This window comes from Rattus norvegicus, chromosome Y (genome assembly GCF_036323735.1).
Source record: "Rattus norvegicus strain BN/NHsdMcwi chromosome Y, GRCr8, whole genome shotgun sequence".
Classification (NCBI taxonomy): Eukaryota; Metazoa; Chordata; class Mammalia; order Rodentia; family Muridae; genus Rattus; species Rattus norvegicus.
Window position 1 is genome coordinate 13222569 of NC_086040.1, and position 72089 is coordinate 13294657.

The 72089-nt window shown below is 37.3% G+C and overlaps 2 pseudogenes; one reads left to right on the forward strand and one right to left on the reverse strand.

The window, feature by feature from the left end:
* Nucleotides 1-5268: 5268 nt before the first annotated feature.
* On the reverse strand, nucleotides 5269-29471 carry LOC134484499 (vomeronasal type-2 receptor 116-like; annotated as a pseudogene).
* A 34264-nt stretch (nucleotides 29472-63735) lies between these two features.
* Nucleotides 63736-66986, forward strand: Glrx-ps11 (glutaredoxin, pseudogene 11; annotated as a pseudogene).
* The last annotated feature ends 5103 nt before the right edge of the window (nucleotides 66987-72089 follow it).

Sequence of the window (72089 nt, forward strand, 5' to 3'; positions counted from 1 at the left end):
TCCCCATAACTATAGCAATGGGAATGAACCAGAGCTTTCGGTTACTAAATCAGTATTAAAGGACTGTACATGCATAGACCTATGGCTTCAACTGCATATGTAGCAGAGGATGGCCTCTATGGGCACAAATGGAAGGAGAAGTTCCGGGTCCAACCTAGGTTTGACTCCCAGTTCAAGGGAATATCAAGGTGCAGTAAGAGGCATTATAGAAGAAGGGTAAGGGTACCAGTTATGGCTCTTATGGACAGAAACTGGAAAGTGAAATGACATTTGGAATGTAAATATAGAAATATCGATTTGTAAAAGAAATACAATTTGCTAAAAAATAAAAAATGAAAGAAATTAAAGAAAAGAAATCTGCTAGATAATCTCACCTATTGACTCAGAAATATAAAGGGTCACTCTCAGGGAATGGTAGTCAGAGTAATACTAGTGAAAAGACTGTGATGATGAAGTCTCAACATGGTAGCACTTCTCTCTCGCAGATATCAGTGTCAGACACAAACTGTACAATAGGAATCCAAAGCATGGAGTTTACTCTGAGCTGAGGACACAATACTTGTCTTTCCCTTCTTCCTTAAAACGTTTTTCTTCTGGGCAAAAAGAGTAAAAGCCATGACCTCTCAGGAAAACAATTTTGCCCTTCCAAACACCTGGATTTTGGAATAAATAAATTAATGATATGAACTGTCTGACTTCCTGGAACCATAACAAGCAGGGTAGTCCAGACGCTTCTGAGATGCTCCTGCTCCTGATTCCCATATGTGGAAGATTCAGATCAAGGCTATCTCTTCAGCAAACCCCCTCAACTCCTATCAAGGACTCACTGAGCTTTCCCATGTCAACACATTTCTTCCTTTTCTATTCCAAGATAGAAGGCCAGCTTCCTTCTCCCCTTCTGTGATGTCTTTATCCTCTTGTTATCACTCGCAAATTGCTGTTTACTCTGAATTAGGGGACAGTTAGTAAACCCTAGAGGTACTGAAGGAATATTTAAGAGGTAGTTGCTTTCACGAGAACACTTGTGACATAACAGAAGCTAGGGCTCTCCAGGTTACAAAAGATTTTTCAGGGAGGACCTAATGATGATGTCACTGGAATTGCCATGGGCTACCTGCTAAATATTCCTTCCTATTACCAGATTCAAAGGTGGCCGTTCCAGGTGTGTCTCCAGTGACACAGTGGAAACCTTTATGTACTACATCTCTCTAAAGCTAGAGACTTCTCTTTTGCTTCCTTACTGGTTACCTGATCTGAATGGAGAAAGTTAGTTAGGGGCTTGGCATGTGTAGAAAAGATCTAGGAGTATGTAGTGGAGAGAATTCTTCTGGAGAATAATTCTATTCCCAGATATAATCCTGTGACATACAGTTAAATATGCTAGGTTTTCTCTGTTTCCCAATGGCCATTTTATGCCAAACAGACCTTTAATTGAATCAATATTGTATTTCCTTTTCTTATTTTACATTTCTTGACAGGGGACTTTATATATATTCCTGAATGTGTACTCAAAAATTCTGATTTCCAATTCCATTTTTTGCAATGATTGTGGCAACAAAGGGGGCTCAGCTATAGAGCAAATGCAACAGTAAGAATATTGTCTGCCTACTTCAAATGATAAATAGACATCAGTAAAGCAAAGGACAACATGGACTATAGAATGAGGTTCTGTAGTCCTATTAGATATCAGTTCTCTAATATTTACCTTCCTGTGTACCCACGGCCAGACTTCTGAGTTTTGGATGTTTTACCATTTTTCTTTCTTCAGGCAAATCATAAGATTCAGGAGGATGGGCAGGGAGAGGAATTTCTTGAGGAACCGTGAAATCTAAACTTCAATACGTTCATAAGAACAGGAGGGAACTCATTTGGCATTGTCTATGTCGATTCTACATTCTTGACCTAGTTACACAGAATCCATTTTAGAATCCCACCTAACCCCATAGCTGTAGGACTGGAAAAAATCATCACAAATCTCCTGAATCATGCAGCTTCACTACCGCTTGGCCCAAACAATGTGATATTGTTAGTGGATGTAGAGGTTCAATGCCATTCTCTGATAGGACAAAGAAAAGATTTTATGGAAAACTGGAGGACTAGGATTTGAAGAATGAAATGGTTGAACAGTTTTTCCAACTGCTAATCTCTGCACATTGGAATCAATGTTGGGTGTATTCTACACATATTACTATATGGATGAATCCCTCCCTCAAGGAATGCAGCAGGCCAAATTAAAAAAAAAAATAACAGTCTTTTGATACTTCCCTGGATACTACTTGGAGTTTCCATTTATTTTAATGTCTTGTTCATTGTGTCCTCCTGCTTAGAATTCTGAGTTATATATGCACCATAAAGATTGCACACTATTAATAAAACTTTGACTATTAATTCAGAGGTTTTGGTTATAAAAGCTGGGCTATTCCATGACAGCATTACTAGTGAGAGGAAAAATTAGGGGAAAAGTTCCTAGCAGAGCTTTTTAGTTTCTCTTTCACCAGTTTCTGTCTGTTGGAGAAGCTTCTACTCACCCAGAAAAGGTATCAATAAAAACAAGCACATACTTTTATCCTATCCTAGCAGTCTATATGTCAGTAAAATCAGGTTCCCATAATTCATCATAATGTTGGCCAGTCATATGGAATTCTTCTGTCAAATGAACTCTGTCTTGTATTTATATAAGTATAAACCTAACATCTTGCTTAGACATCTCCTGCTATGTGGCCCAATGTAGGTAGGTATAACATACATTGGTGCTGGCAATTAATAGAGTTCTGTGGACCCAAATCAAGTAGCCTGGTAAAGCTGAGTTACCAGAAAACTGCAAATTGTTTCTGAAAGAATGATCTTTCCTTCTGTTGTTCAGCATCAACATGTGACTTCAAGGTATCCATCTGATGCTTTTGCATACTCACATCATATTTATACCATGAATTCTCAGGTAGTAGTTGGTTAGGTATGTCACCAGATAGTCAGTAGGATCACTGGACTTAAGGACACTTGTAGGGCATCTCGGTCAGTGATCTTGTTACCTTTAGTCTCAAGGAAGAAATCTCTTTGATATCCATAGCAGTTGAAGCCTACCAAATCATAGGAGAATCCAAATATCCTCTTGGAGAGCCAAGATTTCCTCTTTGTTCTTAATGTACTTTCCTCAGGAACAAGGACAATTTTGTCTCAGTATTATACCAAAGATATGTGGAGTATCCAAAGAATAATGTCTGTCCATGTACAAGATGACAGGCTTCCCTTTTCCCCATTTGACCTCCTGACTCAGACTGATGAATCAGTTGTGTTCTCTGGACCTACGTACTTGGCTCTAAGTCTTGCGTGAAAATAATTTCAATTATAGTAACTGTTGAAGCTCCTTGGTATCTCGTTCCATGTTTAATGAAAATACTCCCAACTGTGTTGACTATTGATTGCATTAGTGTCTTTTATGGGATGGTGATTGGCAGTAGTTCATTAGGTCTGTCCACATAAATTGGACCATTGTTGTTACCTCACGACAGTCAGGGAAGAGCGTCTGAGGCCTACAGCACACAACAGGTTAACAGGATTTATGTCAAGTGGGTTTTTTGAACTACACTCTAGGATGGTCCAGTAATAGTATCTGTTAGTGTGCAAAAGGGAAATATAGAAGCCAGGTTCTCAAGAATACACTTGGGAGGGAATAGACAGGCAAAGTTTAGAATAGAGGCAAAAGGAACACCCATTCAGAGCCTGCCCCACATGTGGCCCATACTCAAACAGCCAACAAACTAGATAAGATCAATGAAGCAGCAAAGAAGTGCTGGTCAACAGGAACTGGATGTAGATCTCTCCTGAGAGACACAGCCAGAATACAGGAAATACATAGGCGAATGCCAGGAGCAAACCACTGTCCTGAGAATAGGACCCCCATTGATGGAATCGGAGAAAGAACTGGAAGAGTTTGAAGGGACTTGAGACCACTTTGAACAACAATGCCAAGCAACCAGAGCTTTCAGGGACTAAGCCACTACCCAAAGACTATACATGCACTGACCCTGGGCTCAACCTCATAGGTAGCAATGAATAGCCTAGTAAGGGCACCAGTGGAAGGGGAAGCCCTTGGTCCTGCCAAGACTGAACCCCCAGTGAACGTGATTGTTGGGGGGAGGGCAGTAATGGTGGTAGGATGGGGAGGGGTACACAAATATAAAAAAGGAGGGGGAAGGTTTAGGAGGATGTTAGCCCGTAAACCGGGAAGGGGAATAACAATTGAAATGTAAATAAGAAATACTCAAGTTAATAAAGATGAATAAAAATAGAAGCCAGTTCATTGTAAAAAGGCTTCAACTCTCTGGGATGATAGGAGTATAAAATGTTGACCCAGATTTAACTTCTCTGCTTCTTTCAAAGAATAGGGTCAGCTAACATAGCCTTTAGACAAGTGAACCATTCTGAGGGTACAGGGTCCAGTTTTATGGCCAGGTGCACTACGAGGTGTTTTCACACCCATAAAGTGTTTTTGTAAGTCCATCATGCAGTGTCTTTTCATCTGTTTCATGGATAAACATATAAAAACATTCTGAGGAAACTTGAAATGTAGGGGTGTAACCAAAACAAACTATCAAGTTTCAAACTCCATACCTTCTGTCTCCACGCAGATTCGTCCTAGTATCCTCATGTGTTATGGTGTATTGAGGCTTTGCTATTTCTCCAAAACCCTGGTATCCAGGCAGAGCAATACGCACCCACACCAAGAATCTCTCAAACCTCTCTTGTAACCTTTGGAGTTGGGACCAGTGGGATAACAGCAACCATTCTCTGATACAGGTTTCTTTTGCCTCCCCCAAATTTTTGCCAATATTGGTGTCCTCTTAATATAAAAAGGTGAACTTACTAGCTCACCCTTGCTAGCTCAGTGATTATAACTCTTGGACAGTGCCTCAGTTTCCCTTGTTCAATTACTTTGAGTTTCAGGAGAGAGGAGGACGTTATCTATATCTTGTAAGAGTGTCGACCTGGGAAACTTCTGAGGACATCCGCAGGCCCGACTGAAGAATTTTGAAATCCTTGGATGAATAGGGTTTAAATTATTTGCCCACTTTTATGTCCCTCTGTAACTGTCATTCAAAATTGAGTTTTTATCCTCTGCCAATGGGAACCTGAAGAAAACATCTTTCAAGTACAAGACAGTCTACATATTTTCCCTGGAGAATTCAGATTTCTGATTGTATATGAGTTAGGAACTATAGGGTAAGTAGCCTCTACACTCTAATGCAAGTCCCTCAGATCTCGGATGGTTTATATAATTAATGGTCCCAGTTTCTTCTCAGGTAATGACAACATCCTCCAGTGAGACTGGCAGGATATCGGGATGCCCACCTCTTTCAGCTGGGTATTATAGTCTGTAACTCTCCCTTTGCTTCCAGACTGCAGATTACTTAATCTGCATAAGCACAAATGAACGGGTCAGTTGAGCAATTATGGGATTTTGTTTTAGGACCTGTCATGGAAGGATAGTTTCTTTCAATACACCTAGGATTCTTCCTACAAATCTGAAAGATAGTCCAACTACCTTTTGTATATGGACGAGGACTTTCAAAAAGGAGATATTCTTCTGGTAAACAGAAACAATGTTTTCTTTGTTAGTGTAAGGAAGTCTAATTGTGTCTCATTCTTAGAAGAGATCATGGTTGCTTTCAGTTTATGCAAGAGGTCTCATGCCAGAAGGAAACAGGAAGAAGTGGAGACAATCTGACATGATCAATAACAGGTGATTTATTATCCCCTTGCCAATGTTAATGGAATGTTTGCTGCTTCAGAGACATTAAGGGAGATTTCCTTTTGCTACTTTGAATGTTATCTTCTGATCAGGTAATTTCATAGTAGATTATTGAGGACTGAATATGTCAATCCAGTGACCAGTAAGAACTCAATCGCTTTTCCACAATTTTTAGTTTTACAGTAGGCTCCTGGAGAATAGTAGCCTGGGCCCCATTACACTTCTAACTGTAGTACTCAATTTACCTTTTACTTCCAGTTACAGGACTTATTTTTTCAATGTACACTTTATTTGCAGGAGGCATGTTTGTCTTTCTCCAATGGTTGCTTGGTAGTCTCCTGGCTCTTTTCTTGTTTGTTTCACAAAACTTGTTTATCATTCAGTTTTACTGTTAGGATTGCTACTAATGGCCTTGGTAAGTCACTTGTCCTCCTGGCTCTCAATCAAGTCTCTTTTACTGCTCATTTTAAGCTACCACTAACCACTGAGGCTCATCCATACCTGCACATCCCTCTAATTATTTTACACCAAATATCTGGTGCCAACTGACTGACAAAAGCACTTTTGAACATCTGCCTATGTCCATGGCCTCTGGGACTATTGGTGTAGATATATGATGAGTCCATAGAAATTATATTAGATAAGAATGTTGTTCTGATGTACCCTGTTTGAACTCACTTACATTTTACACGTTTTCTGGCCTCTGAGCTGCTGAGTGGAGCTCAGCCAGAAAGTCTGGCAATAGATGACCAGCACCACAGTATCTTGGTAAAGGTCAGAATCCTAAGGGAGATGTGTGGAATGGAAACAGACTATCAAAAAATTATTTTTATCAGTCAGAGATCCATATATGGATTCAGTACCACGTTTTTACATTCCAACATTTTTCAGTCCATTTCTTCTGATATGAACAGGTCGGCCAGTAACTGTTGGCAATCATTGTCAATGTGCTGATCAACATAAAAAACATTTTTTAAGATAGATGTGAGTTAGTTTTCTCAGAGAAATAGGGTTTCTATGTGCTCTCGTAGTATTGGTCACTTGTTCTGAAGGAAATAAATATCATAACTCAGGATAGGGCTTCCTTACTCAGATCAGTGAGAAAGATCAGAGGCTAATTGGAGGCAAATAATTGCAGGAACTACAGAGATTTAAGCCATATTCGTGTGTTCAGGCCACAAGGAGCATAGATAGTTCAACTGTAGGTATGCAAGTAGACACTTCAGGAGAAAAAGAGGAAAGGGTTCTCTGCATGGCTGATGCACAGCATTATGTCACCAATCCTAAAGAGAAGGAGGATAGGTTAGTTCTTTCTAATGTTAATAGATGTGTAGAATTTTTAATGTTTTTTCACTTGAGGCTTGGTTACTGCAAGACTGATATAATTTATTTATTTATTTATTTTATTAACTTGAGTATTTCTTATTTACAATTCGAGTGTTATTCCCTTCCACGGTTTATGGGCCAAAATCTCCCTATCCCTCCCTTTCCCCTCCCCATCTTCCCCCATTGCCACCCTCCCCCCAACAATCACGTTCACTGGGGGTTCAGTCTTAGCAGGACACAGGGCTTCCCCTTACACTCGTGATCTTACTAGAATATTCGATGCTACCTATGAGGTCAGAGTCCAGGATCATTCCATGTACAGTCTTCAGGTACTGGCTTAGTCCCTGGAAGGAAACTTCATATTCATCAAAGGAAAAATCCACAAAGATGATCTCTCAATCCTATATATCTATGACCCAAATACAAGTGCACCTACATATGTAAAAGAAACATTAATAAAGCTCAAAACACACATTGCAACTCACACAATAATAGTAGGAGATTTCAACACCCCACTCTTATCAGTGAACAGATCATGGAAAGAGAAATTAAACAGAGACGTAGACAGACTAAGAGAAGTCATGAACCAAATGGACTTAACAGATATTTATAGAAGATTCTATCCTAAAGCAAAAGGATATACCTTCTCAGCTCCTTATGGTGCTTTCTCCAACATTGACCATATAATTGGTCAAAAATCGGGCCTCAACAGGTACAGAAAGTTAGAAATAATCCCTTGAGTGCTATCAGACCACCATGGGCTAAAGCTGGTCTTCAATAACAATAAGGGAATAACGCCCACATATACGTGGAAGTTGAACAATGCTCTACTCAACGATAACCTGCTGAAGGAAGAAATAAAGATAGAAATTAAAGACTTTTTAGAATTTAAGGAAAGTGAAGGTACAACATACCCAAAATTATGGGACACAATGAAAGTTGTGCTAAGAGGAAAACTCATAGCTCTGAGTGCTTGCGGAAAGAAACAGGAAAGAGCATATGTCAGCAGCTTGACAGCACACCTAAAAGCTCTAGAACAAAAAGAAGCAAATACACCCAGGAGGAGTAGAAGGGAGGAAATAATCAAACTCAAAGCTGAAATCAACGAAGTTGAAACAAAAAGGACTATACAATGAATCAACAGAACCAAAAGTTGGTTCTTGGAGAATATCAACAAGATAGATAAACCCTTAGAAAGACTATCGAGAGGACACAGAGAGTGTGTCCGAATTAACAAAATCAGAAATAAAAAGGGAGACGTAACTATAGATTCAGAGGAAATTCAAAAAAAAACATCAGATCTTAGTATAAAAGCCTATATTCAAGAAAACTTGAAAATCTTCAGGAAATTTACAATTTTCTAGACAGATACCAGGTATACCGAAGTTAAATCAGGAACAGATATACCAGTTAAACCACCCCATAACTCCTAAGGAAATAGGAGTCATTAAAGGTCTCCCAACCAAAAAGAGCCCAGGTCCAGATGGGTTAAGTGATTAATTTATTTATTTTTATTTACATTTTAATTGTTACTCTCTTTACCTTTTTCACCTTCTGGAACCAACTATCTTATCCCTCTTCCCCTGCTTCTATGAGGGAGCTCCTTATACACCTATCCACCCATTCCCTCCCACCTCCATTCCCTGACATTCCCCTACTATGAGATATTGAGCCTTGACAGGACAAAGGACCTCTCCTCCCATTGATGCCTGACAAGTCCTTCTTCTGCTACATAGGTGGCAACAGTCATGGGTCAATATCTGTGTAACCTTGGGAGTGGTTTGTTCCCTGTTATTTCCTGGGGGAAGGTTATTTTTAAAGTTATCGCAGATATAATTTTAAGGAAACAGGTGCAAGTCAGAGAGGAACCTGTCATTATACACCTAAGGACACATCTCTGTAAGGAAACTAATTAGAATGACCAGGAGTGCTTATGACACCCAGCAATATGTCTCCTGTTTTCCAGTGGTTTTATGTCCCTGCACTCAGCCATTCAATGTCAAAAAAAAAAAAACACTCTAACATATAGAATCCATACACAATTCCTTGTCTTTATAGGTTTTCAGGAAATAGTAAAGATAATATGCCAAAGGAGTGAGCTGCTTATTAGATTTAATCCATAATTCTCAATTCACAATGACAAATAGCAGAATGATCAGGAGAGACAGAGATAGACAACACTTGAACAAATAAATTAATATAAGAGGCAAATTAATGATGGCTAAAATACACTCATACACTTGGGTAAAGGGTCATTTGGTGACATCTCACTAGAACCTTGATGTCTTTTACCAGCAGCAAAATTTGACCATCACTATGAGTTCAAACAGAAGGTGCTATATCCAGTATTGCTTCTGGAAATGACTAAATAGTTCGCAATTTCTATAAGAAATTTAGACCAGAGTATCAGAGAGGCCTCAAACTCTGATTTGAGTTTCTTTGCTTGGTTCCTAGTGAAATGATTCAGGTTGCTCTCTTGGAAGAAATCTACACACATCAGGGTCAAAGTCCATGATTAAATGTATTAGTTGCTCAAATTGGTTAGAATTACAAATAGATGATGTTGTGGCTTCACAATATTATAGGGTAAAAATCGAAAGACCACTCAATATGACCAATGCTTGGAGGGAAACATTTTCAATAGACTAATTCTAAATGGAAATTACCAGATTTCATTTAAAGACAAAGTATACAAGAAAAAAAACACATCCTGGTTGACTGATGCAGGGGGAAACAAGAATGCAGTTTAACAAGAGTAAAGAACATGCAGTTAACTAGGTCATTTTGACTCTCATTTTCTAGAAGAGAGTTGTGTGCTCTCTCAAAAAACTTTTCAGGACAAGAGGTAGAAACCAGAGACAGCTTCATGTGGGAAAAGGTGGAGAAATCTTTGCCCACATACTCAATGTAAAAAGAAAATAACTAAACCCAGGCAAAATTTCAAAGGATTCAAATCCATCAGGTATGGAGATTGGTATCTAATGAGGTGCTTCTTATGGGTGAAGAAAATAGGACAGGGTAGTGAAGAAGGTATTTTACACATGGTAGTCTTTATAACCATAACCAGTTGTAGAAAAATGATTAATAATTGAAATCAATAATTCCTTCGTATTTTGTTAACAAAGTGTTTCTATAGGTTTTTGTGTTTTCTTTCATCAATTTGTCAAGCAATATAATATCAATTAAGACAATACCAAAGGTTTTGATATTCGTTTCAAATTTGAGATCCTAAAAGAATGTGTCGTAGAACACATTTCCAACGATTCTAATATATATATATATATATATATATATATATATATATATATATATATATAATGTGTTTGAGATTGTAGACTTGATGATTATATCACATCACTATAACTATGTTTGGGTTAAATATATGTTGCATTTCTATTTGTATGTAGGATCATTCTATTTTATCAAGGCATCATTTAAGCTCTTTTTATTATTTTCTTTACAAATTATTCACAACATAAGGTAATATGATGTTGTTTCAAGTTGACAAGAAGTAGACTATTTTTGGTTGCCTACTTGACTACAACTGGAATTATCTAAAAACTATAAAATAATGGGTATACCTTTGAGGGACTTCCACTTTCATTGAAAGTGAGAAGATCTACTTCTAGTCTGAATTTTTAAAACAAAAACACACTCCTTGAATCCAGGTATTTAATTCAGCTACAATGTGTGCAATTCCTCCTATTGGAAGCCTATATAATGACATGGAAGAAATAACTTTTTGCTCTTATCCTGTTTGCTCTGTCTTTCTAGCAAGTCTATTTCATTACTGTCATTAAATCTTTTTTTGATCTTTATTAACATGAGTATTTCTTATTTACATTTTCATTATTATTCCCCTTCCCAGTTCTGAGCCAACATCCCCCTAACGCCTCGCTCTCCCCTTCTATATGGGCTTTCGCTACTAACCTTCCCCCCATTATCACCCTCCCCCCCAACAATCACGTTAACTGGGGGTTCAGTCTTAGCAGGACCATGGGTTTTCCCTTCCACTGGTGCTCTTACTAGGCTATTCCTTGCTACCTATGAGGTTGGAGCCCGGGATCATCCCATGTATAGTCTTTAGGTAGTGGCTTAATCCCTGGAAGCTCTGGTTGGTTGGCATTGTTGTTCATATGGGGTCTGAGGCCCTTCAATCTCTTCCAGATCTTTCTCCAATTACTTAAACGGGGGTCCCGATCACAGTTCAGTGGATTGCATTGCTGGCATTCGCCTATGTATTTTCTGTATTCTGGCTGTGTCTCTCAGGAGAGAACTACAACCAGTCTGTGTCACCCTGCATTTCTTTGCTTTAACCATCTTATCTAATTGGGTGCCTGTATATGTATTGGCCACATGTGGTGCAGGCTCCGAATGTGTGTTCCTTCTCCATTTGTTCTAAATTTTGCCTCCCTATTACCTGCCAAGGCCATTCTTGTTCCCCTTTTAAAGAAGGAGTAAAGTATTCACATTTTGATCATCCATGTTGAGTTTCATGTCTTCTCTGCATCTAGGGTAATTCAAGCATTTGGCCTAATAGCCACTTATCAATGAGTGCATATCATATGTGGTTTTCTGTGATTAGGTTACCTCACTCAGGATGATATTTTCTAGTTTCATCCATTTGCCTATGGATTTCATAAAGTCATTGTTTTTGATAGCTGAATAGTATTCCGATTTGTAGATATACAACATTTTCTCTATCCATTCTTCTGTTGAAGGGCATCTGGTTTCTTTCCACCTTGTGACTATTAAAATAAGGCTGCTTTAAACATAGTGGAGCATGTGTCTTTTTTTATATTTTGGGGTTTCTTTTGGTTACATGCCCAAGAGGGGTATTTCTTGGTCCTAAAGTACTGTAATGTCCAACTTTCTGAGGAACCTCAAGACTGATTTCCAGTCTGCAATCCTACCAACAATGGATGAGTTTTCCTCTTTCTCCACATCCTCGCCAGAATTTGCTGTCATCTGACTTTTTGATTTTAGCCATTCTGACTGGTGTGAGGTGAAATCTCAGGGTTGTTTTGATTTGCATTTCCCACATGGCTAAAGATGTTGAACATTTCTTTAGGTGTTTCTCAGCCATAAGCCATTCCTCAGCTATGAATTCTTTGTTTAGCACTGAATCCTATTTTTTAATAGGGTTACTTTTCTCCCTGCGGTCTAACTTCTTGAGTTCTTTGTATATTTTGGATATAAGCCCTCTATCTGTTGTAGTATAGGTAAAGATCTTTTCCCAATCTGTTGTTTGCCGTTTTTTCCTAACCACAGTGTCCTCTGTCTTACAGAAGTTTTGCAGTTTTATGCGATCCCGTTTGTTGATTCTTGATCATAGAGCATAAGCCATTGGTATTTTGTTCAGAAAATTTTCTCCAGTGCCCACATGTTCAAAGCTCTTCCTCATATTTTCTTCTATTAATTTAAGTATATCAAGATTTAAGTAGAGGTCCTTGATCCACTTTAACCTGAGCTTTTAACAGGGGGATAAGAATGACTCAATTTGCATTCCTGTATATGCTGACTTCCAGTTGAACCATTTCTTGAAGATGCTGCATATATATTTTTTGCAATTGGATGGATTTAACTCCTTTGTTAAAGCCCATGTGAGTATAGGTGTATGGGTTTATATCTGTTTCTTCAATACTTTTCCATTGATCATACTGCCTGTCCTTGTATGACATCATACAATTTTTATCACTATTGCTCTGTAATATGACTTGAGGTCAGGAATGGTTATTCCCCCAGGACTTCTTTTATCCTTGTGGATAATTTTTGTTATCCTGTGTTTTTGTTATTCAAAATGAATTTGTAAATTGCTCTTTCTAACTCTGTGAAGAACTGAGGTAAAATTTTGATGTGGATTTCATTGAATCTGGAGATTGCTTTTGTCAAGTAGCCACTTTTCAATTTTAAACCTGCCAGGCCATTTTCATGGTATATATTTCAATTTTTTGAGACCTTCTTCAATTTCCTTCTTTCAGACATTTGAAATTGTTGAAATACAGATTCTTTGTTTGCTTGTTCAGAGTCACACTGTGGTTTTTGCATTATTTGTGGCTACTGTGAAGGGTGTCATTTTTCTAACTTATTTCTCAGACTCTTTATCCTTTGATAGAGGAAGCCTACTGATTTGTTTGAGTTAATTTTATTTCAAGTCACTTTGCTGAATTTGTTGATCACGCTTAGTAGTTCTCTGGTTGAGCTTTTCAGGTCATTTAATTATACTATCATATGATCTGAAAATAGTGATATTTTGACTTCTTCATTTCGAATTTCTATCCCTTTGACCTCCTTTTGTGGTCTGATTGCTCTGGCTAGGACTTCAAGGAGTATATTCAAATAGTAGGGAGAGAATGTGTAGCCTTGCCTATTTCTTTGATTTAGTGGGATTGCTCAAGTCACTCTCCATTTCGTTTAATGTTGGCAACAGGTTTGCTGTATATTGCTTTTACTATGTTTAACTATAGGCCTTCAATTGCAGTTCTTTCCTAGACTTTTAACATGATGTGGTGAAGAATATTGTCAAATGCTCTCAGCATTTGATGAGATGATCACGTGGTTTTATTCTTTGAATTTTTTCATATAATGGATTTCTTTGTTACGTTTCCATACATTTAGCCATCCTTGCACTCCTGCGATGAAAATACTGGATCATCCCATAAGGGTTGTTTCGGTGTGTTCTTGGATTCAGTTTGTGAGAACTTTGTAGAGTATTTTCTCCTCAATATTCATAAGGGATTTTTTTCAGAAGCTGTCTTTCTTTGTTGCAATTCTTATATGGTTTATGTATAATCATATTTGTGGCTACATAGAACAATTTCGGTAGTGTTCCTTCTATTTCTGTGGCTGTTTTGTGGAATAGTTTAGACAGTATTGCTGTTAGGGTTCTATGAAAGTCTTTTACTATTCTGCACAAAACCCATCTGGTCCTGGGCTTTTTTTCATTGGGAGATTTTTAATAACTGCTTCTATTTCTTTAGGAGTTGTGGGATTGTTTACACAGGTTAAATTATCCTGATTTAACTTTGGTACCTTGTATTTGTGTAGAAAGTTTATCCATTTCCTCCAGATTTTCCAGTTTTGCTGAATATGGGATTTTGAAGTAGGATGTGATGATTTTTTTTAATTTCCTCAGTATCAGTGATTATGTCTCCTTTTTATTCCTGATTTTGTTACTTTGAATAAACACTCTGTGCCCTCTGTTTAGTCTAGCCAAGGGTTTATCTATCTTGTTGATTTTTTCAAAGAACCAGATCTTGGTTTTGATGATCCTTTGTATGGTCCTTTTTGTTTCTACTTGTTTGATTTCAGCCCTGAGTTTGATTATTTCCTACCTTCTATTGTATTTGCTTTTGTTCTGTTCTACAGATTTTAGGTGTGCTGTCCAATTGCTAATATATGCTCTGTCCAGAATTTTTTTTGGAGGCACTCAGAGTTTCGAGATTTCATCTTAGCACTGCTTTGATTGTGTACCATAATTTTGTGCCTTCATTTTTACTAAATTCAAAAAAAATCTTTAATTTATTTCATTATACTTCCATGACCAAGTTATCTTTGAACAAAATTTTGTTCAACTTCCATGTATGTGTGGGCTTTCTCTAATTATTTTTCTTATTGAAGACAAACCTTAGTCTTCTTGTATCTGTTGAGGCCTCTTTTGAGACTGACTATATGGTGAATTTTAAAGAAGCTACCATGAGGTCCTGAGAAGAATGTGTGTGTGTGTGTGTGTGTGTGTGTGTGTGTGTGTGTGTGTGTTTGTGTGTGTACGTTTGTTTTAGGATGAAATGTTCTATAAATATTTCTTAAATCCATTTGTTGAATGACTTTTGTTAGTTTCTCTATGTGTCTTTGTTTCTGTTTCCATGATTTGTCCATTGATGAAAGTGTGGTGTGGAAATCTCTTACTATTATCATGTGAGATGCAATGCGTTCTTTCATCTTTAGTAAGGTTTCTTTTATAAATATAGGAACCCTTGCATTTACAGCATTTATATTGAGAATTGAGAGTTCATGGTGGTGGATTTTTCCTTTGATGAATATGAAGTGTCCTTCCTAATTTTTATGGATATCTTTTAGTTGATCGTTAATATTATTTGATGTTAGAATGACTACTTCAGCTTCTTTCTTTGAACCATTTCATTGGAAAATTGTTTTCCATCATTTCACTCTGAAAAATATCCTGTATTCAGCAAAATGTTGGGTCCTCTTTATATATCTTTTCTGCAGTTAGTCTATTTCTTTTTTGGGGGGAATTGAGTCCATTAACGTTAAGAGATATTAGGTAGCAACAATTATTGTTTTCCATTATTTTTTGTTGTTAGAGCTGGAGTTATGTTTGTGTGGCTATCTTCTTTTGGGTTAGTCAAAATTACTTTCCTGAGGTTTTGGGTGTATTTTCTCACCTTGTGTTGAAGTTTTCCATCTACTATCCTTTTTAGAACGATATTGTGTAAATTTTGTTTTGTCATGCAATATCTTTGTTTCTCCATCTATGCTATTTGAGATTATTGCTGAATATAGTAGACTGATTTGGTATTAACTAACCCTCTCAGGGTTTTTTGTCATATATGAACAGGATCTTCTGGCTTTCATTTTCTCTGGTACGAAGTCCGGTGCCATTCTGATAGTTCTGCCTTTATTGTTTCCTTGACCCTTTTCTCTTACTGCTTTTAATATTTGTTCTTTGCTTTATGTATTTGGTGTTTTCTCTATTATGTGAGAGGTGGACTTTCTTTTCTTCTCCAATCTATTTGGAATTCTGTATAATTCTTTTAATATTTATGGGCCATTTCCTTATTTAGGTTCTGGAAGCTTTCTTCCATAATTTTGGTGAATATATTTATTGCCCCTTTAACTTGATAATCTTCCCTCTCTTCTACACTTACTATCCTTAGGTTTGATCCTGTCGTTGTACCTCAGATTTACCTCAGATGTTTTGTGTTAGGGGCCTTTTGTGTTTCACATTATCTTAGATGGTTGTTTCAATATTTTCTAAGGTATCTTCTGACCCTGACATTTACTCTTCAATCTCTAGTATTCTTTGGGTATTGCTTCAACTCCTACCTATGTTTTCTATATTTAGGGTTTTCTCCCTTTGTGCCTTTTTATTGTTTCTATTTCCGTTTTTAGGGTCTGGATTATTTTGTACATTTCCTTCACCAGTTTGGTTGTGTTTTCCTGTAATTCTTTAAGGAATTATTGTGTCTCCTTTTAATGGGCTTCTCCTTGTTTTCCTGTGTTGTCTATTTCTTTAAGGTCCTTCAAGTCTTCTAACATCACGATGAGCTGTGATTTTAAATCAAAATTTTGCTTTTCCAGTATGCTGACCCCCATCTAGGGCTTGCTGTGGTGAGGGAACTTGGTTCTGATTTTGTCAAGTGTACATGGATTCTGCTAGTTAGTTTCATAACCTTGCCTCTCGCCCTTGTTTTATCTGTGGTGTTAGCTTGTCTTGCTGTCTATGACAGTGGCTAGAGACTCCTGTAATTCTGTCTGTGGGCACTCTGGAGACTGTTTTTTTTTTTTTCAGTGGGATTTTATGTGTGAGAGAGACCTGTGTCAGATGGTCACCTATTGGCACAGGCAGAAACCAGACAGATCCTTTCCTGGACTGCTCATAGGTTCCTGGAGCTCATAGGGCTCCAGGCAGGTAATTCTTGGGCTATGAATGTGAGCAGAACTGGTGGTCTCCACTGTGCTCTCAGGACAGTTTGCACTCTGGGAATCCCACTTTCTTCCCATGTGTTGTTTTTTTTCTTTTTTCATTCATTCTTTAACTAACTAGCTTAATAAGTAATTAATGTATGCATGTATGTATGTATGTATGTATGTATGTATGTATGTATGTATGTATGTGCTGTGTCCAACCTCGACCAGCAAGGAAGACAAGACCACAGGAGAGATCTTCTTCAAGCAGTTTTACTCAGGAACCTTGATACAACCTTCTGACCTCTATGTATTCTGATTCTCTCTCCTCTGACTCTATCTCTCCTTTCTCTCTCTCTCTCTCTCTCTCTCTCTCTCTTCCTCTCTCTCTCTCTCTCCTGACTCTCTCTCTCTCTGTCTCTCTCTTCTGACTCTTTCTCTCTTCAGGGAACGCCCTGCACCACACTTAAATAGCTACCACTGGCCATTCCTAGCAAGCCACGTGGGTCATGTAGATAGGCTTTCACTATGGGGAAGCTAGCGCGCCAGGCAGACATAGCCAAATAAGGACTTGTTTACTGCAAGGAGCACTCACCATTGGGAAGGTGGAAGGCAGAAACCAGCGCCATCTTTGAGGCGCGGCATGTCGCAGCTCTCTACATGTATGTATGTATGTAGGTATGTATGTTTGTGTATATGAATGTATTAATTTATTCACTTTACATCATAGTTGCTTCCCCCTCTTGGAGTTCTCCTTTCATATATTCTTTTTTAAAGTATTAATTAATTAATTAATTTATTTATTTATTTATTTATCTTTACACTCCAGATTTTATTCCAGTTCTGTTCTATTCCCTGGAGAGTTCTACATCCCATAATGACTAAACACTGCCCACCCCATCAGACCTCTAAACTTCTTGGAGTTTCCAGTGTCTTGAGGGTTAGGAGCATTTTCTTCTCTCCACATTTCCTCCATCATTTTGAGAAAGGGTAGGATACCCTATGAATATTCAGTCACCTTGATACATCAAAAGTCTGTAGGTCTAGCTACTTCCTCTCCCACTGAGTAAAAATAACATAGCCTAGTCAGGGATGGTGCAAGGGTTGCAGCATTAGGAAGATTGAAAATCGCTCCTTTTATTTAACCACAGATAGGTATACCTACCTACATCCAAATACAGCTACATCGCAGTTACTTTGTCTTTGACTCACGGAACCTAATTGAGGAGGCAGTGGAAAGAATACCAGATCATCTACTGTAAATCATAGTCCCCTAGAAAATGACAAAAGAGACAAAAGCAATAACTGTAATATCAATGTACGTATGAACATGAAAAGGAAGAAATTTTATGTGGATCCATGTTTACACCCCCACATAAAGCAGAAAACTACCAAGAACTAGGGACAGAAGAAAATTGACCTATCTTTCAGAATCAGAGGGTTAATTACTGGCTGTAGAGTGCAATGTGCTCAACCTTGAAATCAAACACAAACCAACAAGTATTTGTCATTTTAGAGCAGTGGTTCTCCATCTTCCTAATGCCATGAATATTTAATACAATTTCTATAATAATGAGTCGCACTAAAACATTTTCAGTTTCTCCTTCCGAACTCTAATTTTGCCACTGAAGGACCAGTCCAACATGGGATCCATCCAACATGGCCACCAAACCCTGACACTATTATTGATGCCTTGTTGTGTTTGCAGACAGGAGACTATCAGGGCTGTCCCTTGTGAGTCTATACTCAGAGCTGACTGAGACAGATACTTATAGTCAATCATTGGACTGAGACACTGATCACTGACAAAGACTTAGAGAAAGGATCGAAGGAGATGAAGGTTGTGGAAATCCCATAGGAAGAAAAACAGTGTCAACTAACGTACATCGCTGAGAACTACCAAAATCTAATACACTATCCAAAGAACATTTATGAGCTGGCCTGTTTCCCCCAGCACATATGTTTCAGAGGAGAACATTGTTTGTCTCCTGTAAGAGAAGATGTGCCAAATTCTGTAGAGACTTTATGTCACGGGGAAAATTGATGCAGGAGAAGGTGAGGAATGTGTCATTGATGAGCACCAGTAATATTTGGGGGAATACACTGTCAAGGCATATGCCAGAGGCGATGGGTGAATAACTCCCAGAAAGTGGATCATGGAGAGCAAAGTTTGGAATTTAAGTAAATGAAATAATTTAATGAAAATTTTCATCCTGGTGTACTAGCCACAGGTTGACAATTTGTTTTAAAGCCTTTTGCCAAAACTTAGAATCTCATCTGACAATGTAGAAGAGAATTAACAATTTAGAGATATGCTATAAAGAATAAATTTTGAAACAAAAAAGTATAGTTTATTTTTTTAAATGGAAACCTGTAGGTTTTTTTTTTTAATTCAAATACACGTGGTCATAACTCAGGGATCAAGTGATAGTGTTGATTCTAGAAGATTCCCGAAGCCACCAAACTTCATAATCAATATTGACTCTAGGAAAAAAAAGGTTTCAAAGCTGAGAGAATCTTTGTTTTTACTTGTAAGATATTCTCTAATCTCTCATGTTAGTCATATGTTCACTGTTTAGCAGAAGAATTTTTTTTGATGAACTTACAGGCCTCCCATATGCCTTCTTCTTACAGAGATTACAGGCATTTGGCAGCAACTCCACCCAGCTTCCTAGAGAACACTTATGTATTTGTGGCTGCTGCTTTTTTTCTTCTTATGTGATTTATACATGGTATTGTTTGTTCACGTTAGGAAGTACACCTGTGCAGTGTGCAGTTTCAGGCCAGAATCAGTTAAGGATGTTTGGGTAGAAAAATTGAATGTTTACGATTAGTATGAGTTCTTGAATTTGAGCCTAAATTTGAATAGTTGAACTTAACTTTGGAGAAAAAAGAAGTAAATCAGAGAACTTATTCATAGAATTTTGGTTGTCTTTTTATTTATTTTCTTTTCCCTATAATTTTAAATCATGTATATGTTGTGGAGAGAGATTCATGTGTCCATGGGTACATGAGTATTAAAGTGGAAAATGATAACTAAGAAGTGTATTAATAGAATCTTGTGAGCCCGCTAAAAAATTCCCTTCATTACCAAACTATCTCCCCAACCCAAAACAGGAAACATTTGAAAATATTTCTATTCATATTAAAGGTACAGATGCTCACAATTACTAAATGGATCTAGCATCTCTCAGCTCAATTTTTACGTTGTTTCTCATTACCCATCCTTGCCTCATTCTTCCAACTGAGAAAATTACGATCAGGTACTGCCTTGCCTCCATTGATCATTGAGCTTCAATTATAAGGAAATTAAGAAAACACGTCCATCATATTATTTTGTGCTTAAGACTCAGTCCTTAATTTGAATCAAATTTGTCAGCAAGTTTGATGTCAATTTCTGTTGGTGAGCTAAAACACTAACCAAAGCAATTTGGGGAATTTTAGTGTTCATTTGGCTTCCTACTTATACTATGATGTAGAGAAAACTTTGTCTGGAACTATACACTACCATGGAGGAATATAAATCCCTGCTCAGCCTGCTTTTCTATACTGCCCAGGGCTAATGGACTACAGGGAGCATTACCCACATTTGTTTGTTTATCTACTGCATTGATCATTGTTCAAATAAATACCCTAAAATTAAGTACACAGTCCCTCCTCTCAAGTGACTCTAATTTGTATCAAGGTGAAAAAATTAGCCAACACAATATTTTGCTTATGCTTTATCAAATGAACCTGTGTGGATAAATGATATGAAATTCACAAAGCAGAAATAAAAAGGTAGAAAGTTAAATTAAAATCAATGAAAAATAAGAACTTGGTAAAAAAGACATCTGAGGAAGAGACTTTTGGATAGATCTTTAAAAGAATGGAGAAATGTTTTGAGAATAATTGCACCCCATGTGAATGTTCATCAAAAGTTGAACTTGGGGACAATATGCTAAATGATTAAGTACGGTTCCCCAAGAAGTTATTTAACACAGTTATGGATCAAACTAACAAACTTACTCACAGCCAGGGACGTGTGACAGTGGCAAAAAATGGGGATTACATTTTATATCTGTATGTACGACTTGTGTTAGTCTCCAACTAGAAATTTACCTCTAAAGACTAGAATTGAAAGAGTTAGAAATTATATTACATGCAACTAGAGGAAAGATGAAAGGAATAAAGATGAATGTATGCTCTCAAATGTTTTTCCTTCATCCAAGTCACAGGGAAACGTGCAACAGTTGAAGGGAAAGATCTTGAAAATCAAAGAATGAGGAAGTTGGCTGTGAATACAAATATTCTGAAAGGAGCATACGTATAACAAAAAACTTTGGGAATATGTCTCAAAAAGTACAATCTAATGAAGAATCATTACGCTGTGTATGCCTGTTTGGAAGGTAGTAAGCTCAAAAAAAATTTACCTTAAATAACAATTAACAGGGAAATATATATATATTATGCACACACACACACACACACACACACACACACACACACACACACACACACACATATATATATATATATATATATATATATATATATATATATATATATATGGGAGCATTTGTCATTGCAAAGGAAAAGAACAAAGATTTTTTTCATGTATTACCAAGTAATGAGTTATCAGAATATAAATGTATGCAAATTTAGATGTTATCTACAGCTTATATTTTAAAATGTATATGTATATAAGATACATATATGCATTCAGTAATACTGATTGATATATGAGCCCATGTGCATTGTAGGAGTGCGGGGAGAATTACAAATGATAAGTTGGAATCATGAAATATAAAGAAAAATGCAATTAAATTACAGCCTCAAAAATAAAGTATCAAATCAGAGTTAAAAATAAAGGAACAAGCAATATTTTGTGAAAAATTACGCCGTACATCACCAAATAATGTTGGCAAATAGCAATGGGTTTGTGTTTGTATTTAACTCTTTGTGTATGTAATATTAAACTGAATAGTATTTTGTTACTCCTATTTTGATACAATGTGTAATGAGATTCTTCATGTAAAGTGACTTATTTGTTCCTCGACTTCGGTAACCTAATAGTGATAAAGTTATTGTGCATTACAATATTTTCATTATTGTTTTTTCGCACTGAAAGAAACACATTTCATAGTGAAATGCTGCTTTCATTTAACATTCAGGAGCCTTATAGATCAGACATAATCTGAACATCACAATACTTTTCATATACTGTACTCTTCTTAGTATGTTATTGGATATTCTGAATATCTTCATAGTACATTTTAACGGTATTCCAGTAAGTCAGGACTCTGTGATATCCATCAAGAATATCCAAAGCTGTAACTGTGCTCCACACTGTACTATGATTCAACCTTGTTTCTGTTTTTAAATCAATGCCTTTTATTGCATCAGTGATCTAAGATACTCCTATTCCCATCTAAGGCAAATTATTAATTTGCTGATGTCTTAGTTTCTGTTGCTGTAACAAAACACCATGGTCAAAAGGTTATGAGACAAGTGTTATTTCCTTCTATCTCTTGGCCACATATAATTGAACAATGCCAAGATAAGAACATGGATGCAAGGAATCATCAATAGTCCATGGAATAATGCTGATTACTGGCTTTATCTCCATCCTATCTACAGTCTTCTTCCTTATTATTCCCAGAACAACTTGCTTGGAGTTGGCATTGCCTAGAGGCAGCAGGGTCACTTTATAATAATCCTTAATTAGGAACATGCCTTAAACACATAACTACAAGTCAAAGTGATAGTAGCTATTCCTCAATTGATATTTCCTGTTCTCAATATGTTTAGGTTTGTGAGAGCTCATTTGCCACCAAATCTTACTAATTGGTATCATTTTAAGCAATACTGCCCTGCAGTTTAAATGTTGTCTGTAGGTATACTGCTTAAACTTTTTTTATGATTAAGGAATACCTTTGTTAAGACAAAGTAAAACAGATAAGTTGAGTATCATCTAATATTTTGAAAGTATCAAACTTTTGATAAAGCAATTTATCTTTTTATTTCTGAAGAAAATTTAAATCTGGTCAAACTAAAAGAACATAACATTTGGGAGAAAGATACAACCTAGCAACACTGTACTAGAAGCCAAAATAGAGAAAACCTCCACAATTATCATAACCTTCCCCCGCCTGCTGTGGTAGACAGGGAGGAAGGTGATCCAGACACTGTAGAACACCAACATACTGAATGTTAGGAAGTTGTCTTCATTGAATCTGTCAGGAAGGTTCCTAGCCAAGAAAGCCACAGTGAAACTCCCCAGACCCAAGGAACAGCCCAAACATTCCAAGACAATGTAGAAGGCAATGATAGTGTTTTTTTTTTTTTTTTTTTTTTTTTTTTTGCAAATAATGATGACCTTCCCATGTTCTGATAGTATATCTCTGTCAATAAAGGGAGGACATGTCACCAACTAGATACCACAGAGAGCTAGTTGGATTAGTATCCAAATGGGAAATGAGAAAGTTATTTGCCCCTGTTATCATCATTCTTCTTATCCTTTTCCCTGGAGTAGTGAGCTTGAAATCTGTAACCACAGTTATTGTTTTGGCCAACACGGCGGAAAAAACCACTGTGAAAAATACTCCAAAAGTGGTCTGCTGTAAGATGCACGTGGTCTGGTTGAAATGTCCAATGAAGAACAATGAGCAGAGAAAACAGAAAGCTAGAGAGATGAGCAGGATGTAGCTGAGAATGTGGTTATTGGCTTTCATAATGGGAGTATCCTTGTACTTCACAAAAGTGACTAGAACTCGAATTGTGATGGCTGAGAAGGACAGGGCCATGCAGCCTAGAGCCATCCCCAGTGTATCTTCATAAGCTAGAAATGACACAGTTCTTTGGAGGCACTGTGTTTGCTCTAAATTGACGTATGAATCATCTGGACATCACACACACTGTTCCATATCTGCTGGCAAACAACGACAAACCCTTATATATTATCATATTCTGTAGTTAATATTTTTGTTTGTATTATTCAGAGGATATATAAATAAATAATTTGATTTTGAGCATCTACTACATTTCTTACTGATATAGGGACCATTAACTTAATATGGATTTCTGTTCACCTATGCTTTTAGATGGAAAAGATTATCATCACAGAGAATGGAACAAAAGTGCTTATTAAACCAAGAAGAAAGAAAAATGTGATTAATAATATTTATAATCTCAGGTTATATTATTCTTCAAACCATAAATTTACTACAGACAGACAAAATAATGTGCAGATATAGTTGTTGATGCCATTTCATGTAAGACACTATGTACTGTGCTTTGAGAGTTGTGCACTGTGTCTGTACCTATGCATAGGCACCAGAGCATATAATTACTTATGCAAAACCCATTCACATAAGGGAATATTGTCCTTGAAGAAGACCAAAGATAGATCTCAAGGATCTGTGCATATCCCTCTTGTTGTATAATCTCTTTTTTCCCAACTACACAGTCCAAGGTTATGGATATTGATGGATACGGTGTGAAGGTTATGGGTATTGATATTCATCCTTTTTTCCTTAGGTAGACAGTGATTACTGATAAGCACTATCTCATGTGTTGCTGCATTCTTGAAATATCTACCCTTGTTCAAACTTTTAGAAGAAGTCTTAATCCTTTAAGCCGTGTAAGTTATTAAAATATATTTCATTAAAGAACAACTGTTATCCTGAGCATCTGGTCTTTGTCAGGCACTAAGCTGTGTTATAGAGAGAAAGATTGTGTACTGACAATGTAGTCAAGATTCTTTGTACAAACGATCAAAGAAGAATAAAGATCTGCAAAGATTATGGTTAAAATTATTGTTTTTAAAAGTGTTACACTGGGTTGGGTATTTAGCTCAGTGTTAGGGCGCTTGCCTAGCAGGAGCAAGGCCATAGGTTCCATTTCCAGCTCCGTAAATAAGAAAAGAAAAAAAAGTGTTACACATGTATGATACCCTAAACATTTTCTGCATAATATAAAATCAGTAGTCACTATATTATGAGAAAAATGAGATTTTTGTATAAGAAATTGCAGTTTATTTCCTAGGGTGCAAAATATATTGACATTATTCAATCATTATATTCTGAAAACTGGAGTTTTAGGTATTCATCTAGGCCATATCATATTTCTAGTTTTGAAAGAGACTATATTTTTTGTCTATATTTAAAAAAGTATTTTCAATATTTTATTGAACAATTTTATCCTTCATGCAGGCATGTACCTTTATCGCTGGAACCGTCGTTATCTGGGCACTGTACACAATCAAAGCAGCAGTCTCCACTTTCATTCTGATGGATTTTCCTGAATCCAGCAGTACATGTCACACTACACGTGGAGCAGGGAACCTGAGGCAATGCACACACACACATACACACACACACACACATACACACACAAACGCACACACACACACACAAAAGTGTGTGTCAGTGCAGTTAATGTATATATAATATATACAATGACCCATAGATTGATTGATATGACATTGTCTGTCTTGGCTATAAATATTCCCCTGATTATTTATTATCATATATTACTTTCCAGTGCACTGGAATTTACACAATATTTACCATATCATGTAATATTATATGTAGCATGTCAGTTATAGCAATAAAATTTTTTTTCTTCTTAAACTAATTAATAGAAATGAAAGGTTTATTTGGCATCCGTTTCTCTCTCAAGATTTATAAGTAAAAAATAAATTAGAGCAGTGAGTTGTATTGAGAGAGAAGGTAGGCTACACCAAGAAAGAGTTGTTCAAATGAATAAGAACAAAGTATGTTATGTAAGACTCTCATACAATTAATGGACTTTTTCTAAGTTTAAATGAAAATCTTGAATCTCCATTCCATTCCCCTCCCTCAGCTTTTATGAGGGAGCTTCAACACCAACCTTCCCACTTTGGCATCACTACTCTAATATTCCCCTATGCTAGGGCATCCAACTTCCACAAGATCCCTCCCACTGATTACAGAAACAGCAATCTTGTGCAGAGGAAGGGAAACTGGGAATGGGAATAACATTTAAAATGTAATAAAGTATATTGAACAATAAAATATATAAATTAAAAGTAGCATTTGGTCTTCATCGCATGTTTACTGTTTCAGTGCCTCATGTTTTAAATTTATATAGATTGAAAAAATAACCATTGTGGCATATCTACCAATGTTCCTACTGTGGCCCATTCCAAGTCTTCAGATATATGAAGTTGTTGACTCTGTGTGAAATAAGGAAAATAACTTCCTATTTTGACTTTTAATCCAAGGCCTTGTGGAAAATTACAAATGATGTAAATGTCATATTCTACACACTGATTTTCTCTGTGATTCATGTTTACCAGTTCTCCAACGGGGTTACTGAATACACTGGTTTTCACTGAGGAAGCCACCTAAATGAGATGCATCATTAGATGATTACATATGCATATCAATGTAGGCAATGCTGAATTGAGAATGTACCATATTTTTTTAATGTCTTTCCAACAAGACAGGTGTATGAAACTAATCACATGTAGTAAAATAGATTATACCTCCTGAATCATTAAAAATTAATATACTTATTAATGTTTGATTTTAAAACATGCTCGAAAAAATAATTACCAGAAAACAAGTAACATGGTGTGTGTGTGTGTGTGTGTGTGTGTGTGTGTGTGTGTGTGTTTATGTGTGTGTGTGCATGTTTGTCAAAATATTATTTAGGAACTGAAGCCACCTATGTAAGAAATAAGTAGAAATCTAAAATTCTAGAAGTTGTGGAAATAAAGAATGGTAGTAGGTATTTTATATGCATACTGTATACATATATGAAATAAACAGAAACTTAATAAAATGTGTACTCATAGTCATTTGCGATTTCATAAATAATTATTAATTTAAAAGAATAACTATTAATCAAAGCACATGTACTTATTCTTGAGAAACAATTCTTGACAAAAATTTTCTACCCTAATCAATACTTAAGGTTTTCACTAATCTCCTATTTTAAATTTGACGTCATGTGGAAAAATTTTGAAACACATTTTCACAAAATACACTGATATTCATAAAAATATATTGTCTCCTATTAAAAGATCACTGTGCATGATATATATACATGTAAAAGATTCATTTGAGAGTTTTGCAGTGTTGAGATCTTCAGTCTAATAGAATAATCTCTAAAATATATGTGAGCTTCTCAGGGGCGTGAGAGAGCATATTGATATATCTAATTATAATGAATACATGAAGCTTTACCTGCTGACAGTCAATGAACAATCCTTTGGCTTTTGCCAATTTCTGAGTACTGTACTTGTTGTAAAATGAATTCATGGTAAGAGTGGGCCACAGCATACACAACATTATACAAATTGTAACCATCTTCACTCAGGACCATGTCAAATGTGCGCTGTGCTAAGCAATGTATTGTTGAAAGTAAAATAATCCATTTTAACATTGTTCTTTGAGATTGCACAGTTAAAATGATTCCACACCAGCATAGACTGTGAAATGTCTACTGGATTCTTAGACGTGTTTATTGTTTGCATAAAATTTCTGAATTCAGCAACGTCACTGTGGTGGTGTACAAAAAGGACAATCCCATGAAAGTAATCAAAGCTGAAATCTTGTATATTTGTGATAACATCCCATTGCGAGGTTGTGATACAGATTCTCTGAGCACCTAAGTTTCCCCATCTCCTATAGCTGACTTCTAGAGTAGAGTTCATTTCATCATAACTGATAACAATTTTTGCTTTAGATGTCATAAGTTGTTGGTCATAAACCTTAACCCTTGCCATGTATAGTTGCATGTTTTCTGGGATCATATTCACAAAAGCTAAACAGACCGCATGCCTTTGCATTTCTTTTCTCAAGTCTGAGAGAAACTGAGTACCTTGGTCATCATCTGTAATGGCCATTCCTATCCAATTCCATTTACAATGAACATCAGGGATGTCATGCCATGGGACAAACACTTGTCCTTTGATGCCAACTGATGGACATAGGGAAACTTGTCATTGCCACTCAGGTTAGGGTTAAATGGTCCAAAGAAGATCTGAAAAGTCTGTAAGAGAGGATGAATTATCCCCTGAGAAATATTATTGTTAGGATGTTTGGAGTCATGTACAATTAATGTTACTCACCATTCATAACTTAGTTTAAGGATAGAATGATTATATTACAAATATTATATATTTTCCTATTATATTCAAGACTATTCTTCACAAGTCTGAGTATTCAGTTTTGCCTGTTAGATCAGGAATTTGAACAACAGATTATTAATATATATATATATATATATATATATATATATATATATATATATATTTGTGTGTGTTTATGTATGTGTGTGTGTGTGTGTGTGTGTTGTGTTCGTGTGTGTAACAGCATACTCAAAAATGTGTGGGGTCCAAGTTTTCTTGTAGGCACATGTAAAGGTAGTTTTAAAGTTAATTCATACAGTGTCTCACATTCTTACCTTTGGAGCTTTGGAATTAATTGCCAGTTTTAAGAATGTTTTCCATAATGGTTCTGTAAGCTATACATACATGTTGTCTCCAATCTACAGATAAAATTAGTAAAATCCAAATCTTTGCTTGATTGTGAATATACTTAATTCACAATTCCCAATGTATCTTCACACATACCAAAAATGATTTAAAATAACAAAGACATGTTGGATAAAAGATGAGGATTCTTGTTGATCTCATCAGTAGCAAAAAAACATAACCAGAAAAAACTCCTATTTTCTTTCTGGTATTCAAAAACTAAGCATAGTGATGATTAAAGAGGTGTTAGAAACGTAAAATTTCAATTGTACTATGATAAATATATTTGTCCTCCTAGATTTTCTCTGTTATATTGATCAAAAAAGTAAAAGAAATAGTAAACATCAATATCATACTGTTAATAAGTTTAATATGTGACTGAGTATTTGCATGACTAGACCAAAAAATATTCTAGTAAAAAATAGAATGAAGCTAGGCAGGCTATTTCCCTATTCAGTGACAACTTCAGAATGACAGGAGGGGCTCATTTAAATAGTATTTTAAAGCACAATATATGTATATTCATAAGTGTATATGTAATAATAATAAGTGGAATCAAGTACAACAAACCTCCCTACTCCCACCCATATATATTTCAGTATATGAATTTATGCACAACTTTTAAGACCAAAATAAGATAACCTTTTAATAGAGGGCTTTGATGCGTGCTCAGACAGGAATCATTGACAGATATTGGAGGATAGGCAGTGGTGCAGTTTCATCGCACTTAAATTTTGCCAAAGGTGGGAAATGCGAATTCAGGGCAAATGAGAACTCATATTTCACCATATGTTATCCACAGAGTCAACAGATATTTCATTTTCCAGCTTTGTGAATTAGAACACAGTTTAGTAACACTAAGCTAAACTGTGACATATTTGAAAGTATTAAAATAGTGATAGATGTTATAATTACTTTTCAGTGGTTCCCTAGGTTACAGGGAGAAAAACACAATGGAATCTGAAAATTTTTTTTCAGAGCTATATATTTCTAATTCATGACATTTAAAGAGAGAATGTTAATGACTTACCTAAAATTAATGTAATTAAGAAGTTTATTATAAAAATTTTCTTCAATAGGTCCTTCGATTGTAAAAAGGATAAAACCACAGTCATTTTGCAAATCTCCATCATTATCTTCACTATTCTTTATCCTCCAAAAGCAACTGGGTTCAGTCAAACTGAACAAGAATAGAGAAAACTTCAGGAACCAAAAGGCAACAGTGAACCCACACAGCATCTTCATGTCTGCTAGGATCTAGCCTGGAGCAGCTGTGAAACCTATTTTTTATGTGTACAAACATAACACCCACATTTACATGTATGTGTTTATTCTAAGACTTCTGCTGTCTGGAGATTCACTTAATTATATTCAAGAGTTCCTTCCCATTCATCCTATGTTCTGCTCCCTGGATATAGTGGGAAAATTCTGGCCTCAAGCTCTACTAGATCTGAGGTCTGAAAACTTTTGATCAAAACATTTCCAAAACCATGTTTTGAAGATCATGTTCTCCATCAAAACCGCCATGATTTCATTCATATCTGTGACACAAATCTTCCAAGGGAAAATATTCTTTTGGACAGCTTGAACCAGATCACGTGTAAACAGCCGTATGTGTGAACCCAATTGATTTCATCAGAACTTCTATAGTAAGACTAGAATTGAGAAGTTATAAATGTTCCATATCATTAAGGGTTTGACTTGAATCATGGGACATTTTGCCTTCCATTTTCTATTGAAGGGAAGCACAGTCTCACAAGGAACATTGAGTCAGGAGTGGACCATTTTCTCTCTTCATTCCCTATTGTATGAAATTCATGTTTACAAAATCTCCTCAATCTTCCTATGGTTCCTTTTATCCGGAAAAGGTGTAATTATGTTAAATCCAATAATGCCTGGAATTATACAGATTCAATATCCATGCTGTCCGATATATGTTCCAGTGCAGACATTTAATGAGTTTTAATGCTGATCGATTGCCTGATAATCAGTCCTTGACAGTCAATGCCATTTGTTAAAACATTTTTTTTTGGTTGAGTCTGTTCATACCTCATTATGATGAATGAGAACAATTGCATATGTTTTATTTGAAGGAATGAAACAATTTATGTGTCATTTATGACAGAGAATTTTATTGCTAATATTAATAAATACATTATATCATTTTTATTTTTGTCTAGTTGGTATTTGTTTTGATATAGTACTGTCATATTTGATATTGCAACAACACAGATTTATGTCTGATATGTTCACATATGTAACTTGTTTACATTACAATGAGTGACACGGCTGGAGCATTGAATGTGATTTATAATTTTTGAACTGCCTTATTCTTATGTCCATAAGAGCCACACTGAATTCTATTCTAATAGAAATAAAGTGGAAATTTTACTCTATTTTCAGGATAATTTTTACTTCCCTGGCTTACAATAAAATCTTATTATAAGGTTTATGAACTTTACTACTCACTATGGATTTAAATTTGTTCCATATTTTGGTAAATTATGTCTTTGACAGTATAAGTCTTTTTTCAGTACTTTAACAACTAAAAATGGGTAAATAGAATGTCCTAATGGGAATTTCCGTCATTTTCTATACTCTGTGGTAATGCCATGTTAAATGATTTGGGAACATGCATGGAGGCTGACTCTTTCACTCTGTTGTGACTGCAATTAAAATGCCATCCTGAGCCATGTGACCATTTGGAACTTATTTGGTGCTCATATGGATTGGACTGAGATACATACTGTTGTCATTATATCAAGCATAGTGGTGAAATATGCAGATTTTTTATTAATATCGAATTTGCTTTTGTCAAGTTTGACAGGTGAGGCTCCATATTGTTTTCACAAGAGACAATCTTTATGTTATTTGGAACACAAAAAATACTTCAGAAATCTCTTTCTCGGGGTTGGGGATTTAGCTCAGTGGTAGAGCGCTTGCCTAGGAAGCGCAAGGCCCTGGGTTTGGTACCCAGCTCCGAAAAATGGAACCAAAAAAAAAAAAAAAAGAAATCTCTTTCTCTTTTTGCCTAAATCACACGTTATAGGCTTGATATGATGAAAAGAATGCACTCACACACTACAGTGTCCCTCTTGATTATTAAGGACATCTTTGGTTCATTTGTTTCCTTTATGTCATTCTGTTGGATGGCCATCTTAATATTTGCACTATAATATTTGATTGGTATATAAAATAAAAATTTGCTTTTATATTTAAGAGAGAATATTCCATTGTCTCCTTCTAGTTTGTTGTCCCTTTATTTCTTGTGGAATTATATATCTGATTTCTTCCTATGTTACGTAGAACATGTGACAGCCTCTATTTAATTTCATTTCCTAGAATAATATTACAAGTATTGGTGAAGTGCTTTCATTAAATGTTTGATATTATTCATTAGAAAGACGTTCTTTTGCTGCTTGTTGCCCATAAATCCTATGCTGATTTTTGTTACTTCAATCACTTAGAACTTAGTTTGATACATTACTGAGATAAGAGGTAGTCAAGCATTGAAGAAATTTTGAATATCTGAACTGAATTCTGTCCATGGATAGAAAGGCTTCTTCTTTCATGACAAAAGTATGAAATAACAAAGATCATTGATTAAGCACAAATATTTGCAAGGCACTGTGACGTCCCTTGTATATGCATGCACCAATAAATATAACTTCAGTATCTTCATTGAAATGGAAGAGCATGTCAGTCAAATATAATGACCCTGATTTATGTAGGAAAGAAACATTCCATTTAGTTTATTGAAACAAATGTAACTAGTTATTTCTCAATTAAAATAGGATTTTTAACACAATGCATCATAACTGACATGACATATTACTTATGTAATCCTGAAAGTACATAGTTAGGCAGAGTTTTGCTGGTGATTTTTCCACGTTGTCCCAATATAAACTTTTTTTTCTCTCTTTAATGATTTTTCCATTTTTTTTGGTTATTTTATTTACTTACATTTTTCCCTACATCTTAATTGAATTGGGTATTTCTTTTTGTTCATCTTTATTAACTGAGTATTTATTGTTTACACTTTCATTGTTATCCCCTTTCCCAGTTTCTGAGACAACATCCCCCTAGCCCTTCCCACTCCCCTTCTCCTTGTGTGTTCCCCTCCCCATCCTCACCCATTTACTGCCCTCCCTGCAACAATCACGTTCACTGGGGCTTCAGTCTTGGCAGGACCAAGGGCTTGCTCTTCCACTGGTGCTCTTACTAGTCTATTCATTGCTACCTATGAGGTTGGAGCCCAGGGTCAGTCCATGTATAGTCTTTGGGTAGAGGCTCAGTTCCTGGTAGCTCTGGTTGTTTGGCATTGTTGTTCACATGGGGTCTCAAACCTCTTCAGCTCTTCCCCTCCTTTCTCTGGTTCCTTCAACGGGGGTCTCTTAACAATTCAGTGGCTTGCTACTGGCATTCGTGTATGTATTTTCCATATTCTGGCTGTGCCTCTCAGGAGAGATCTATATCCAGTTCCTGTCGGCCTCCACTTCTTTGCTTCATCCATCTTGTCTAGTTTGGTGGTTGTATATGTATGGGCCACATGTGGGGCAGGCTCTGGGTGTTCCTTCTGCCTCTGTTCTACAATTTGCCTCCCTATTCCGTGCCAAGCGTTTTATTGCTCCCCTTTTAAAGAAGGATTGAAGCATTCGAATTTTGGTCATCATTCTTGAGTTTCATGTGTTCTGTGCATCCAGGGCATTTCAACCGTTTGGGCTAATATCCACTTATCAATGTGTACATACCATGTTTGTTTTTCTGTGATTGGGTTACCTCACTCAGAATGATATTTTCCAGTTCCTTCCATTTGCCTATGAATTTCATAAAGTCATTGTTTTTGATAGCTGAGTAATATTCCATTGTGTAGATATACCACATTTTCTGTATCCATTCTACCTTTGAAAGGCACCTGGGATCTTTCCCGCTTCTGGCTATTATGTATTAGCCTGCTATAAACATAGTCGAGCATGTGTCTTTGTTGTATGTTGGGGCATCGTTTGGGTATATACCCAAGAGAGGTATAGCTGAGTTCTCAGGTAGTTCAATGTCCAGTTTTCTGAGGAACCTCCAGACTGATCTCCAGAATGCTTTTACCAGTCTGCAATCCCACCAACAATGGATGAGTTTTCCTCGTATTCTACATCCTCGCCAGCATCTGCTGTCACCTGAGTTTTTGATTTTAGCCATTCTCACTGGTGTGAGGTGAAATCTCAGGTTTGTGTTGATTGGCATGTCCCTCATGGATAAAGATGTTGAAAATTTCTTTAGGTGTTTCTCAACCATTCAGCATTCCTCAGCTGTGAATTCTTTGTTTAGCTCTGAACCCCATTTTTTAATAGGGTTATTTGTCTCCCTGCAGTGTAACTTCTTGTGTTCTTTGAATATTTTGGATATAAGCCCTCTATCTTTTGTAGGATGGGTAAAGATCTTTTCCCAATCTGTTGGTTGCCATGTTGTCCTAACCACAGTGTCCTTTGCCTTAGAGAAGCTTTGCAGTTTTATGATGTCCCATTTGTCAATTCGTGATCTTAGAGCATAAGCCATTGGTGTATTGTTCAGGAAATTTTCTCCAGTGCCCATGTGTTCGATATAAGTTAGTTATTTTTACACAGTTCTTTTTGTTTGTGTGTGTACACTGTTCCTTGTCGACAACAACTTTTTTTGTTTTCCTCAATGAAGACTGTTGCTCATTTGTGAGTCTTCATGAACTCAATGTGAAATGGTTAAAAATATTTATCCCGTTAGAATAGGCTGCATCTTTTTAACAACTCTTTAAAAAGAAGAAAAACGAAAGCAAATCTCTGACTTTAAAGATGACTTATATGAATTCACATTGTTTACCAAGTTGTGGTAGTTTAAGAACACCACTTAAGAGGCAAAATAAACTTGGTTTATATTAAAAAAAAAAGTTTTCGGAGCTGCAGAGGAACAGCCTTGAAAGATGCTACTGACATGGAGCCTCAGCCCATGAGGAAGACGACAGAATACAGAAATCTTCTTGTTCCTGCTAGAGCTATGGCAGTGCATCCGTGTGCTCCTGATACTTGGGGAACTGACATAAGAGAGCCTGGAGATTGAGGCTACAAAGGGAGTCATTGTGGTTTCTCATTACCAAGCCCAGTGAAACACAAAACAGTACAACTCAGAAATTCATCTCTCCTGCCCTTGCAGTTGCAAGGGGAAATGGGATGTATCTTTGGACAGTTCTCAAGTTTCTTATGAGTCTCCATTCTCCAGCTCTGAGCCCAGTCTCACCAGTTTGTTGGATGTGAATTGTATGATCCCAAATTGATGTGCAAAATTTTTTCCTATAATCCAGCTTTTCATCAAAGCCACTAAGAACCAAAATGTAAACAAAAAGCCACGGCTTCTTAAAAACTTTTTACTGCTTTCATTTTCAAGGGCTCAGGCCACCATCAAGGTGACTAAAGCTGGGGTGAGCATGCAAAAGTCTCAGAGGTATTGGTCCTGTACTGGGAAGATCTTTTCAGATACCCCTGTAAGATTCTGGACTCATTTGCAGGCGATATACAGGTGGGACTCTTTATCCTAGTATCTAGATGTGAAAATGGCACTTCCAACTCCTGTTTGGGGATGGCTTACCCAGGGAGATTGGCTCAGTGGTCGAGAGTATTGGCTGTTCTCACAAAGGACCCAAGTTCAATTCTAATAAGTACCTGTCAACTCACAACTGAGATGATCTGACACCTTCTTTGGCTTTCTAAGCATCAGACATTCATGTGGACACCACATATATTCAGACAAAATACCCACTCACATTACATACATAAAAAATTGACAATCAAATAAATAAATATCATGTGTGCAACCTGAAAAAAAAGTGGCTGTTTAAAATAAAGATAAATCCAATGATAAAGTATCTCCCTACCATTGAGAAGTTACTGCTATGGACACTTTATCTGAGCTCCTCCTCAGTAGTGAAGGGTGAGCTGTCACTGAAGTATGACAATGTTTTGTTTCCTACTTGCTTCACTCAACCTTCTGTAACTTTCCATACAGCACAGTTCCACCTGTTAGAATTGATGTTTTATAAAAAGTGTAGAGAACCTTTCCTTGCTACTTGCTTCAAGACACTTGGCAGGAATCTCACATTATCAGAACAAAAGAAAAATCCTGGGGAAGAAATCTTGCTTTGGTCTTGAACTAAGAAAATAGGCCCTGATTAAGAACATTTACATTTGAGTTAATGCAAAGCTCAGAGCAGGCTCAGCTGAAGCTTGTGTGGCAGTCCTTTAGTATTAGTCATCCTGATTAGTCCCTAATGGGTTTTACAGGATTTTATCATCTCAACTCAGAATTGATCTGGTAATTCTGCATGTAATTAAAGTGACATAAAAGCAGACTGATTAAAATAAAGCTATTTCAGCCTCAGAACTGGCTGGAGTAATGTTAAATGTTGTCTATTTGTCTTTTTCTTTTTAATCCTCACCCCTGCCCTCGAGAACTTGTTGAATGACTGAGCTGGCTTGAACAAAAAAGCCAAGGATATGATTTATAGAGTGTACAGGGAGGGTATACATCAGCCGGCACATGCAGAGGCATCCTCCCCTGCACACCCAGACACCAGTCATATGATGGGTACTAGTATCGAACAAAGTTTAATTAGGGGCATGTGAAGGGGAGTTGAGATGGGAGGACAGGCAGAGAAAAGGAGGAGACAGAGAGAACAGAGGAGGGGTGAAAGACTAAAGACTGAGGCGGGGAGGGAAAGAGAGAGAGTGAGAGAGAGAGAGAGAGAGAGAGAGAGAGAGAGAGAGAAGAGGTGGGAAGAGGAGAGGAGAGGATGCTGGCTGGGAACATGTGAGGAGAGATGGGTGAGGGGAAGGAGAGAAAAGTGAGAGAGAGAGAGAGAGAGAGAGAGAGAGAGAGAGAGAAGAGGAGGGAAGAGGAGAGGAGAGGATGCTGGCTGGGAACATGTGAAGAGAGATGGGTGAGGGGAAGGAGAGAAAAGTGAAAGGGGTCTGGGAGAGCATGGAGGTTAGAGAATCAGAGAATGGAAGAGAGTCCAAATAGTCCCTTTTATAGCAAGCCAGGTCTACCTGGCTGTTGCTAGGTAACTGTTGGGTGGAGTGTAGAATGAATGCCAACATTAACATTAATTCTGGTCCCAGTGCAAATGTCTGCATCAAGTTCTCAAAATATCCTTTGATGATCCATTTGTTCAGACACACCCAGATTCCAAATCTTTTTTGCCTCAGGACACAACTCCTTAGAAACACACAAGACTTGGCCTGCTGCTGCTGCTGAATGGCCTGCTTCTACCTTCTATTCTGCAACACTGACTAGAGGCTAAGATTCATTCTCAGGCATTGTGACGATTGAGTCTTTACAAAGTATATTATTTATTCACTTCTCTCTCTCTCTCTCTCTCTCTCTCTCTCTCTCTCTGTGTGTGTGTGAGTGTGTGTGTGTGTGTGTGTGTGTGTGTGTGTGCACTTGTGCAAAAGAATGCCACTCTGAACTGTATGGCATCAGTGGATAACTTTAGAGAGGAGTTCTCTCCTTAGGACATGATTCCAGGGATCACACTCAAGTCACCAGGCTTGGTGGCAAGCTCCTTTACCTGATGAGCTTGTTGGTCCAGTCTGAGCTTTCACTGAACCCTTAGTCATTCTTTCACCACCAGTCACAAGAAAACAATCTCTGCAGTGTTACTTTAGGTCCTACGTGACTTTCTAGTTCCCAATAACTAAACATTTTAACTAGAATTCAACATAGTAACGAAATTGCTAAATTTAATAGGAATTACAGAATGTGAGCTTCTCTGATTCTATCTTGCTTTCCATATTCTTAATTAACCGTCTTCTCTACAGTAGAATGGTCATCATTTGAATCTATTTGGTTTTCTTACATTTTTAGCAAGATTTTAGGAAGTTTGGATGTTTAATTTGCTCCTCAAATACCATTATTCAAACTAGGATGTGAGTGTTCTATAAATTTCAAATGAGAACTCACTCAATAGATTTTTTAAAAATGCTTTTGAATAATTCAAAAGCTGTTTCTACCTCCTTCTTTGAAGGCCTCAGAATTCTTGGGAGGCCTTTTATTTTCTTAATGAGAAGAAAACTATGGTGTAGCAGTGGATTCACTGACGCTGTCTCTCTCTCCTCTTGCTGTACCTTTGATGCAGATACCTGAAGCTTTGCAGGAGCTGAATTGTAGAGTTTCCTGTGTCTTTGAGAGGAGAAGAAAATACCATCCAGAATCCTTGTTCAATCGCAGGCGAGTGCTTGTCACAAGTGTCATGCTGGTTTTCATCTGAAAGGCAGCAGAGAAGCATCATTATGGTGTCCCTACTCTAAAGACAAAATGCAAGTCTGGACATGCTGGTGGCATCCCACACTCCCCCTGCTGGCTTATCCTGCTGCATAGGACATCATCTGTAATTGGAGCACCTCAGTCTCCAGTAATGGTTCTTCACGTGTCATGTCATGTACATTTCAGATCATCAAGCTCCTCTTCAGGATACTAAGGCTGGAGACTGTAAGGCATGTGCACATCCACTGTATCCTCAAAGGCTTCAGTCCTTCATGAGTTCTAGGTTACCTTCATGGTTCTCATTTTTTTTGTTATCCTCTATGACTGGAGATATACTCTGATTGCCATTCTAGCAGATCCTTAATAAGGTTCAGGCTCAAAACGAGAACCAAGGAAAGTGACTGATGGTGCTGGTTGATAGGAAATATCCAATAGCCAGCAACATAGAAACTTCACAGGACTCTGTGGACTCTGTGGATGACAGTGCACATCCTTTAAATCTAATCTCCAAGTTTCAGCAACTTCTGTTTGCTATAGTGAATGGTGTGAGCTTTGTCTAGTTTACTACCAGGCACAGATGGAATTCTTAGAAAACTCTCTTAGAAAACATTTAGACATGTGTAGAAATCAAGAAGTAAAGATTGAGTGTTTTGAAAGATAGGAATCCTGCCAATGGAATGATGCAAGCCCAGTGTTTGCTTCCTCCATGTAGTTCTCCTTTCCTTCATGATTATCTCTGCCTTCCTTTGAAGTGTGACCTACAGCAAGTAATTTGCCTTCAAAAGCCTCTGACTTACAGATCAATGAAGGAAAACTATGAATTTTAGTTTCAAGTAATAAGTATTAGAGTTCTTCAAAGAAAAATAACCAATTGTATATGTCTCTCTCTGTCTGTGTGCTCTGTATACACAGTCATATGATGCACAATGTTTTTGTCTATAGTGTATTTCACAATTAAGCTACAAAACTGCCTAGGAACAGCTTTCTTTGTCTTTATTCCAACCCCTGACTTACATATGGCTCTCTATGTGTGTCTACATGTAAAGCAAATGTTATGTTTGAAGGAAATTTCAAAACTGAAGAGCTCACAGTTCAGATTGTAGTCTGCCTAACAAACTGAGAATCAAAAATATCACTGACAGATCAATCACCCAAATCAATCTAGGAATCAACCTTCATCTTTATTCCTCATTCTATTAAGCCAGCAACTGACCAGCTGTCACACACACACACACACACACACACACACACACACACACACACACACACACACACACAGGATCATTTATGTGCTTCAGTTAGTCCACCAGTGTGGATGCTACGCTCTTTAGAACACTCTTCCAGATACAGTCAGACATACTGTTTAGTCAACTCCTGGGTATCCCATGCCTGACCAAGTTGACATGAAATTACTAATCACATGATATTCCCCAAACATAATGGTCTCAAGAACAGGAACTGAAAATTAGCAAAGCTTTATGTCTCAATTCTAAAACTGAGGGTATCAATAAGTTTTCTGTTAAATTATAGACTATGTATAAACTAAACGTGTACTGAGATGCTGATGCTGCAATTAGAAGTGGGAAGAAGTCATTTTTGAATCACAAAATGAGGATTTAAATTTACTAAGCCAACCTGACGGTCTAACTGCATAAGTAGAGACCAAGAATCAACCATGCAGTCATATGTCTGAAACACAGATCACAGTAGAACTGCTACCTCTCTCTATCCAATACTAGAAACAAACAAACAAAAATGGTAACTTGAATATGTGGCAACTGAAAGAATGAAGCCCAGAAGTGTAATTGATAAGATATGAAGTTCTAAGTATTGTAAGACTCAGCTCTGGTCTCTTTCTTGTGAGAAGTCCACCTTTAAGTAGGGATTACTCATGGAGACCCAAAGTGATCTGTCCTGTAGACAAACTTCCCTGCACCTCAGATCAGGGGAAGCCCTGCTTAAATGTTTGCCCTAAGCAATGGTTAGGGGCTTCATACAGGCTGTCTCACATAGCTAGGATGCATATACTAGGGTTTGAGGGGCTGTCATTGAAGAAGTGATGGAGACAGAGCTTGTTCATCAGAAACTAGATTGGCCACACACCTGTGTGAGAATCCTCTCACAGAGCACTATGGCGTTGGGGTGGAGACTTGTAAGATAATGGCAGAGGGTGTGGGGATGTGAGTCTCAAATTTTCTCTGTTATCTATTGAAGTCAGCAGAGTCTGGCCACCATGTACTCATGTAGTTAAGAGATAGAGACAATTACATAGAAATAGTGTCACAGAAGCTTTTGTTATAAGGGGAACATGAAAACAGAAAGGGTATAAAAGCATTTGGAAAGTAAACACAGTGGAAAGTGCATCAGAGCCTGCGTGTCCTTCTCATTCCCCAAATCACATGTGATGAAATGGTATAAGATGAAGATGTCACTTTGGGAGGCAGCATTGAGGATGCTACTTGCCTGCAGTTTACATCTTGAAAGAAAAATAGAGGAGTTTCATATCCAATCCTTCTATGCTATACAGAGTTTAGCAGTGGAGCGGATAGCTACTGCTGTGGGAAATGTGCCTGCAGGTTTCATAAATAAATTCTGCTTGCATTATACTGCTAGAAAACCCTCTGCACTCCAGTCCCCAGGCAATGAAACATAGAAACAAATAGTCCAAACTTTTTAATAAAATTGGTTCTTCTTCTCTCCCTCCCTCCTTCCCTCTCCCCCTCTCTTTTGCCTCCCCCCCCTTTTGCTGGAGGCTGGATTTTTCAGTGATGTAAGAACTTTTCCTGAGTATAGATCAGCCTGGTTTCAAAGTCAATAAATCTACCTACCTACCTCTGTCTCCAGAGTGCTTGGCTGAAAGATTTATTATCATTTCTTGTTCTTTGACATTATTTTATTGTTGTCAAAAGATAAAATAGAATTCATATTTATTTTTTGAGTGAAATTTTGATGCTTGGCAAAATTCGTTTGACTTTCTAAGTAGTTTCTCTGTAAGTCTAGAATGAAATAAAAATGAGTTCTTGAAAATGAGAAAGCTACAGATGCCTTTCCTTCCCTAGGTGTTGCTTTGATGTTCTATTGGAAATACAATTGTGGTGATGAGAGTACTTACCAGGGCTTCCTTTATCCAGACAGGAAAACCCTAAAGATCTCAAGGAAGTCTGTATTGTTTTCAGCATTCAGGAATGAGAGGTGTCTTATTATCTTTAGTGTGATGTTTTCTCCCATTTTGTACTAGGAGTTTTCCTACATGTTATAATCTGGTTCTCAAGTTGGAGTGTAGTTTTACTTAGCCTTTGCTCTTGGCAAATGGTGTTTTGTAATTCCATTTATATCTCAGTCTCAACCTTAAATCATAGGATTGAAAGCCTTTGCCTCACACTTAAAAATGAACGTGAAACACTACTTGTTTTTTAACATTTGTTCCAAAATTTAATAATAGTTGGTAAATTACTGTGTATAGACTATACTCGTGGACTCTTTGAAAAGTACTTTCCCATTAACATCCCAGCACTGTTTAAATTTGGCAAATGATAAAGGAACAGGTTTGCAGAGATTACAATACTTGATTGTCTCACATGGTTTAAAAGGAACCAGAATTTTTACTTCCCTTTGACTCATGACCCAGGTCTTAAGGCTTGTGAGCTTCATTTTAAACAGGCAAATTTTGCATTTCTGCCATTTATTTGTAAGTGTGTGTTCCTCAAACTACTGGCAGTATTATATTATTTCTGCTTAAGAGGATGTTGTCTGATTCCTGGCAGCTGCAGTGACTGGTGTTTGCAGGATGCTGGGATTTGGACTCCAGGCCTTACGATGCCACAGCAAATTCTTTCAACCAGGGGAACATCTTTCTAGTCATCAGAGCTGCAGTTTATAAAGAGACAAACATAGATTTAAACATGGAAACTAAGGAAGGGGAAACACACATGCAGGCATGACAGGCATGAGAGAAGGAGAGGCAGATGTGGGGAAGTGAGCCGTGTAAACACAAGACAGAAGTAAGTGGGGGCCAAGAAGGTGATTTGAAAAACCTTTAATTAGGGGTTGGGGATTTAGCTCAGCGGTAGAGCACTTGCCTAGCAAGCGGAAGGCCCTGGGTTCGGTCCCCAGCTCCGAAAAAAAGAAAAAAAAAAAAGAAAAGAGAAAAACCTTTAATTAATTAATTAATTAATCTGTTAATGCATTATCGTATTCTGTGTGCATATGTCTATATGTGTTAGTGTGCATTTATGGAGGTCAGAGGCCAATGACTGAGGAGGTCATCCTCCTACCACATGAATTTTAGTGATAGAAATTGGATCCCCATGGTTGATGACAAGTTCCTTATCCCCCTTTTAAAAATTACATTTATTATTTGTGTGTGTAGGGGGCAGGAGTTGTGTTTATAGATGTTGTAGATATTATTTAATCCAAAGCCAGGATTTCTCCCCTTTCTCTGACCAGTCAGTTTCCAGATAAAAGACATCCACAAGCTTTATGTTTACATTAAGCCTTAATCAGCACAGGAGCTGGGCAGATATGGAATCTCTGGCTGTTATGTCTGTTTCCCAGCTAATGTTCCCACTTTATAATTTGCTGTGTTTCATCTGGGTTACTCGTAACTCCAATTAGCCAACCCACGTCGCTTCACCTATTTTACCACTTGTGGTTCTTCTCTGATGCCAGAAGTCCTGGGATGCTAAACCCTGCATGTGTGTCTTCTGCCCAGCTGTTGACTGTTGGCCTCTTTATTCACCTATTCTCCAAAATAATTTGGAGACACAAGATTACATAGTATCACCTGGGTCTACATGTGAACTCTCTGGTCTCTGGGACAATCAGGCCTTGCAGGTCTGCAGTTAGCATTACAATACAGAGCAGCAGAGAAACCTCAAAGAATGGAGGTCAGGGGTGTCTGGTACGAGTCAGGTTCCCATGTATGTCCCAGGTATTGAACTGATTATGTCAGGCTGTGCCACACAAGAACCCTTACCCATTGAGCTATCTTCCAGGCTCATGAAAAACCTTTTACAGGCTAACTTGGTCATATGGCTCTGCATATGTGAGCTTGCATGTGTGGAGGCCAGAGGACTACTTTATGTGTTACTCTTCAGGTGCCATCCACCATTTTTATAAAACAGGAGTATTCATTGACTTGCCACAAAACCAGGTTTCTTTATTGTTGTTGTTATTTTAATTGGCTTACTTTGTCTGGACTGAAGTTTATCATCTGTGTTTCTGTCTCCATGACTTTCCATGTGAGTAGCAGAGGACAAAAGAAAATGTCTGTGATTTATGTGTGTATTGTATATGATTGTGTGTGAGTCTAGTATACAAGTGAACCGGAATGTTGCTTTCTGGCTCAGTCTTGCTTGGTCACACTCAAGGTATAAGGGGAACTTCTTGAAGGTTCAGTTATGAAACAAAGGTTGTATAGTTCTCTAAAGTCCCTGACTCTTACCTCTGAGATTACTAAGAATTTACTTCCTTTCAATTATCCCATTTTAGGCACAGTCTGAATTATGTAGCTGAAATGTGGCACAACTTACTAATACTAAATTACTAAGTGTTCTTAAGTTAATTGGGGCACAGACCAAGGCATTGTAAAAGACTAGATCTGGTGTAAATACTGAGACTTTTTCCTTGCCTGTGAAAGCCCAAAAGTAGGCAGCCAATCCACAGAGGGCAGCATTTCTCTGGCTATTCAGGGCCAATGGTCCCTCTGTCTGCTTAGCCATTTTCTAGGGATAAGGGTTGACACTATTTTTCTTTAATTTAGAGAAATGTCATGAGGCAACTGCTCCTAGCTTGCCAGGTGCAGTGCACCCTAAGATGGTAAGATCATTCTCACCACACTGAGATACTGAGGAGGCAACTTCCTCAAGCTTCCTCATGCTCTGCCTGCCAAATCAGCTGTAAACCTGAGGACATGGACTTCCTGGTCATTTTCTCATGAGAAAGTAACTTTGTTTATAGACTAATTAGACAGCAGCAACTTTAATACATCTAAGAGTTGGACTGTTGACAGATTTCTCAGTCTCCACGGAGGTTCGGGTCACTTTGATACAAGATGTTCTATTGCTAGAGAAATAGTTTCTGGTGACAACTAGAAACAGTGGGAATGTTTTATCCTGCTTTTCCTTTAAAAGAAGTTGAAACTGAATAAACTGTACATTGGATGACTGGGCTGTGTAACCATTGTGTTCAGGTTAATGCAACCCTCACTTGGGACCTCAATGTACCAGACTGTAGTGAATTAATTAATCATCTTTGGCTCCGTAGTACAGTCTTGGCACCTGCCCAAGAGTTCTCTGGCTTCAAGAATGAAAGACAGACAGACAAACAGACACATACACACACACACACACACACACACACACACACACACACACACATATTCAATGTCAGGACATTTCTAATCTTCCTGACAGCTACCATCTCCCTTCTACCCAGCATCCCAGGTTTAACACCTTTTACATCTGTTTTATCTTTGGTGCCCTGTTACCTTCTGGGAAACACCCCACTCCCCAATAGGGTTCTATTCCCTTTCATCTACATTGTAGGCTGCTTTCTCTCCTTAGCTCATCACTCTGATCTTTCTAACCCTGGATCATGGTGATTCTCTTCATCTTCCCCTCTCTCCCCATCCCTTGCCCTGTCTTTCTCTCTTTCTGCCCAGCTATTGGCTATGGCAACTCTTTATTATCAGATGTAGCTCTCAGGGACTGTCATGTCTGGAAATGTGGAATTTTGGGAGCCAAAATAAAACAATTCCCAACACCAGATATTGTTACTTTACACATACATTCTTGATATTGAATAAAGAAACTATATTTAAGAATATAGGAATTCGATCCTCAGTTCTAGGGAGGGTAAACATAAACAAGAAAATGGCAGACATTTTGACTGTGGCCTCTGTTCATATGTTGCTGGTTAGAAATTAGTCACATGCATATACTTGTGTAGTGAGCCATATTGAATTTGGGCCTGGTGTTTTGTGACTGTTTAGCTCAAAGTGGCTACGTGACTCTTGGCAACACATACTCCTCTAAGACCCTCTCCCAGGAAGACCCTGGGAGCAATGACAGGATGTTTCAGACTGAGCAAAACACTGGATGTCCCTGAGCAGATTCCTGAGAAGTGTTCGACCTTTTCAAAGAACAAACCCCGGAAGACTGTAACCTCTTTGTTATAGTAGGATATCTTGCAGTGTAGTGATTTACCTTATATTCTTTGGGCACTTCACAAACTCCCCCACCGTAAGCTTCAGTTCCCGCTTCTATTCCTGCCTCAGAGCTTTAAATGGTGTACATTTCTCTCAATAAACGAGACCTTGACAACAGAAATTTTGCTTGATCTCCTCCTTCTCTCGCCCCCCATTGACGGCCAAGGGTAGCGCCCCTTCGGGACCCTGAATAACTGGGTCCTCGCTGGTGGGGACACTTTTGATTTGATAGTCACTTAGGAAATTTAATCCACAGTTCCCAATTCTGTAACCTATTAAAGATATAGGAAATATGAAAGGAAGATAGAAAATAACAGTACAGACTCTCTTAAAATAATCTTAGGCCTCTGGGTTTCTATTCCATTTATTTAACCATTCCTGAGTGCTCTGTATTCTCTTAGTGGCCAATCTCTGATCCACTTTTTTATTTTTAAGCCATTAAATACAGCATTTAAAACTGTGGTGAAGTGCTAAAATGCTGAAAACATTAAAATGTAACATTTTGATGATCCTTTTTTATTTTTTGTTTTATGTATAAAGGTGTTTTTGTTTGCTTGCATGTCTCTACACCACATTCTTGCCTGGTAACCACAGAAACTAGAAGACAGCATTGGGTACTCCCGGTACTAAAGTTAAAGAGAGTTGTGAATCACCATGTGGGTGATGGCAATGGAGCCACCACAGTCCTCTGAGAGAGAAGCCATATCCCTTGGCATCTCAGCCATCCCTTTGGTCAAAACCATTTTTAAATGGGTTGTTCAGTAACATTGCAGCAAAACCATGAACGTTTTCAATACTTAAAAACTGAGCAGTAAATAACGTCAGCTAGCTTTATTTTTAATTTGCCTTATTTATTTATTTATTTATTTATTTATTTATTTATATTTAATGTCTATGAGGACATTGTCACTCTCTTCAGACAAAACAGAAAAAGTCATCAGACAAAATGCAGATGGATGTGAGCCACCATACACATATGTACATATATACATACATACATACATACATACAAACATACATACATACATACATACATACATATGTGTGTATACATAATATGTATATGTTTTTCAAATGATTTCTTTGGTTGGAACAAAATTGCTGAAAAGAAGAAAGTAAAAAGAAGAGAACTTCCTTTGGCTCATCCTCGTGAAAACATGGTGGCAGGAGCTTAAATGAGTGCAGCATGTAGAATTCACAGTCAAGGAGGAGAAAGAAATGAATATGGCCACTCCTCTGGATTTATCTTTCTCTCTTTTTCAGTTCAGCCTATGTGCCTACTCCATGTCAACAATCATGTTGAATTTTCCTTTTTCAGCTAGACTTCTGGGGAAATCCTCAAAGATAGGTCCAAGTTGATGATGATCAAGTGGGTCATGTATATTAATAGTCACACTTTATGAGGAAGAAACAAACAAGGGTGACTAACTTTCAAATTATGTTTAATACAGACTATTTCCTGTACTATCTAAGTAACAAAATATTACTATGTGTACTTTTTGTTTCTTTGTTTTTAGTTTTAATTTTTTAAGATTTATTTATTATTTTTGATTTACAGTGCATCAGATTTCATTACACATGGTTGTGAGCCACTATGTGGTTGCTGTGATATGATCAAAATATCAGTGGAAGAGCAGTCAGTGTTCTTAACCATTGAGCCATCTCTCCAGCACTGGTTTTAATTTTTTAAGACTGAGTTTCTCTGTGAATCATTGTTTGTTGTGGAACTTACTCTGTTAACCAGGCTGGCCTCACACTGCCAGTCATCCACCTGCTTCTGCCTCATAAATATTGTGATTTAACACATGTATAACTACTGCCTAGTGAAGTGGATTATTTTTAAAACTATTTTATTGTTGTTTTAATTGTATGCATGTGCATCTCAGTGTATACATACATATGCTTTAAAGTGCCTGTGGAAGACAGAGATGTACATATAAAGACAGACCTTTCAGAATAACACCAGACTTCTCACCAGAGATTATCAAAGCCAGAAGATCCTGGACAGATGTCACATAGACCTTGAGAGAACACAAATGTCAGCCCAGGTTACTGTATGCTGCAAAACTCTCAATTAATGTAGATGGGGAAACAAAGATATTCCATGACAAAACCAAATTTACACAATATCTTTCTACTAATCCAGCCCTACAAAAGATAAGAAATGGTAAAGCCCAACATAAGGAAGCAAGTTCAACCCTAGGAAAAGCAAGAAACTAATCGTCTTGGCAACCAAACAAAGAGAAGAAAAGCACACAAACTTAACCTCACATTCAAATATGAATATAACTGGAAGCAATAATCCCTATTCCTTAATATCTTTCAATATCAATGGTCTCAACTACCCAATTAGAAGACATTGATTAAGAAACTGGATATGCAAAGAGGACCCTGCATTCTACTGCCTACATGAAACATACCTCAGTGAGCAAAGACAGACACTACCTCAGAGTGAAAGGCTGGAAAACAACTTTCCAAGCAAATGATTAGAAGAAGCAGGCTGGATTAGCTATTCTAATATCGAATAAAATCAATTTTCAACTAAAAGTCACCTAAAAAATAAGGAAGGACACTTCATATTCATCAAATGAAAAATCCACCAAGATGAACTCTCAATCCTAAATATCTATGGTCCAAATACAAGGGCACCTACATTCATTAAAAAAAAAAAAAAAAAAAAAAAAAAAAAAAAAAAAAAAAAAAAAAAAAAAAAAAAAAACCTTACTGAAGCTCAAAGCCCACATTGCACCTCACACAATAAAATAGGAGATATCACTTTCATCAATGGACAGATCATGGAAACAGAAATTAAACAGAGTCGTAGACAGACTAAGAGAAGTCATGAACCAAGTGGACTTAATGGATATTTATAGAAGATTCTATCCTAAAGCAAAAGGATATACATTCTTCACAGAACCTCATGGTCCTTTCTCCAAAATTGACCTTATAATTGGTCAAAAAACGGGCCTCAATAGGTACAGAATGATAGAAATAATCCCATGTGTCCTATCAGACCACCATGGGCTAAAGCTTGTCTTCAATAACAATAAGGGAATAATGCACACATATACATGGAAGTTGAACAATGCTCTACTCAATAATAACCTGGTCAAGGAAGAAATGAAGATAGAAATTAAAGACTTCTTAGTATTTTATGAAAATTATGGTACAACATAGCCAGACATATGGGACACAATGAAATCTTTGCTAAGAGGAAAACTCATAGCTCTGAGTGCCTGCAGAAAGAAACAGGAGAGAGCATACATCAGCAGCTTGACAGCACACCTAAAAGCTCCAGAACAAAAAGACGCAAATACACCCATGAGGAGTAGAAGGCAGGAAAATATCAAACTCAGAGCTGAAATCAACCAAGGAGAAACAAAAAGGACCATAGAAAGAATCAACAGAACCAAATGTAGGTTCTTTGAGAAAATCAACAAGATAGATAAACCCTTGGCCAGACTAAGGAGAGGACACAGAGAGTGTGTACAAATTAACAAAATCAGAAATGAAAAGGGTGACATAACTACAGAATCAGAGGAAATTCAAAAAATCATCAGATTTTACTACAAAAGCCTATATTCATCAAAACTTGAAAATCTTCAGGAAATGGACAATTTCCTAGACAGATACCAGGTACCGAAGTTAAATCACGAATAGAAAAACTAGTTAAACAACCACATAACTCATAATGAAATAGAAGCGGTCATTAATGGTCTCCCAACCAAAAAAAGCCCAGATCCAGCCGTGTTTAGTGTGGAATTCTATTAGACCTTCATTGAAGACCTCATGCCAATACTATCCAAACTATTCCACACAATTGAAACAGATGGAGCTCTACCAAATTCCTTCTATGAAGAGACAATTACACTTATACCTAAATCACACAAAGACCCAAGAAAGAAAGAGAACTTCAGACCAATTTCTCTTATGAATATCGACGCAAAAATACTCTAAAATTCTGGCACACCAAATCAGACAGCACATCAAAGCACTCATCCACCATGATCAAGTAGGCTTCATCCCAGGCAAGCAGGGATTGTTTAATATATGGAAAACCATCAAAGTAATCCATTATATAAAGAAACTGAAAGAACAAAACCACATAAACATTTCATTAGATGATTAGAAAGTGTTTGACAAATTCAACACCCATTCATGATAAAAGTCCTGGAAAGAAGAGGAATTCAAGGCATATACGTAAACATAGTAAAAGGCATTTACAGCAAACCAGTAGCAAATATTAAATGAAATGGAGAGAAACTTGAAGCAATGCCACTAAAATCAGGGACTAGACAAGGTTGCCCACTCTCTCCCTTTTTGTTCAATATAGTTCTCAAAATTCTAGCCAGAGCAGCCAGACAAAAAAGGGAGATCTAGGGGATACAGATTGGCAAAAGAAAGTCAAAATATCACTATTTATAGATGATATGTTAGTATATTTCAGTGATCCCAAAATTTCCACTGGAGAACTACTAAACCTGATAAACACCTTCAGCAAAATGGCTGTGTATAAAATTAACTCAAATAAATCAGTTTTCTTCATCGACAGGAAAGACAAACAAGCCAAGAAAGAGATTAGCCAAAAGACACCCTTCATAATAGTCTCATATAACATAAAATACCCCAGTGTGTCTTTAACCTAGCAAGTGAAAGATCTGTATGATAAGAACATCAAGACTCTGAAGAAAGAAATGTAAGACAATTTCAGATGATGGAAAGATGTCATATTATCATGGGTTGGCAGGATTAATACAGTAAAAATGGCCATTTTACAAAAAGTGATCTACAGATTTAATGCAATTCCCATCAAAATTCCAACCCAAGTCTTCATAGAGTTAGACAGAATAATTTGCAAATTCATCTGTAATAAGAAAAAACCTAGGATAACTAAAACTATCCTCAACAATAAAAGGACTTCTCATGAATTACTATCCCTGAACTTAAGCAGTATTACAGGAAAATAGTGATAAAACACTGCATATTTTTGGTACAGACACAGGCAGGTAGATCAGTGAAATAGAACTTAAGACCCAGAAATGAAACCACACACCTATGATCACTTGATATTTTACAAAGGAGTCAGAAGCATCCAACGGGAGGAAAAAGAAAAGCATTTTGAGCATATAGTGCTTGTTCAACTGGAGGTCACCATGTAGAAGAATGCACATCAATCAATGCTTATCACCCTGTACAAAGCTTAAGTCCAAGTGGATCAAGGACCTCCACATCAAATCAGATACACTCAAGCTAATGAATAAAAAGTGTGGAAGAAACTAGAACACATGCTCACTGGAGTATAGTTCCTGAACAAAACACCAATGTCTTATGTTCTTAGATCAAGAATCAACAAATGGGATCTAATAAAAATACAAAGCTTGTGTAAGGGAAAAGGTCTTTACCAATCCTGGAAGTGATAGAGTGCTTATATCCAAAAAATTGAAAGAACTCAAGAAGATAGGCTGCGGGGAGGCAAATAACCCTTTTAAAAATGGAGTTCAGAGTAAAACAAAGAAGTCATAGCTGAGGCATGCCATATGGCTGAGTAGGACCTAAAGAAATGTTCAACATCTTTAGTTATAAGGAATTGAATATCAAAACAACCTTGAGACTCCACCTCACCAGTCAGAATGGCTGAGATAAAAAAATGCAGATGACTTTAAATGCTGGTGAGGATGTGGAGAAAGAGGAAAACTCTTCCATTGTTTGTGGGATTGCAGACAGGTACATTCTGGAAATCAGTGTGGAGGTTCCTCAGAAAATTGGACATTAAACTGTTTGAGGATCCAGCTATACCTCTCTTGGGCATGTACCCAAAAGATGCCCCAACATATAAAAAAGACAAGTGCTCCACTATATTCATCACAGCCTTATTTATAATAGCCAGAAGCTGGAAAGAACCCAGATGCCCTTCAACAGAGGAATGAATACAGAATATGTGGTACATCTACACAATGGAATACTAATCAGCAGTCAAAAATGAGTTTATGAAATTCATAGGCAAATGGATGGAACTGGAAAATATCATCCTATGTGAGGAAAACCAATCACAGAAAAACACACATGGTATACACTCATTGATATGTGAATATTAGCCCACACGTTCAAAATACCCTAGATTCACAACACTAGTGAAACTCAAGAATCATGAACAAAATGGGAATGCTTTACTTCTTCTTTAAAAGGGGAACAAGAATACCGTTGGGAGGGAATAGGGAGGCAAAATTTAGAACAAAGGCAGAAGGAACACCCATTCAGAGCCTGCCCCACATGTGGCCCATACATATACAACCACCAAACTAAATAAGATGGATGAAGCAAAGAAGTGCAGACTGACAGGAAACGGATGTAAAACTCTCCTGAGAAACACAGCCAGAATTCAGCAAATACAGAGGCGAATGCCAGCAGCAAACCATTGAACTGAGAACAGGAGCCCCGTTGAAGTAATCAGAGAAAGGACTGGAAGAGCTTGAAGGACCTCATACGAACAACAATGCAAACAACCAGAGCTTCTAGAGACTAAGCCACTAACCAAAGACCATATACATGGACTAACCCTTGACTCCAACTGCATAGGTAGCAATGAATAGCCTAGTAAGAGCACGAGTGAATGGGGAAGCCCTTGTTCCTGTCAAGACTGAACCCCCAGTGAACAGGATTGTTATGGGGGGACAGTAAGGGGAGCTCAAGTTGTATTACAGAGCAATGGTGATGAAAAACTGTATTGTATTGGTATTGAGACAGGCAGGTACATCAATGGAATAGAATTGAAGATGCAAAAATGCACCCACACAGCTATGGCCACTAGAAAATTGACAAAGGATCTAAAACCATCCAGTGGAAAAAGAGATAGTATTTTTCAAAAATTGTGCTGTTTCAAGTAAAGGACAAATGTAGAAGAATGTAAACCAATCCATTTTTATATCCTTGTACAAAGCTCAAGTAAAAGTGGATTAAAGACCTCCACATAAAACCAGATAAACTGAAACTAAGTGATGACAAAGAAGGGAAAAGCCCCGAACACATTGGTACGGGGGAAAATTTACTGAATAGAACACCAAAGGCTTTTGGTCTTAGATCAAAAATTGAAAAATGGAACTTCATAAAATTTCAAAGTTCTGTAAGGCAAAGGACACGGTCATTACCTCCATACATCAACTAAAAGATTGGGAAAAAATTTTTACAATCCTATATCTGATGGAGCGCTAATATCCAATATATACAAAAAACTCAATAAGCTTTCCTCGAGAGAATCAAATAACACTATTTAATAGTGGGCTACAGTTCTAAACAAAAATTCTCAAATGATGAATATTGAATGGCTGAGAACCACCTAAAAAATGTTCAATATCCTTACTCATTGGGAAATGCAAATAAAAACAATACTGAGATTCTAGATCATACCAGTCAGAATGGCTAAGATAAAAAGCCATCCCAATGGATACATGGAATTGTTGACAATCACAGAGTGTGAGTCTCATTTCTGAATATTGACACCCAGCTAGGCAAAGTGTAACTTGTTAGTTCAGTCCTGAGTACCATCCAAAATCCAAGGGTATGATTAGATGAAGCACCATTGAAGATAGATGCTACTCATTATAAGCTGCATCTCAGGGTATGTGGAAGACCATGCAGCCTCTTGCGACAAGAGAGATCAGAGTAATGAGAGGCAGACAGAGGGGACAAATCAGTGTTGTTTTTCTGGGCCACCATAACTGCATTTTCCAGGCTAAGGATTTGCTCATGGAAGTCTTGTGTCTCACATTGGTATAGGCCAATCTGTATGAAGTCTCAATAACATAACTGATCCCAGGCTTCTTTCTTAGTTACTAGAATTTACAGGCAGTCCTTCATAATTTGTCTTCTAGATTCACAAATTATTTTATGGCTTCATATTGACAAGGCATATTCTTTCATTCTCTCCCTCTGTATGTGTCTTTCTCTGTCTCTCTGTCTCATCTCTCTCTCTCTCTGTCTGCATCTCTGTCCTATTTTTCCTCCTTCCTACAACAGTCTTTACTAATGATAGCATACTTCATGCCAGTTTATGCACTTGCTTCTCTCATAAACCCCATTGTCATCTGAACTTGGTTTCCTCTGGAGAAGTACAAGTACAAACACAGTTGATATCCAACTTACTGGACTATAACTTAAACAGATGGGAAGATGCAAAATATTCAACAACTTCCCACAGTCCTAGGGCCCAAGGAGCATGTATGGAATAAAATTTACAGAGATCCAAGAAATGCATGCCAGCCTGCCCACGGGCTGGCTTCTCTTTGCTGGGACTGCCAGCATGAGGAGAAAGGTAACATGGGGCTTTAATAAACTTGTATATTTTAAGAATACCTAGTCTCTTCCCTTACTTTACCCTTCCCTGTCTGGATGTTCCTAATGGATGTTGTACATAAATGTAGTAGTGACACCCTTTCAAGCATATAGAAGTTGTCACATGTGGCACCCAACAAAAGAATTTGACTTTTCTTCCCTGATTGAAGATCCTTATCAGTGATCTACAACATCTTTTTCCCCATGACTGATGTTTTGTTTGTGTGTGTGTGTGTGTGTGTATGTGAGTGTGTGTGTGTGTGTGTGTGTCTGTCTGTCTGTCTGCCTGTGTGCCTGCCTGCCTGCCTGTCTTTGTCTCTGTCTGTCTGTTTCTTACACATGATACCTCTCCATAGTTCAGTTTGGCTTCTTACTTGTTCATTCCAATGTTGAACCATCATGCGTTCTGTGAGTGTTTGCTTTTGCTCTCTCAAATTGCACCTGCATTAACCAATGCATCTGTAGCCATACCTGTGAACAGCGGGTCACATCACAAACAGCCACATTGCTAAAATATTTTATTTTTAAGGCTCTGAGCAAAGTTTTTATCTGAATTTATTTAATTTTTCCTTACATTTCACTCCCCCACCCAAACTGTACTACTCTGGATCTTCCCCATGTCTTTGCTTACTTGTGTTTATCTATGTATCTGGTCTACTATGAAGGCGTCATCCCAACCCTCCATTATTACTTATTAGGAGCAATAGATGAGGAAATTGAAGAAACTGATCATTTAGTTACAGAAGATGTACCCTTAGAGGGATTAACTGTGTGGAATCATTGCTTCATTGACAGTCATCCTGACCTAAGTTCTCAACTTCCTTTCTTCCTTATCATTTTGAGTGTGCTACCTAAGGTGGGAAAGAACCATTTTGGGGCTTTGTTTGAAAATTAAGTATTTAATATCCACACATGAAGGTGGGAAAGAATTCAATAAATCAGTGACATCTCTGTCTTTAGAAGGGAGACTGATTAAAAGTCTTCCCTTGTGTCTTAGATGAAGCTCCTGGAAAGGGCAGCTTGGCTTTTTGATTTGGAGAAGATATAGTTAATGGGTTGTTATGTGCTCTTGAAGGGGACCCTCCTCTGGATACATTATTGTATGCTGGAATTACCATGGTATTCTCTGTGATGTCACTAGTGTTATGGAAACAGAAGCTGCCCTCGTGCATTTAGTTAGTACTTATTGGTTTATCCAGAGACATGTTTTTCAGGATGATCAAGCTATTTAGAAAGAAAACAGAGAGCATTGAGCACAAGAGAGAGATGAAGACGAAATTAGGACAATTTTCTTGTTATAAAAGTGAAAAAATTAAATGATCAGGTGTAAAACAGAGAGAGTAAGCTCTGGACTGGTGCTCAGGAGCTTCCTGGAGAAGTTGGGCTTGGTACACGCCTTCTAGGATTGGACTAATGATCTGAAACCTCTGGATTCTTAAAGAAGGAACCCAGAGTCAAGAATATCTGATGAATGTTTGGCAGACAGCCAGCAATTGACAACCATGCAGTGGGTCTGTTATGAGTTCCTAAGTTTCACTCTCAGTGAGAAAGAAAGCCAATAGGAGCCACAGGGATAAAAACTTTGACTCTCAGGGAAGAGTATTGGACTTAATCTTCAGAGGCTTCCTGTACATGTCATTGACATGTTATGACAAGAACAGCTAATGTGATACTCCCCTGGATATGTTTAAAGATATCAGAATCATTTGTTTTGAACATACATGATTAGGGCTTGGTGATCCAAAGCACTATGGAGTCCAGGATTTACCTGTATATATCTAACAATCATGGCTGGGAGCAGGAGAGTAGCTAATAGGTCTTGAAGAGAGCTTTCCTCATCTTTCAGTGCTTCAAAGTATCTGTAGATTTCCCCTTTCCTCATGCTTCTTTTTGGGGACTCAGCATGTATATCCTATGCCTGGGCTGTTGCTCTTGTGGTTCCCTTGTATTTTACTACAGGGTCTGCTAGAAAGGCAACATCCCAACCTCCTATCATCAATGAGCAAGCAGAGCAGATTAAGAAGTTGGAGAAACCTGACTATTGAGCTCCAGAAGAAGACCTGTGAGTTGGGTAAACTCGCAGAGACACTGACTCATTGAACCAACATGATTTGAGTAAATGATAGCCATTACGCACACTTCTTTTTTGACTGTCTTGACCTCTCTGTGTTAACACCAGTTTTCTCAAATACAAAGAAACTGGGACTCCAACCTCCTCATGCACAAACTAAATTTCTTATGTGACTCTCAGTGGAAGAAATGAAGTCAGGATAGGAGTGTGATGGGAAGCTATTTCATTTCTCAGAACAACAGAAGCTATAGTTTGAATAACATTCCTGGGTTTCAGCAAGTAATTCGTGATCTCTCTTCCAGGATTTGAATAGCTAGAGAATGCATTTTCTGTCCTCAGAGGAACAGGGAAAGCTGGGCAGCTACAGTAGCACAGTAACTTAGACTTAGATAATTGAACTTTTATTTATTTATTTATTTATTTATTTATTTATTTATTTGTTTATTTGTTTATTCATTTATTTAAGAGATTTAAATTATTTGATTTTTGTAAATATACTGTAGCGGTCAGACTCACCAGAAGAGGGCATCAGATGCCATCTTAGATGGTTGCATGCCATGATGTGATTAATGGGAATTGAACTCAGGACCTTTGAAAAACAGTCACTGCTCTTAAATGCTGAATAACCTAACCAGCATAAACTACATTTGATTATTATTATTATTAATATTATTAATATTATTATTATTATTATTATTATTATTATTATTATTATTCTGCAACTATAAACAGATCAAGACTTACCCTCCTCCAATGCTCTTCCCACTACCCTGTCTCAAGAAGAACCTACAAAAAAGAAAGACACAATTATAGCTGCCCCTTGACCCCAGAACTAAATGAAGAAAAATTTTACTTTTTCTGAACTATGTAGATTTTCTGTTGACTGGGCTCATAGCTTGATACTTGAAATCTGGTAGACTACGCAAAGTGGATCTGCTTTTGGAGGAATTTGCTTACCTTGGAGGAGTTGGAAACAGTGAGCAAGGTTTGATCCACCACCTAATCCCTTGCTGAGAACAAAGTCTACTCTTCACAGCCTGGTAACTTGGTAAGCAGGCTAAGCAGGCATGTCTAACAAGCCAATACATGTGGGTAAATGTTTGTCCATTGGGTATATAGGGGGAGAATTTCATTGACTAAGATGAATATATCCCTTGTCCACTAAGTTCTTATCACATTCAAGGAAACTTTGATTCATTTTGTCTACCTGGGTCCCTCAAACATTCGCATTCTCAATGTATTTCTTCACTGATAGGACCCTTGAGGGAACTGAGGGTGCTAGAGAAACAATACAATGGACAACAAAATGCTACATGGTAGAAATCAAGGCCTTCTAATAAGAAACACTTCTTTGTAGTTGTAAATTTAGCAGGAAGGAAAATTGCAACCAACATCTGATAATTAAGCTGATATCAGGTACACAGGCCTTTTGACTAACTATTCAATGATGGAAAGAAAGCATCAAAAATTATCATGAGATACAAAAAAAGACTTAAAAATGAGTCAGAACTCTGTCACCTAATACTAAGTGGTCCCAGTGAGGGTCACAAATGACATGAAGTGTATTTGCTTGAGCCATAGATACTCTGTTGGATTCCTCAGATGTACAGATGTGCTTGAAAATCTGTCACAGAAGACTGTATTGATATCATACACTAGTCCAGAGAGACCATACCCAAAAGTATAGTATTCCGTCTGCAGTACAGTGTTGAATCTTCTTCACATCACACATTTGTACGTGAGGCTTAAATTAATGTTCTACATAGATGAAAGCATTCCCTCAATCCTTGTCTCAGCAATTTGTTTTTTTTTTTTAATTTGGAAAATGGCTGAGTATTCTGCAGTTTCACACCTGAACTGCAGTGACTGTACCTGAGAATGTATATGTAGAAGACATCTGAGTTGTAGTTGACATTTTTAGCCAGGTTTGTCTCCCCATGGATCACTTGGGCCTGAATAAGCATGCATAGACATATCGTAGCTAAGGGAATCATGTAGTAGCCAAAACATTACAGGATCAGACTTCTGTAAATATTTTTCTTTTACACAGGTCAAGGACTGTGTGTCAATGGCTGTGTATCATGGGTTATAGATATTTTACCATCACTAGATGATAATATATCAAGAAGAATTCCTTATGGCTACACAGATTGATCTAAGTATCCCCACACAATTCTCAGCCAGGAGGGACAAGAAATCACTTAACGTTGAAACTTACAATAATCTGATGTTATTGTATGTGGACAGTTAATACATAATTAAAAACCACCTAAAAAGCACATGCATATATACAAGATGATATTCAAAATTTATCCAGAGGCTTTTCACAACCTATATTTAGCACAGAGGGATTGATTCCCCATTTCACATATTCTGATCAGAAGCATTGAGTACTAGGAAAACTATATTAGAACTCACTTGTGTATCATATGACTGTATAACTAGGTAGTCACAGCAAACATGACATTCAGGAAACATATCCTGAACTTGCCAAGAATAAAGGGAGTGCATTTAGCTGATGAAGTCTGGGCATCAATCTCAAATGTCCAAAATACAGCTGGATTAGCATTTACAGAACAATAAATCTTGATGATTTTCGGGCAAAATTCGAATCTAAATACTCCAAAAAATATTTATCATTGAGCTCTGAGTCCCTAAGGAGAGATTAATGGTGGATATTATGAATTTAATCTGTACCCCAGAGATATCAGTAACTGGTATAATTTGAAGTGATTAGATATGTTAAAGAGGCATACAAAAGAAAGAAGTTCATGCTATCTTTGAACAAGTGTGCTTCTCAAACATGTAGCACGAGTTAATGTGGGTTGACCTACACACACACACACACACACACACACACACACACACACAAACTACAAATCATTGACTCGCTTTGTTCTGTGTGTGGCACGCTGGATTTATCCAAGATATCAGGTGTGTGCTCCACAAGTAAGTTACACCCAAAGTCAATGAAAAATTTAGAATTCCTCTTCCTTTCTTGAGAAAGCATTCTGTACATGAGTAATGGTTACATTTTAATGTTTAAGAAGGATGACTTAAAAAAAACTGAATCTGACTTTAAACAAGCATTTTAGAGATGTCTAGTGAATCAATTTGATTTTATGGACCTCAGTTGCTCAGTTCTCATGATTGAAGGACATAACTCTGTAGGGACATTCACAGGTTCAACAATTCTTCAAGTTGAAAAACCTAAGAAACCATTTTGGCAACAGCTAAATTCAAAATGGAGAAACTTGTGCTTGGGTAAAGTCCAGTACCTAAATGAAACAAAATTATTTTAGATAGCCTTTTAATGGACATCATTCTGAGGAGATAATTGAGCCTTAGTAATCAATGCTTGTGTGCTTACTGGTTAGTTTGTATACAAGTTTACAGAAACCTTGTCACTGAAAGGAGTCTATGTAAGAAATCTATGAACTGTGGATGGGGAAGCATTCGAATGTTCTCCCACAACATGACCTCTAGAAAGAGTAGCATAATCTACAATAAAATAATACACTTGAAAGTGAAACATGGAGGAAAAGCCCTGACATGGCTACATTATCACTGTTAACTGTGACATTTTTCTCTCAGCTTCTGTGGCCAGACATGAAGGCTCTGAAGCAAAGTTGCATCCTGTTGATCTGTGAATAAGCTGATAGAGGCTATCAACTTGGTCACATGAAGCATATGAGAGGTTTGACAAGACAGTATCGGGCCATTTGTGACACTGCCCATCCAATGGTAACATGGAAGTTTTGAGAATCATGGAGTGGGAGTCTCATGTCTGAACTTTGACACCCAGGTAGGCAAAGTGTAACCTGTCTGTTAGCTTCTTGAGTACCATCCACAATCCAAGGGTAGGCTCAGATGAAGCACCGTTGAAGATAGATTCTGTCCCTTGTGATCTGCATCTCAGGGTATGTGGAAGACCATTCAGCCTCCTGTGACATGTGAGATCAGAGTAATGAGAGGCAGACAGAGGGGACAAATCTGTGCTTTTTTCTGGACCACCATAACTGCATTATCCAGGCTAAGTATTTGCTAATGGAAGTTTAGTGTCTCCCATTGGCATACGCCAATCTGTATGAAATCTGAATAGAACAACAGACTCCAGGATTCTTTCTTAGTTACTGGATTTACAGATAGTCATTTATACCTTGTCTTCTAGATTCACAAATTATTTTCTGACTTTATATACACAAGGTATAGTATTCTTTCACTCACGCTCTCTGTATGTGTCTTTCTATATTTCTCTGTCTCATCTCTTTTCTCTGTCCGTCTTCCTCTCTCACCTATTTTTCAGCTTTCCTACAACAATATTTACTAATGATAACATATTTCATGTCAGTTTATGCACTTGCTTCTCTCATAAACCCAAGTGTGATCTGAACTTGTTGTCTACTAGAGAACCACAATTAAAAATAGAATTGATGTCCTGATCTACTAGACTAGAATTTAACAACAGAGAAGACGTAGAATATTCATAAACCCCCAACAAGCCTAGGGTCCAAGGACCATATATGGAAGGAAAAATTTCAGAGATCAAAGAAATGCATGCCAGGATGACCATGGACTGGCTTCTCTTTACAGGGGCTGCAAGCATCAGGAGAAAGGTAACATGGGACTTTAATAAACATGCATCATTTAATAATTCCTAGTCTCTTCCCTTACTTTACACTTCCCTGTCTGTATTTTCCTAGTGGATGTTGTACTTAAATGTAGTAGTGCCTGCCTTTCAGGAGTATAGAAGTTGTCACATGTGGCACCCTAAGGAAGAATTTGATTTTTCTTCCCTGGCAGAAGCTCCTTACCAATGATCTACAACATTGTTTTCCCTATGACTGCTGCTTTGTTTTGTGTGTGTGTGTGTGAGTGTGTGTGTGTGTGTGTGTGTGTGTGTGTGTTTGTATCTGTCTGTCTGTCTGTCTTTGTCTTTGTCTCTGTCTGTCTCTTTCTTCCACATGATACCTCTCTATACTTCAGTTTGGCTTCTTAATTGCTCATTCCAAGATTGACCCATCATGCTTTCTATGAGTGTTAGTTTTGATGACTCAAATTACACCTGTGTTAATCAATGCACCTTTAGCCAGATCTGTGTACACCGATCACATCACAACCAGCCTCATGGCTAAAATAAGTAATTTTTGAGTCTCTGAGGGAAGTTTTTTTTATCAGAATTTATATGTTTTCTGTATTTTTCACTCCCCTACCCGAACTGTTGTAGTCTTAGCTTTCCCCAAGTCTTTGCTTAATTGTATTTATCTATGTGCCTGGCCTACTGGGAAGACATCATCCCAACCCTCCAATATTACTAAGCAGGAGGAATAGATGAAGAATTTGGAGAAATTGGACATTTAGCTACAGAATATGTCCCCAGGATGGATTAAATGTGTCGAATCAATGCATCACAGACAAGTATTCTGAATTAGGATCTCAGTTTATTTTCTTCTTTGTCATTCTGACTGTGCTACCTAAGGTGGGGAGGACTATTTGTGGGTTGTGTTTGAAAATTGAGTCTTCACTATTCATGCATGAAGGTGGTAAAAAAATACAATGGATCAGTGATATCTCTGGGTTAGAAGGGATAGTGATAGAAAGTCTTCAATTGTGTCTCAGGCAAAGATCTGGGAAAGGGCAACTTGGCTTGTTTATTTGGATAAGATCTACTTAATGGGTAGTTATGTGCTGTTGAAGGGGACTCTCCTGGATACTCTAATGTATGCTGGAATTTCCATGGTATATTCTGTGATGTCACTAGTATTATGGAAACAGAAACTTCCCCGTGGAATTTAGTTAGTGCTTATTGGTTTACCAACAGAAATGTTTTTCAGGATGATCAAGCTATTTACAGAGAAAACGTAGAGCATGGAGAGACAAAAGAGAGAGGAAGAAGAAATTAAGATACTTTCTTATTATAGAAGGAGAAACATAAATTATCTGGTGGAAAAGGGTCAGTGAGAGCTGTGTGCTGGTCCTGAGGAGCATCCAAGAGGAGTGGTCTTGGTTCAGGCCTTCTAGGAGTAGGACTTACGTACTGAAGGCTCTGGATTCCTAAAGAAGAGAACCAGTTTCAGGAATATCTGATAATTTTTTTGGCAGAGAGCCAGGAATTTTCAAGCATGCATCTGGTTTACTATGTGTTCCTTAATTTCATTTGGAATGAGGAGAAATTACTAAACGTGCCACAGTGATAAAAGCTTTGACTCTCAGGGTAGAGTATTGAATTTTATCTTCAGTGGATCCCTGGACATGCCATTGGCATTTTATGATCAGAATGGAGACAGGGCTACTCCACTGGACATGCATCAAGGTCTCTTTTCTTTGTCTTGAACTTACATGATAAAGGCTTGGTGGTCCTAAACAATACGGACTCCAGGACTTACTTGCATCCGATCAGATATGAATTGACAATGTCCTAGATTTCTTCATGTCTTGGCCATTTTTTTTGTTAAGGGCCATGGGGACTGCAGAATGGTGTGAGGCATATATCTAGAGATCACGGTTGGGAGAAAGAAAATTGCTAATAGATCCAGCTTGAAGAGAGCTTTCCTCCTATTTCAGTGCTTCCAAGTGTCTGTAGACTTCCCCTTTCCTCATGCTTCATTGAGGGACTAGCATTTTCTCTCTTGTGTCTGGGGCATTACTATGCATGTTCCCTTGTGTTTCTCTAGAGGGTCTGCTGGGTAGGTATCATCCCAACCGTCCACCATCAGTGAGCAACTACAACAGATTAAGAAGTTGTTGAAATTGACTAATGAGCTCCAGAAGAAGTTGGAAAACTCCCAGGAATGCTGAACCATTGAACCAACAGCATTTTCAGAGAAGTTAGTCATTATGACCTCCGTGTTAACCTCAGTTTTCTCACACCACAGGAAAATGCAACTGTAATGTCCTCATGTACAAACTCATTTTCTTATGCGTGTCAGAGGCAGGACATGAAGAATGGATAGGAGTGTGATAGGAAGCTATTTAATTTCACAGAAAAGCAGAAGCTGTGGTTTGAATAACTGTCTTGGGATACAACATGTAATGTGTAAGCACTCATCATGGATTTTATAGACAGAGAATGCATTTTCTGTCCTCAGAGGAACACAGAAATCCGGTCAGCTACAGAAGCACATTAACTAAAACTTAGTTAATAATGTTTTATTTTTTATTATAAATATTTATTTTATTTGTTTTGTATGAGTATTCTGTAAATGTCAGACTCAAGAGAAGTGGGAGTTTGAAGCCATTATACATGGTTGTCTGTCACGATGATTTTGCTGGGAATTGAACTTCAGGACCTATGGAAAAACAGTTAGTGCTCTTAAAACCTGAATCATCTCACCAGCCTAAACTACTTTTGATGGTGATGGTGATGGTGATGGTGATGGTGATGGTGATGATGATGAAGATGATGATGAAGAAGATGATTATTATAGTGCAACTCTAAATGGATCAAGATTTACCCTCTTCCAAAGCTCTTCCTCCTCTCCTGTCTCAAGAAGAACCTACAGTAAGGAAGACACCAACAGACCTGCCCATCCTCCCCAGCACTAGACAAAGAAAAGTTTTACTTTGTCTTGTTTACGGAGATTTTCTTGTTGTCTGGGCTCATAACTTCATATCTGAAGCAGGGAGACTATGGAAATGGGAGCTCCATTTGGAGGAATCTGCTTACCTTGGAGGAACGGGAAAGATGTTGATCCACCACCTTATCCCTTGCAGAGAACAAAGTCTCCTCTTCACAGCTTGGGAACTGGGTGAGCAGGCTAAGCAAGCATTGCTAACAAGCCAAACCAGATGGGTAAACATTTGTCCATTGGATATACACGGGGAGCATTTCATTGACCATGCTGACTGTATCTACTGTCCACTGTGTTCTAATCCCATACAAGGAAAATTTGGTGGATTTTTTCTGTCCTGTGTCAGAACAATAGTGTTTCCTATTCTGAATGCTGTTTCTTCACTGATATGAACCTTGAGAGAATGGAGGGAGCCAAGGAAAGCCACAGCCAAGAACATTCGACATTCTAGAATATCAAGCCCTTCTCATAAATAACACTTTCTTGTAGCTAAGAATTCAGCAGGGAGGCAAATTAATACCAACCTCTGATCATGCAGCATAAAAATTAGCATGAGATACAAAAAAGACTTAAAAATGAGTCAGATATCTGATACACAGCAAGAAGTGGTCCCAGGCAGTGTCACAAATAACATTAATGTTATTTTGTTGAGCAAGAGTTACTCTCCTGGAGTCTTCAGATATTCATATGTGCTTGAAAATCTGTCATGGAAGACTGTATTGACATCATACTCTAATCCAGAGATACCATACAAAAAAGTATATTATTCCTTCTGAAGTACTGGATTGAAATTTATTCGCCTCACACATTTGTATGTGAGGCTGAATTTAATGTTCTACATAGATAAAAGCATTCTCTCAATCCTTGACTTAGTAATTTGTTGTGTTTTGTTTTTTTTTTAAGTGGGAAAATGGCTGACTATTCATCAGGTCCACACCTGAACTGCAGTGACTGTTTCTCAGACTGTATACATAGAGGACATCTGAGTAGTAGTTAACATTTTAATTCGGGGCAACTCCCAATGGATCTGATTGGGTCTTTATAAGCATGCATATACTTATTTCAGGTAAGGGAATCATGTAGTATCCAAAACATTACAGGATCCATCTGCTGTAAATATTTTTTAACACAAGTGAAGGAAGGTGTATCAAAGGCTGTGTATCAATGGTTGTAGATATTACACCATCTGTAGAAGATAATATATCAAGAAGAATTCTGTAGTGCTACACACATTGTCTAAATATCCCCACACAATACTAAGCCAGGATGGACAATAAATCACTTCACGTGGAAACTTAAAATAATCTGATGCTATGGTTATGTGGAGTGTTAATAGATAAAGAAAAACCACCTAAAAAGCACATGCATATATACCAGATGCTATTCAAAAATTATTCAGAGGCAGTTTGCAACCTACATTTAGCACAAAGAGATTGATTCCCCACTTCACAGATTCTGATCAGAACCATTGATTATTAAGAGATCTATATTAGAACTCACTTGCATATCACATGTCTGAATAACTAGGTAGTCACAGCAAACATGACATTCGGGAAGCATACCTGGAACTTGTCAACAGTTGAGGGAGTGCATGTAGTGGATGAGGTTTGGGCATGAAACTCAAAAGTCCAAAATTTCACTTAGATTTGAGTTTTGAGGACAATAAATACTTAATGAGTTTTGGGACAAAATTTGAATCTAAAGACTCCAAAAATTATTTATCAATCAGTTCTTAACCTTTTTTGAGATTGGTGGATATTATGAATTTAGTCTGTGCCCCTGAGGTATAGGTAAATGGTGCAATTTGAAGTGATTAGATATGCTAAAGAGGCATGCAAAACAAAGGAGGCCATGGTATCATTGAACAACTGTGCTTCTCCAAAACGTAGCACGTTTTACTGTGGAGTGACCTAGACACTAGACACACACACACACACACACACACACACACACACACAGATACACACACACACATACAGACACAGACACAAACACACACACAAACACACACACAAACACACACACACACACTCACACACACACACACAAAACCCACAAACAATTGACTTCCTTTGTGCTGTGTGGGGCATGCTGGATTTATACAAGATATGAAGTATATTCTCCTCAAGTAAGTTAAACTCAAACTCAATAAAAAATTTAGAATTCCTCCTCCTTTCTTGAGAAAGCATTCTGTGCATGAGTAATGCTTACATTTAAAGTTTAAGTGGGATGACTTGAAAACAGTAACAACGGAATCCCACTTTGATAACAGCATTTCAGGGATGTGTAGTGATTCAATTTTGATTTTATGAAACTGCAGTTGCTCAGGTCCCATGATTGCAGTATTGAACCAGGTCATTACTAGATATAACTCTGTAGGGACAGTAAGAACTTGGAAAATTCTTAAAGTTGGAAAACCTAAGAAAGCATATTGGCAACAGCTTAATTCAAAAGGGAAAAACTTGTGCTTGGGTAAGTTCCTGTACCTAAGACTGAGCAGCTGGTTCAAAGCAAAAGACAAACGTTGCATGTAAACAAAACTACTGGGGACAGAACCTGTTAATAAAATGAAGAAAGCTAAGGGCTTCAGGAAATATGCATGAGGATGACTTTGAATGGTTGAAATTATATGCTATAAATTTAGTGGTACATATGAGAGGATGAATTTTTGGAATGTTTATCTCCTTAGGAGTGTAAACATTTGAGCTAAGTAAATGATGTAACCTAGGTAGGAAAGGGAAGTGATTTTCTATTCAGACATTGGAATTCCCTTCGTGCCGAACATGAACATGGGAGGGTTTCAAAGAAATGATGAAGCACATCAAAAGCTTCGGAGCATCCAGTAGGAGTCTCAGAGGATTAATTTGTTCTTGTTATGGGGGATTTTCAAGTTTATTATTGGAAATCAGTAAAGAGAAATTCAAAAATCTAGAAACCAAATTTTGTAAAAGTTGTTTTAGAATATTAGCTTTAGAAGACCGTGACCTGTAAAGGCTCCAAAAAGGCATAGCCAGATTCACCTTTTAAAATGTATTACAATAGTTGACTTACTGCCTTTCCACTCTGTTCCCAAGGCCTGCCACAGGGTGTGACTGTGGTGCTAAAACTTCAGCAAGAGAATTCTGCTTAGCTTAATTAGTGTGTTTTGTTTCTGTTTTGAGTTTTGTTTGCTTCAAGTATTAGTAATGTTGGTTTGGTTGGAAGTTTTGTTATTCATTCTTTATAAATTTTTGTTCTTTTGGTGAATTTGCAGTTCTGTTAATGTCATGCACATTACATTATGATTGTATCATTTAAGCCCTTTTTGAAAAACATTAATATATATTTTTCAGAATAAAATGTGTTTTTCAACTCATAAGAAACAAGTTTTTTCTTGTGTAGTGTTGCATCCTGTAGTCCCAGTAACCATATGCAGATATAGATCACTGAAATTTGCAGGGTCTTTAGATTCACAATTGTTCCCAGCAAGCCAGAGGTACACATGTGAAATGGCCTTTCGATGTGTCTAGTGTGGCCTACTCTGTATACCAATTTCATCATGGAAAAGGTATCCATACTGTATCCTTTTGGTCATATATTTAGCTATTCCTAAAGTATAGTAGTTTAGATTGATCACATAGAAAAAATTAATGAGAAAATCAACAGTATTGCTCTAATGATTTTCAGGAAATGAAAACACTCACCAATGGATTAGAAATGAAAATCAGTAAAATCAGACGTAATCTTTCTCTGGTTTCATGAAATATCATCTCAGTGGAAACCACATAGAAGAGATAATGAATTCCATTATTTTAAAAACATTTTTTATACTTAGTTTTTATGTTGTTGGCCTTGATTCTGTATTTGGTGCCTATTGGGATAGTTGTTTGGTTCAGATTATTATCTTTGCCATTATTATTGCTATTATTTCTTTATAAATAAGTGTTTCACTTGATGTAAGTGCTATATAACACATACATGCAATTCACCGCACGGTTCAAGAATATGGGAACTGCAAGACCCAATCCGGGAAGATGTTCCTGTTCATCGAGCCCACATTTAGTGATGCAAAAATACCAAAAAAATCCTCAATCAACTCCCTTTGAAACATGGTCTTCTGGAATTTGTAGATATCACAGCCACTAACAACACCAATACGATTCAAGATTACGTACAACAGCTCACTGGAGTGAGAATAGTTCCTTGGGCCTTCTTAGGTAAAGAAAAGCTGCATAGACAGATGCACTGATCTAATCTCCCTCCAACAGAATGGGGAGCTGATGACTTAACTGAAGCAGATTGGAGCTCTGCAGTTATGAAAGGGGTGGCAGGAAAAACCCATGCTGACAGCAAACATTCCATCACGCTGATGCCAGTGAACCTGAGAGATGATGCTCATCATGGAGGATGTCACTATTTTCTTATGATTGGGATTCTCAATAAATTGGTTTTATTCTATTACTCAGTGCTAAAGTCTGATGCTGTTTGCCTGCAACCTTTGGGTAGGGAAGCTTAACAGATCACACAGGATTGACTATCCATTCTTCATGTGCTGATATGTCTCTACCTCTAAGCCCATATTTAACTATCCAGTGGATCTAAATCTCCTGTGAATCAGTTACTGTTTTTCTAACATGCTAATCTGCTGAGGTGACGTTGCAGATGTCCACTTCCTAATGATTATTAAAACAATGAATGTTGTGAAGTTGTTTATGATCAACACACTGGCCTTTCCCCCCTGATACATGTACTTCTGCATTTACAGCTCTCAAACTTTCCCTACCACAACCCACAGAAGTCCACACTTGTATGAGGATGCTGTCTGAAAACAGATGAAGAGCTTTAGCAGAGATTTTCCTCACTGTAGCAATATTAACACAGACAGCAGACCATATGAAGAATTCAGCTCTGTTCACGAACTGGTTAATTGCCAAGAAAATCCCAAACAGTTGTGAGTACATTCTAGTCAGAGTCCCAGAAAACTCAAATATGAAATGCAAAATTACAGAGCTCTCTTTCAAAGACTTTCTATTAAAGAAATTGCATGCAGAACACTGTCCAAAAATATTTGTTCCATTCACACTTTTACATTTAGATTTGACGTCTTGCAATGACGTGAATTAACCATGGAACTGCACGTCTCTTCTCCGGTCTCCAGTGAGAAGGATTCATTGCTAAAAAAGATGTATCTGCAGATGACTAAAAAAATTAAAATAAAGAATAGATCTTGATTAAAGTTCTGGGATAAAGATGCAACATCCTACCACAAGGATATATATATATATATATATATATATATATATATATATATATATATATATATATATATATATATATATATATGTGTGTGTGTGTGTGTGTGTGTGTGTGTGTGTGTGTGTGTGTGTGTGTGTGTGTTAAATGTCAGACTTGTATGTCTGTTATTTTAGGAAAGCTTGAAGATTATTTTTAATGTCGTTTTGAATCTGTTAACAAGGACTTTATTGAGAATATGTGTGTATCGGTGTAAATTAGTCTGTAATACTCAGTCTTTCTCTCTTTGTATGGGTCGTCTGTAATTCTTTCTCCCTCTCTCTGTACCTTTCAGTTTACCTCATTTCCCACTGCCTCACTCTCTCTCTTTTTTTCTCTGTCAACTGTTGGATAATACCAGATTCAAAATAGAAATTTAATGTATTCATTCCTTTTGTCTACTTTATGGAATCGTCTAAGAAATTCAATGCTCTTTAAAAGTATAATCAAATTTTTAAACTGAATACATGTGGTCCTATGATATTTTAGGAGGGAGATATTAAGGCCTGACTCTGTGTCATTGTTCAGTATGGCGCTGTTAAATTATGCATATTGAGGTGATTTAATACTGGTATATGCAATACATCTAGTAAATCATTAATGGTTTAAAAATTATTCAAGATTTGGGACTATAAATATAAAAAGTTTTTTCTCCACCTCTCCTCTCTTCTCTAAGTTTGTTAATTCTACCCTTTCTTTAACTAACTTGGCCAGAGGTAATGACAATCTTGTTAATACATTCCACCAATGAACTCTTCCTTTCATTCACTATATTGTTGTCCTCACTTTATTGATTTCAGCCATGATGAATTGGATATACATGCTATACCCCTTCCACGAGGCTCAAAGCCCACCCTGAAACAAGGTGTAAAGAGACTTTAGGCGCCCAAAATATGGGGGTGATCACAGGGAAATTGTGTCTTCAGGATACACAGAGTGCTGACCTCGTAAAACATTGCAGCTGTGGTTCCCTGCAGAGCTTCCAGACAGTCAACAGTGCAGAATGCAGTGTAAATGCCTGAAAGCTGTTACTCGTAACTGACACACTGTGGACAGTTAGTGTCTTCTGTTGGAGGGTTGAACAATTTTTGTAAGGGATCATCATGGGGATATTAAACAGTATTTTAATGTAGAAGGAATACAAAGGTAGGATTCAAAGAAATATAGTGATGTGGGTAAAATAAATGGGAAAATTATCATCAAAGTACTTTGGTGGATATTCTCAAAAAAATAAAACAATTAAATATATTACTCAATATTATGTACATAGAGAATGTTTCATTATAGAGGAATGTTTCATAAAGTGACCTTAATGAATTCTGTTAGTTACAACAGATCTGCCAATTCTGTGAGTTTAGTGAGAGCACATTATATGATTTGACCTTAGTAAATTTAAAGTGGCTATTTTCAAAAATAGTAAGCGTTGTTTCCATGTACAGGTTCAACAATGGGCTTCTATAAATCATAATGTAAAGACACTCTACATCCAGAAAAAAATAAGTAATTGTGTACATATCTAAACAAAATATTCACAATTGAATTGAATCCTTATACATTACAGAAATGCAAATCAAAATTATTCTGAATTTTTTCATCCCTTTCAGAAACCTTAGTTTAATAACACATGAGCAAACTTATCTTTACTGTGTTATTGAGAGAGGAGAATATTGCTATTCTCCTATTGGAAATGCAAACTTCTACAGCAACTTTAGAATCAGTACGATGTTTCTTCATGAATGTAGAAATGGATACACCTAAAGATATAACTCGAGGATATATATCCAAATGATGATTTATTCTAGTATAGAGACCCTTGATAATTTGGAGCTATTCATGTTGTTCTTTAAGAAATGAATGAATAAGGAAAATATGGTGCATTGACCGACTAGAAAAGGAAAGCATGTAATTTTCAGGACCGTGAATGGGTCTTGTGAAAGTCATCATAGATGACTTAACCCAGATGAAAAAGGGAAAATAGGATACTTATTCACTTTAATCTGTATGTTAATTCAGCAAACTGTGTATCTGTAGGATCAGTTTAGTGTCTGTTGTCCTCATTTTGGGAAGTACAAGTGCAATTATGAATTACTGAGGGACACTGTCAGGAACAGGAATGTCAAATGTGAAGAGACAGGGAAGAGGGCCACAATGAAGGAAATATAGAGATGTACAGCTAAAAGTGAGAGAAATTTGAGTCATAGAATGGAAACCTAATGGAGTAGAAACACTTTTTTTAATTTTTTTTCAAAGTTAATAACAATAGGTACAGGGACTGAAGATAAAATATTGATTGGGTTTATCTATTTAAATTTTCAATAATAAGTACATCTCAAAAATTATAGATTTCAGCTTTCAGTAAACCTGTAGTACAGATAATGACTATATAGTCCTTAAGGAGTGAGATGTGACATTTATAGGTTAAAGATTTTGAACTGTGTGGGCATCACCTGCTCTTCACGGGTGGGCATGTCTAGCTACAGGAGGCATACTCTTGTGGTCTATCTCTTTGGTGCTTAGTATTTCAACTACCACCATCCCACTAAATTTATGGGACCCTCTTGCATCCCTGGCATCTGTGACTTTCCTTGGGATACCCAAGTTCAACACCCACCACTAATGCTTATTTTTATTCATCCCAATTTTCCTCTAGATTTCTCTCTTTTCTCTTTATATTGTTTCTACTCTCCTTATTTTGTCCATCCTTCTCTACTTCTAGCAAGGTCCCTCCATTCCTCTGTCTTCCATTATCCTTTTGTTCTCACTTCTAAGTGGGTTGCAAGAATCCACGGTTTGGCCTTCTAACATGTTACCCTCCATGTGATAAATGATTTGTGTATTGGGTATACTGATCTTTGGGGCTATCATCCACTTCTCACTAAGTACATCCCATGTTATGTCCTTTTGATCTCTGTAATTCACTAATTTCCAGGTCCATCCCTTTGCCTACAGAGTTCTTGGTTTCCTCATTTTAAAAACCTGAGTAGTATTTCTTTGTTTAAATATAGCACAATTTCTGTATATATTCCTAAGTTGAGTTGATGTATGTCACGATTGTTGCCAGCATTTGACTAATGTAAGTAAGGCCGTCATGAACATGTTCAACCACATGTCACTGTTATATGTGGATCATCTTTGATTATTTGCTTTGAAGTGAGTGGTAAAGCTGGGTCTTCAGGCAATGGTATTTGCAACATTCTCTGAACCTCCACTTTGATATCCAAAGTGGCTATAAAGATACCAATCCCACCAGCAGTGGAGGAGTGTTCCACTTCCTCTACATCCTAGCATACTTTGCTACTGCATTAGATTTTTGTCTTAGTCACACTGGTGTAATGTAGACTCAAAGTTCATTTCAGTTTGCATTTTTCTAATAACTAAGGATGTTGATCATTTCTTGATATGTCTCTCAGCTACTGAGATTCCTCATTTGAGAATACTTGGTATAGCTGTCTAATCCAGTTTAAAAGTTGGGTTACTTGGTTGTGTGGGAATTTACCTTTCTGAATTATTTCTATATTTTTTATTATGGCACTCTACCTGATATAGGCTTGTTTAAAGTCTTTTCCAAATGTGTAGATTTCTGTTTTGTCCTATTGGCAGTTTACTTTGCTTTAAAGAAAATTTTGACATTGATGAGTTTTCATATATTGACTGGTGATCTTAGAGCCTGAACCTTTGGTATTTGGTTCTAAAAATTTTCTCCTGTGCAAATGTGTTTTAGGCACTTTCTGACACTTTCCCTTCTGTTGGTTTCAGTGTATATGGTTTTATATAGATTTCCTTGATGCACTTGGACTTGAACTTTTAAGAAAGAGTTAGAAATGGATGAATTGGCACTCAGCTATATCCAGACCAACCGTTAGGGTAGCATCATTTCTTAAAATGCTTTCTGTTATGTATAACATACTTAGTCATCAGGTAAATGCAAATCAAAACAACCCTGGGATTCCACCTCACTTCAGTCAGAATTGCTAAGATCAAAAACTCAGATTATAGCAGATGCTGGAGAGGATGTGGAGAAAGAGGAACACTCCTCCATTGTTGTTGGGATTGCAAACTGGTACAAACTCTCTGAAAATCTGTCATGAATTTCCTCAAAAACTGGACATTGCACTGCCTGAGGACCAAGA